Raw genomic sequence first — 72,089 nt, forward strand, 5'->3', positions numbered from 1 at the left:
CTAACCGGTGTCATCCCGGAATCATTCGGGAAGTTCAGTAAAAACTTTCAATCTCTTCACCTTTCACATAACCAGTTAACTGGAACCGTACCCAAATCTTTAGGGTACTTAAACTTCACAGTGATAGACTTTTCACGAAACCAACTGACGGGTGATTTAAGCATGTTTTTTGGACCAAACAAAACCATTCAAATAGCTGATTTCTCAAGGAACAACTTCCAGTTTAACCTCTCGGATGTAAAACTCCCGGCGAGCTTGACATCTTTGGATTTGAATCATAATAGTATTTTTGGTGGTCTACCGGCGGAGTTGACCGGATTAAGTTTGCAGTACTTGAACGTGAGTTACAATAGGTTGTGTGGGGCGATTCCTCAAGGTAGAAACCTGCAGGATTTTGATAACACGTCGTATTTCCATAACCGGTGTCTGTGTGGATCGCCGTTGGCGGCGTGTACCTAAATATATATGTGTGGCTCCGGTGGAGTATATTAAAACAGTGATGGATATAATTTCCATGACAGCGAATAAGAGATAAGATTGTTACGGACCGCCGCGTTATTGAAATCCTTGTTTCCCGGGTTTATATGGGATCTAATTATTGTTGTCGGTGTATTATATTTGCGTGTCCGGATATAAAATACTCCATATTTATTTATTGGTGAAAAATAATAAATGATTTTGTATTGAAGACTTCAGAGTTAAAAGACAACATAAACCATTATTTCAGTAGCCCGTGATTGGTTTATTTATGGTTTATGTTAAACTAATATAAATTAAAAATTTTGTACAGCCTATTTATTTGGCTACATTATCCTTAAAGCATTCAACATAAGATGTTTTCGGGAGTTTTTAGAGGTGAAGGTAAGGTGAAGGAAAGAGTGGATGATATGGAGGTGAAAGAGAGAGTTTTGTTCTTTCGTAAGAACTTTCAAAAACAACTTGTAAGAGTGACTAGAAAAGATGGGAGAGGAAAGAGAATTTATATTTTTAAAAGGTTGTTTGCGAGATAAGTGAGAGAAAAAAATTGATTGGTGGACACGCACCGTGTAACACTCTTAAAAATACATCTAAAAACACCCTTAGACTATTTGTAGTGGGGTATCATCCGATGTCGCCCCGGAACACCTCCCCCTCCCCCCCCCCCCTCCCCCCACAATTTTTGGGCTATCTTCGGGGGGGGGGGGGGGGGGACGACATGTCATTGTCTTCGTGAGTGTGTTTGGAAATGTTATTATTACGTGATACACACACACATATATACATATGTATACATATGTATATATATATGGGAGAGATATTTTAAGAACTTGAGTTATAAGAACTCAATTTTGGACCACACATTTAATTAAATGAGTTAGAATGTGGCTGGGGTTAAATTTGATTAAAAAATAAATCAGGAGAGATAATAAAGATTTTTGTTGATTACATAAGTTTAAACTTTAGTTACACATGTGTAAAAAGTCGATTCGGTGTGTAAAAAATTACGGTTATTTTTTGTACATTACTTACACTTACGTATTACACATGTGTAAAAAAATTCAAAAAAAAAGTTGTTACGTTGAGTTATTTCGAGTTCTTAAAACTCAAAGCGGTTATCAAAAGAAATCAATCATATATATATATATATGAGATAATATTGGCCTACAAACCACTACAATTTAAAATGATAAACGTGATGTTTCATGTCAAAAATTGCATCTCAATGTAGCCCCTCCAGTACATATAGACTAATTATGAATGCTCTTGGTCATAGTTTAGGGTAATTATGTAACATATATATAAACTCAACTATCCTTACAAAACCTATCAAAATATTAGTTAGTGTATTAATTCTTCTTAAGATAAAAAATTCCATTAATTCATTATTTATGCAACTAACGGGAGCTAATAAGTTGTACCTATGGTGATCGGACAAATGTGGAGGGTGGAAGACGGACATGTAGTTATACATGGCGTACTTGGCGCATCACAAATTGATGCAAAGTCACTATAGGGATGTTTGACTAAGCTTCTAAAAATTGTTTATTTACTTTTTGAAAGAAAAACAATTTTAAAAAGCTTTATTTGAAGCCTTTGAAACTTTAAAATAAAGCTTATCAAACAATTTTTGCTTTTAAAAAATCGAATAAGCAATTTTTAAAAGCTCAGCCAAAACACGCTAAAAACATTCATCACCTGTAAAGAATGTTAAGCAATATGGGCTTTATGTCGAACTTTCAAATGTGAGAAAAGACTAGTTTCCCCCCTAAACTAAAAGAATATATGGTGTATGGATAAATAATTCCTATAATGTTACCATTATCTTTACCGGTAAAGGTATTTACCGTTTGAAGTCTTTTAGCGTACGTGGGTGCATGAAATAATTTATCCAGTCTTTTGGATAGGTCTGGTTTGATAGCCTTTGGAATTGTTCTTTTTTCTTCTTTGGCTGTTATATGCATTGCTATTTATTAAGCACTTTCCTAGTACTGAATAAATCGTTTTAGGTTCTGGACTATCTATCTTGTGTGAGAAATGAGAATTATACAATCCAAATCCATTTTTAGTGTGTAGGTAGCCTTCTCTGAACCAACATTGTCCGCTGGCCACGGCCGATTAATTAACTTGTATGTATTGTTCCCAAAGTAGAAGGGCCAGAGTAATACTTTCCATGATAGTGAATAAGATAAGATTGCTCCAAACTGTCGCATTCATTGAGTGCAATGTTTCCCGCGTTTATATCGGATCTAGTTCCTGTTATTTGTATTTTTATTTATTCGTATAAAAGTTATATTTATTGATAAGAAATTTAAAAAAGAAAACATTGAATTTAAGACAACAGAAACAATTAGTTTATTAACCCGTGGTTGACTTGGCTATAGTTCGTATTTAATTCATTCAATGGAAATGTTGTATTCTTTATTATGATAACAACGAACATTATGGCATTTATAACCTAATTGATATGTTGACAAGGGTGTTTATGGTTTGGTTTGAAATCACGAAACCGTCCAACCGGTCATCGTTTTGGTTTTACGATTGGTTTTTTTTTTCTCAACTTTTAGAGGTCGGTTTTAAAATTCTCAAAAACTGTTTGATTTACGGTTTATATCGAAAACCAACATGTATAAAACCATACCTTAAAACTTAATTATATTTATTTTATAAAAATACTTATATATATTATTAGAGATGGTTAATTGACATTTTATAAACTCTAAATAACATGTATTCCTACATGAAGAAAAATAATGGATTAAGTCCAATCAAACAACATTTCAATCCGGCCAGTTTTCCTCATCAATTTGTAAATTATTAAATTATAACCTAAAACCATTTTTCATTTCCAGCACACCAGCTTCTTTTCTACGAAAGGGCTAAGGTTGTTTATACACAACACTGCAACAAGTTAAATTCTGTAAATTTTGGACAACTTTAATTATGTATATAATACCTTTATTTGACGTCTTTCATAAAAGCGCTTCAAGCCTAAACCATGAAACCAAACCGTAACTAACGGTTTGGTTTGGTTTGGTTCGGTTTAAGACTTCCCTGGTTTGGTTTTGGTTCAAAAACCTTTACTAACGGTTTGGTTCACTGTTTGACATAAAACCCGTGAAAATCAGATCGTCAACACCCCTATTGAAAAATACGTAGAGCTAACCAGTTGTAATGATGGACTTGTAAGTGTTTATTTCTGAGTATCGGGAACTGTTTTAAAGGTTAAGAAGCACCATGTCTGACTAAACTATAAATTTATTCAATTTAAATCCAATCTAGCTAGAAAAAAGAGTGAAAAACAATTAATAATAATCATTAGACCAAGTTTCGGCCTTATGCCGGCGTTTTGGATGATAACGTCGGGGGCACACCGCCCATCCTGGCGTTTTGGGTAATTTTTTTAGCGGCGTTTTGTGTGAAACGCTAGAAATGACACATGTTTCAAAAAATATATCCGTTGAGGATATAGCCGTTTGGATTAAAAAAAAAACTTTTTAAAATATTAACACAAATATACTATAAAAACAAACCTAAAGCTCAATATTTTTATACAATTCTACTACTTCTCTATCACATATTTTTTACACAATTCTACTACCACCAAAATGTTTCCGTTCAACAACCAAAATGTTCTCGGTTTCGGTCAATATGCCCGTCCAGGCAACGCAAACAACCAAAATCCACAACCGAACCCATCTATCGTCCCGATGCCAACAGTCCCCGTCCCTCAATCCTCGTATCCGTTCGAAGCGCATATAGCTGCGTACATGCAATATCTAAGTTCCGGCGTATTTTGAAACAAAATTAAAGAGTTGTTCCACGAACTTGGCGGGGACTCGCGTCGAGAAAAAGATTACATACAGTCGAAATGGAACGATATAAACACCAAATGCATGGCTTTCACACCAAATGCATGGCTTTCCATATGGTTCACTCTCGGATGACTCGAACGTGGAGTAGCGGTGTCTCTGACGCGGAAATCATGGAAAGGGCGTTGAAAGAGTATCAACATAAGGTCTCGGGGACCTTCAATTACTTTAGCATTTGGAAAGAACAACTGAGGTTTCACTCAAAATGGGGCCCGGTTATAGAGGCCGACACTGAAAGTGGTCAATCTAAAAAAAGGTCTAAAACATCGTCTTTGGTTGATCCGGAAACGCCACGTTCCGACGCTCGAAACTTCAACTTTAGCGATAATGAAGCTGGGAATCCCTATGCGGATATTACCGAGATGCCTCGACTGGGGGGTAGAAGAAGCAAGGGAGAGGGAAAGGGGAAAGGGGTCGCGTTGTCGTCGGCAACAGGTTTGAATGTCGAAATGGAAAGCTATTTGAAAGAAATGAACATTCGACTCAAAGATATACAAGAACTTTGAGCTAAACGTTTTCAAGTAAATTTGGACGCCGTCGAAGTACTTAAAAGAATTGAATTGGACCACGACATCGAGGTTTTAACAAAAGAGTTATCTAAAGACGACCCGAGAGTCCAATCTCTAAAAGCAATTCAGCAAGCAAAAATTTATGAAAAATACAACATTTAGTCTTGTTATATATATATATATATATATATATATATTTAAAAGGCTAGGGAAGCCATTAATTTTATCACACGTAGCAACGATTTGCGAATACCAACGTAGACAGTTACAAGATCCCCTTCCTTGTTTCTTTCTTTCTCCATCAAAATCACAACCACAGCTCCACCTTTCTTCTTTGCATCTCCATCTGCCATATCTAAATAGAACCCTAAAGCGATCCGACACAACTCCTCACCTCCTTTCTGATTGCTTTTGCCATAGCTCTGATTCAACTGGGAGGATGTTATTGACGCTGATTCATCGTTCTACTCACAGTAAGTTTCTTTCAATCTCCCGTTTCTAAACTCACACACAACAAGGATTTCCTTCAGAATTTGTACAATACATCAATTAGGTTTTAATAATGGTACTGTATTTTTTACAATACCTCAATTAGGTTTTAACCCATTTATGAGTCAAATTAACCCATTTATGCACCGAGTCAACACCTGATAATGTGTCGAAGGCTGCAATAGATACTAATACTAAATTCAAAACGGCTGGACCATTGCTATCCGAATGTCATATTACTTTCTTCTTATTGATGTTATTTCATTACGCTTTTAATTATAACTCAGTGTGTGAATTAATATGTGTTTGGAGTTCTTTTTTCACTTCCATAATTTACTTATTGACTTTACCTATTAAAGTGAATGATGCATTGTCATAGAGAATGTGCTTTTTATATACGTGTCATGTGTAGTTTAATGATATTCATCAAGAATTATTAAAAGTAGCTTGCTGTGTCAAACATAATATGAATACTTAAATACCATTCTTATCATGGCCGTTTAATCTAGGATTCTAATGTTATTTTGATAATAATATGATTATTGTAGTGGAAAATGAGGGGATTAAATTCGAATTAAATAAGAAGTTATGGGGAGTGATTATACTTATGTGGGAGATACATGCTGATGGCAGGGCATGCATCACATAAACTGTAGTAAACCATAATAGCTGGAGTAATGGATCATTTTGCAGTCACGGAAAGGTAATATGCGTCTTTTGGTTAATATAGCCCTTTTTTTCCCTTCTTAGTGCTACGGAATACACCTTAGGTTTATTTTGATTCAAACTTATTATGTCTTTTTTTTTATCTGTTTCTTTTGGAGTTGAATTTTTGGCTCTACTTGCAACAGTTCATATAAAGCTAATCATTTACCCATCACGAGGCTTTAGTTTTTTTTTTTTGCTTTTAGGGTGTTACTAGCATACTATAGAAGGTAGTTGACGAAATATGTGGAAATATTATAGTATTACTTCTGTTATCTACTCCTTTTCATTAGTCATCTATGTGTGCACTCTTTGTAAGAAACTATACATGAACAAATTTGGAAGCTGATACCAACAAGAAAAGGCTGCAACCAAATGTGCTCAAAAATAGAAGAATCCATGAAGCAGCTGCTTTGGCACAAATATGGGGCTATTAGGACAACTAGACAAATATATTATCCAAGCGACACAATTTTTAGATAAAATGTGACTAGGATGACAACTACTTCTCTTTTGTAATTATGGTACGGTTATGGTACTCTATATTGTATCTAATATGTTGCTAATAAAAATCTACTGCTCTTTTGTAATTGTAGTACTATTGTCAACCAAAACTCATGAATGCGTTAACTTTTGTAGTTGTAGTATTGTTGTCGACCAACACTCATGCATGCGTTAATTATAGGTTAGACCCGCCGCAGCGCGCGGGGTCGCCAACTAGTTAATATTTATTGTTGTATTCTTTTAATTTATTTTTTTTTTATTTTAATTTAGTTTTTATTTGTGATTTTCATGTATTATTTTAATTTTAATGTAGTTTTTTAATTTTATATTTAATTATTTAAATGAATTATTATTCAAAAAACAAAAAAATTAGTAGTGACTGGGCGCCACGTGACGCATAACGGTTGGGGTGTGGCTTTATGACTACACCACGTTTTTGTAAAACACCACGTTACATGACACATAACGCCCAAAGGTGGGGCTTTATGACTACACAGTCTTAGTTAAACAAATAATTATTAATCTACCAAATAGTCAAATATCTAAGGAAAAGTAGAGTCAAAGTTAAAAAGAATAAATTTCATTCGGAATATTTTGGCAATCCAGCGATGAGATAGCAATCGACTGTTGTCGGAGTCTTGGTATGAACTAATCACATTTTAGTTTACCTGATTGAATTCGTGTGTGGTTTAGAGGCGAAATATTTGACATGAATAATAGTTTTTAGGTTTGGGTTATGCGTTTCAACTCGTTAACCCCTCAACTTAAACGACTGACAACAAGCGGCAAACTGCGAACCTACATCAAAGGTGTAGGTGTCGACCGACCCTTGTAAAAATTCTTTTTTAAAAGATATATATATATATATATATATATATATATATATATATATATATATATATATATATATATGTTAAAATGCTGCTTAACCCTTACAAAATTTTAATACCGACACTTTTCAGACCCCTATCAAACTTCTGGTTCCTTCCTGTTTGTTTTTGGTCTTGTGTTTTACGTTACAGCTTCTTGGTAGTTTCGTTTTCTTATATTTCGGCCATTAAAATAAAATGATCATCCATATACTTAACTCATTTTCCCATTTTTATTAAAATACGGATATTATTTATCCATATTTATAAATCACAAATGCGGTCAACTGTCAACATGGCACCTTGATATTCAATAAACGCGGCGGTACTGAAAGTAACTTATCATAGTTTCCGTTAAGACCCTTGTCTTAAGAAAAAATATTACTTTTGCCCTTCAATGTTTCAAAACATGATTTTATTTGATATCCAAGATATTCAAGTACAGGCCGACAACGGCGACCCACACAAACACCTGTTATGAAAATACGAAGTGTTATCAAACTTCTGTAATTCACCACCTTGAGGAATCTCCCCACACAACCTATTATAACTCACGTTCAAGTACTGCAAACTTAATCCAGTCAACGTTGCCGGCAGACTCCCATAAATCTTATTATGATTCAACTCTAAATACGTCAAGCTTTCCGGAAACTCCATCCCTGACATGTTAAACTGGAAATTATTCCTAGAAAAATCAGCTATTCGAATCGTCTTGTTTCGTCCAAAAAACATGCTTAAATCACCCGTCAGTTGGTTTCTTGATAATTCTATCCATGTGAAGTTTAAATACCCTAAAGATTTGGGTATGTCTCCGGTTAACTGGTTATGTGAAAGGTAAAGACTCGGGACGCTTCCAGTGAACGTCCCGAATGATTCGGGTATATTTCCCGTGAGCTTGTTTCTGTCTAGACGTATAGCAACAAGTTTAGTCAACTTCGCAAGCTCTGGTGGTATAGAGCCAGTGAGACTATTGAATGATAAATCCAGAAAGTTTAAGTTTGTGAGTTGGCTAAGGAACGAAGGGACCGGACCGGATAGATTAGTCCAGCTTAATCTGAGGTTAGTGAGGTGAGTAAGTTTAGTAATGGACGATGGGATTTGTCCGGTGAGGTTTGTGAGTTTGTGAAACTCTAATGTATGGAGGTACGGGAGGTCACCGACTTCGGGTGGGATTTGGCCGGATATGTTGCCCGAGAAGATGGTGAGTTCGACGACACGGCCGGTGGTTTTGTTGCATTTGAGGCAGTACCACTGGCAGCAATCTAAAGTGGTTTGCCAAGAGGCTAAATGGTAAGGGTTTCCTAGGGATTTCTTGATTTGAAAGAGGATTTTTTCGTCGTTTCTGTTGCATGGTTTGGAGGCGGAGAGATATGGGGTGGGTAGAGAAAGAAAGATGAGGATGGATATGATGAAGATTGTTTTCTTCATTCTTGTTTGTTATTTGATTTTTTGACTTCAGTGTTTATTTATAGATTTTGTGGAGGCAAAATAGATTACGGATTCTCAAGTAGCCGCCCACTATCAAGATTGGCACTATTTTTATAACGGACAATACCTTTTGCTTATGGTTCTAGCAGTAGGAAGTAACATGCCAAGCTATATGATTTAATTAGTTCATATTTCAGAAAATATAAGGTTTTTACGTGACATTGACAGATGTTTCTCGTCTCATAATAACAATTTCAACAGAAACGTCAAGAGATTAAGATTCAAGGGCGAGACAATGAGAATGAAGACAAGAGACTCAAAAGTTAGATTTTTGAGCCTCAACATGCAAGCAATCTTTTATGTTGCCAAACTAGAGAAATGCCACAATAAAACTTCGTTTAAAATGACGCGATAGAAGACAATTAACGTAGAGTTGTGATGGAGGAAGAATTGAACATATGACGATATTTAAACACTCAAAGCTAAGCAAATTAAATTGGAGGCCCTTATGTGTTAATGCCTCAACATCAGCCTATATCTTTTTTGTTGGTCCAACACCATCATTCATATCTTTTTGTTACTAGTGTGGCATTATTTACATGTTCCTTTGATATACAATATTGCACACCAAATGATTAATTTACCATCGATGTGATAGAAGATAACATAGAGAGTTTTGCTCCCACTTTTGCTCCCATTGGGAAAAGACTTTGTAACCTCGCTTATCAAATGGTCAACATTGATTCCGTAATCCTCTATCAACAGAGTGGAAGCTAGCCTGGGATTTTAAAACGGTAAATTGATTTGGTTTTGGATTCGGGTTCTCTTTAAAATCTGTCTTTTAGCAATTATGTGAACAAGGTATTTTTTAGTCATGATTTTAAGCTTAATTATGTTTATAGAGAAAATTATGTGATTATGATGGGAGTATTGGGTCAATGTGGGGCTAGCCCACTTGATAGAGGCATTTGCTTGAGATCGATAAATGTTTAGTTTAGTATTATTGGTGTAATATAGGAGTAGGTAAAACATTTTCAGTTAAAAAATATAAAAAATGATGGGAGTATTGGAAATTGGAGAACTGATTATACTTATAGTGGTTTACTGGTTTTTATAATAAAAAATTATATTTTATAAAAAAATTTGTCGTTTTTTTATAATATGATCATATTCTAAAAATAATATAATACGTAGGGGTATTTAATGTGATAAAAATTTGTGGAGAGACTGAGAATAAATATAATATATGTTGGTTTATTAGTATTTGGGCTTTAAAAAAATATAAACACAAGATAATATTTGAAATGTATCGTTTATATATCTCTTATATAGATCAAATGCGTTTAGTATAGAATTTATACGGGTGATGAAAGTGTATATAATATTTCTTCAAGATGACAAATAATGAACGATTGAGAATGTATGACGAGAATACAAGTTGATATATACATCTTTCAAGTACAAGATATTCGCTAACTATTACTTATCCTAATTCACTAAAGTACATGGAGTCTATACTATGTGAAAATGAGAGTAGGTATATCTGGTGGGAACCATTTCAAACGGACAATATATATGGCAATATAAAGAGTATCTATATGGAGAACCTTTTTTTGTCACATTGACAATTATATATGGCTATATAAAGAGTTATAAGCATGCATATATGTTACTTTATTAAGAGTTACAAGCAGACATTGACTAAAGATTTTGATTTTTGATAAACAATGTATACTTGCTAATACAATCACAAATATAGTGTATAAGGAAGTTTTTACCTATTTGTAACATATTTGTGTAATCTTAGTCATGTAATTTCTGTAACTTTAATTTAATTATAACTATATTAACAATATATGATCAATTTGTTGATTGTATTTCACTTAATGGTCATAGTTTAAAACTTTCAATAATTACCCGTGTAATACATGGGCCTCAAACTAGTTAGATATATAAGCAAAAATTAAAAATTTGTGTGTGATATGAATTTAGCAAGGAATTTTCTATAACAAAACGAAAAAAATGTATATATAGTTTTTTTCATTTTTGTTGTGACATTCCATAGTTAGGAAACATAAAATGATATCAATGGGACTGGTGGCCCATTAACAATGACAAAACCTCTAAAAAATCCAGGTATTAGGGAATAGGAGGAGTTGACAGAGATTCGTTGTAAAAAAAACAGTAACATGAAGTGAATGATCTGGAGTAAGGAAAATCAAGGTTTTGGATGAGTAAAAAATAAAAAGCAGACTTGAGAAGTCCGGATTGGTTACAAAGTAATTGGACTTCGGAATTAGAGAACTAGAGTTTTGTTTTGTTTTTTTTAAGAGCAATCTCTCATTGCTAAACTAAAAAAATTACAATAAAGTGGCAGGTAAGTGAACAACAAGTTACGCCGTAACCCCTTTTGAATATCAAATTCAATCCTACTAAAAACAAAGTTTTGGGTTTTAGGAGCCGAAAAGTTACTACTCACGACATGTTGAACCCTGGTAAAAAAAGCCACAGCCTCCGGAACCAGGAAATCGAATGTATCAAAAGCAAAAGGTCTAAACACATATTGATTATTCAAACAAGCTTTCACGTGTTTGACAACTAGAGTTTCGGAATGCAAAAAATAACACTAAACTTGGCAAGTCCGGTATCATTTAAAAATATGACACTGATACACCTACGATTCATATCAGGAAAATACATTAATCCCAGACTTATAATTTTGAACACACATTTTTTGAATTTTTTTACCCTGATTATGCAACAAAGGATTCTGAAAACCCAATTTTGAAAAATGAAATTACACGGCAAGGTGATTACGGGTTAGGGCCTCGGTATATTTGGTATGAGGGCCCCTATGCAAAGGCCGAAGAAAATAACACTAATTGGGCCCTTTATAGTCAATGTTGTCTGAATTCGCAGTTCGTTTTTTTTCATTATACTAATAAAAATCCAGTGATGCAACACAAATGCTAGGAACGAATCCAGGGGTGGATTTACTCTTCTGGTACGAGGGTCGGTCGTTCCCTGTGAATTTTTTTTTGTATTATTATAGCTATAGGCCTGTAGTCGATTGAGAAAATTGCCGACCCTGTAAGAAAATTTACTAAGTTCGTGAGTCAAATCATGACTCATAATCACTTATGTTTTAAGTTTAAACCTTTCTAAGCTCGTTAAAATTAGTTTCACCTTCATATAAGGTTAATTAAGTTTAGGATGCAAAAGTTATAACATATTTAAGTACAAAGCAAAATATATATCACGTCAATGCACCAAATTATGCTAAAACGATACTAAAAAGAGCGGTCTACGTCATATAATTTCATACTGTCAACATCTAGTTACGGAAATTTAGTTTCATCTATCTATATACATCTCTCTAAATCAAGTATGCAAAGTTAAAGGAAAAAGGTCATAAAATTACTTTAAAAGTAAAAAAAGAAAAAAAAATAAAAAGAAAAAACACTTGAACCAACTGAAGGGGTAGGAACCACTGATTAATTCCTTTTTATGTCCTAATCTTGTCGAGGGTGTGCAACCCAAAGAGAACTGAGCGAACGAAGACGATGAAAGTGCTCAGAAACTGCTAGTTAACTCCTTGCCGCTTGACGGGCTGTAAGGAGCTGGATTACATGATGAATTGTCTGACGACATAGATTATCGGCCTGTAAGATAATTGCGTTGTTAGTTTGTAATTGTGTAAAAAATTGATATTGAAAATGAAAAACTGATCACAATCTTAAAAGTCAATTACTTGTAGAACAAAGAAGGAAAATATATGAGATATATCAATTCCATCCAATATAAGTTGACAATTTAAAAGAGACATTGTTAATAGTGAGTGGTTGGATCGATGGTGAAATGATGTAGATTAATATAGTTTCTTCAAATACAACCGGTTTATATGTGAGGTTAATTAAAATGGGACAGCTTAACGATTAAGGTGAGTTTTTCTTCACTTAGTTGGATGGGTGGCAAATTTTGTCCATAATTTCAAGGGTTTTTTATTTTCTTTAAGTAGGTAAATAAATTCAACGAGTGTATATATCTAAATATAGTCAAATAATTTGTGTATTAAATTTTAAGAAATTATTAAATAGTAATTATAATAAGTATTTTATTCGATTTTTATACTCTATTTTGGCGTGTGTACATTTGTGTGGTATATATTATGTATGTATATAGCGGTGTTAATTGTGTTAGGTTCGTGTGTTGATAGGATAAAATAGGCAACTCGAACACAACCGTATTATTATTCATGTCAAAGATTTCAACCATAACCCACACACACATAGATCTTGGTCGACCCTAACACGATCCATTTAACCCATTTTTTTAAAAAAAAATATGATATAGTTTAGAGTCGATAGAGTAAATGAGTAATAGTATTAATATTTTATAAAGAAAATTATTAAAAATCTTGAAAATGAATTGGAAATTACAATTGTATCTTTAGAAAAATGAAAAACGGATAACACCCAAATAAAAATATAATTATGTAAAGGTTTTTATAATACGGGTTAACGGGTCAACCCGAACCCGGCCTGTTTTTTAAACGAGTCGTGTTTGCTGACCTAGAACATTTTTTCATGTCAGGTTCGGGTTGTGTCAACAATTGCCACCCTATATATATGTACATACCAGATCCCATATCCTAGAATAGAAACATAGAATTCAATTTATATTATGATTAGTACTGCTTAATGATACGATCTGACTGTTCCTACCCACGTTCCTACTTCATGCAACAACTCAACTCCATGTTCTTATGCATGCACCACTAGTTTTAATTAGTTTTAATTCTAGTTTATTTTATAAATTAGTATTCTAGGTAATGGGTCTAATTATTAGGATAGTGGATCGTTTCCATGTTTACTTTTTTTGCCTATAAAAGGTTGTTTACATTAGAATTGAAGTAATGAAAAATATGATGAAAAATTGTTTCAATATCTAGTTTCTTTATCTTGTTCTTTGGGAGTATTTGCCTACTACAAAAGGCTATCTATCACTTAATCAATAACTTTCTTCAAAACCTAATACGCTAATATAATTTCAATAAACAAGGGGCACTATCAATTTAATTGGTATCATTGACAATTGACGTAGTTGGTTATTTTAATAGACATCAACGATGACAAACGAACCTCAAGTTTTTAATTAGTGTTAAACAAATCTACTGCTACGTGCCACCAATTATATTACGGAAACCAAATTTAATTCTTCTAAAAATCCAAATAAATTGTGGCGCCAGGCAAATAAAAAATTGAAGCTTGATGATCAGCTGATAAAAGTTCCCTTCTAACATATAATAAAGTATAAACAGTTTTCATGTACTGTGATGGGTTTCGGGTTAAATTTGAAGGACTTAATCTTAATGTCATGAGGAGATTTGCTAAATTTACACTTGAATATAACCAGGCATGAAGGCAAGAGACGAGCTATATCCAAACTATTAACAGCATGTTGGTGTCTTTGGAGGAAAAGGAATGAGTCTAATTTCAACAGCACAAGGTATGAAGAATAGAAAGAATTGCAAAAGATAATTTCATTGATTAGAAGAGTTACAATATATAGTAGTTATACAGGCTAAAATCAAGGAGTGATATACAATTACATTAAATAATACAATCAATAGAATTATGTGCAGAAACCGAAACTTGATTTTAGGCATGATACTAGCAATGGAATTAATTCAAAATATTTGAATTAATATTTTCTTTCTCTTGTGTGTTAATATGCCCCCGCAAGATTGACGGTCGAGTGGTGAGTCCAATCTTGGTCATAAGTAGGTGAAATCTTGAACGGGGAGTCGGTTTCGTGAGGGCATCGGCTAGTTGATCATCTCCGGCATTGTGGCTGACTCGAATGGATTTATCATTGACTTTTTCACGAACAAATTTGAAGTCAATAGCTAAGTGCTTCATACGGGAGTGGAAAACCGGATTGGCGGAATATTGGGTAGCACTTAAGTTATCACAAAAAAATTGTTGGGATGGAGGTGGATATTAAACCGAGTTCGTGTAAAAGGGATTTTAACCATAGGACTTCGGTTGTCGTGGATGCGACAGCCCGAAATTCGGCTTCGGTTGAGGAGCGGGCTATAGTAGGTTGTCTTTTGGAGCTCCATGCAATTGGGTTGGAGCCTAGATAGACAATATAACCAGTTGTGCTACGGTAGTTGTCTTTGTCTCCGACCCAATCTGCATCTGTAAAAGCATGTAGGTTTAATGGTGATTTGTAGCGGAGTAAAATACCTTTGTTTATCGACCCGTGGAGATATCGAATGAGATGTTTGAGGGCATTCCAATGAGTGGTAGTGGGAGCATGCATGAACTGTGATAGTTTGTTTACCGTAAATGCAACGTCGGGTCGGGTAAGTGATAGGTATTGTAGAGCCCCGACTAGCGCTCGATATTCCGTGGGTGATGTAAGGGGTGTGCCACCAACTAGTGTAATGGGTTCGGAACATGGAATGGGTGTGATCATCGGCTTGCAATCACTCATATTGGCTCGTTTAATGATGTCATGGATGTACTTGATTTGAGATAATAACATACCATGAGGGTGTGGAAGGACTTCTACACCAAGAAAATTGGAAAGGGTACCGAGGTCTTTAAGAAAGAATTTGTTGGAAAGAGATGAGATGAACGAGTTAATGATTTGAGGATCGGGACCAGTGATGATAATATCATCAACGTAAACCAAGATGTAGATGGATGCGGAATCGGAAATTCGGATGAACAGCGATGGATCCGAGATGGTAGGTTGGAATCCGTTTAAGTGGAGATGAGTTTTTAGTTCTTCATACCAAGCACGTGAAGCTTGTCGAAGACCATATATTGCTTTGTTTAGTTTGCATATATGAGAAGGAAAATCAGGATTAATGAAGCCGGGTGGTTGGACCATATAGACGTTTTCGATTAATGTTCCTTGCAAAAAGCATTGTTAACGTCAAGTTGACGAAGGGTCCAATTGTGGGAGATGGCTAATGAGAGAACAAGGCGAAGAGTTGCGGGCTTGACTACCGGACTAAAGGTTTAGGCATAGTCAATTCTCGGTCTTTGGTTGAAGCCTTTGGCTACAAGGCGAGCCTTAAGACGGTCAACGGAGCCATCGGGTTTATATTTTGTACGGAAAACCCATTTAGAACCAACGAGATTAGAAGCATGATCAGGCGGAACAAGAGTCCAAGTGTTGTTTTTCATTAAGGCCTCATATTCTTCTGTCATGGAAGTTCGCCAAAGAGGATGTTTCAAGGCTTGAGTGATAGTTGATGGTTCGGTAATGGAACCATTGATAGCAGTATATAATTGAAAGGATGGATTGTGATATTTGGGATTTGGTTTGCGGATGCGTGTTTGAGCAGGGGGTTCGGTGGGGATGCTATTATTTGGAGCTGATGTGTTTTGGGCATGAACTAAATTAGAAGAAGAAATGTTGTGGGTTGATGTTGAAGCATTTGTGGTTGGGCTTGAATTTATGGAATCAATTGGGTAGGGGTTGTCAAGATCATGTGGGTTGGCGGCTGAGCTAGTGGTGGTAGGGACGGGTGTGTAAACTGATTCAGAGTTAAATGTTTGGATACATGGTGGAATATTTGTTTGTTGATTTTGATTTTGATTTGCAGGGGGGGTTGTAGAAATGATGGGAATAGTAAGGTGAAACCACTCCAGTGGGTTAGGAGGGGATACCATAGTGGTAGTAAGTGTTTGGTATGGAAATTGAATTTCGATGAAAATGACATGTCTAGAAGTGTAAAATTTATTAGAAGTGGGATCAAGTGTATAGTAGGCACTTTGAGTAGGGGAATAACCAACAAAAATGCATGGTTTAGATTTTGGGTGTAATTTATTGGGAGAATATGGTTTTAACCAAGGATAACAAAGGCAACCAAAACTTCTTAGTTTGTGATAATTTGGTTGCTTGTTGAATAGCTTGTGGTATGGAGAGGTATTTTTGAGAGTGGGAGTAAGTAGGCGATTAATGAGGTAAGCCGCTGTGGCTAGGGCAAAAGGCCAATACGTTGTTGGTAATTTTGCATGTGTGAGGAGGGATAGACCGGTTTCTACAAGATGACGATGGCGACGCTCAGCATAGCCATTGTGTTCCGGTGTGTGAGGTGGTGAGGTAAGATGTGAAATACCATGAGATTGTAAATGGGATGAAAGTTTAATGTATTCACCACCGTTATCAGAAAATAATTGTTTGATAGTTGTTTGAAAATAGTTTTCAACTAAATTTTGGAATCGAATGAAGGTGGATAAGGAATCGGATTTACTTTTAAGTGGATATAACCACATATATTTTGTAAAGTGATCCACAAAAAGTATATAATATTTGTAACCATCTATGGAAGTAATAGGAGATGACCAAACATCCGAAAAAATTAATTGTAACGGAGCATTCGAAGATAAGGTGGATTTATAAAATGGTAGTTTATGACTCTTGTTAATGTGACAAGAGTTACAACTGTTATTCGAATGTGAAATACAATCAACAAAAGTAGATAAAGTTTTTAAAATCTTGGCATTTGGGTGACCCAATCTATGATGCCAAAACTTGGAAGTGGTCCTTTGAGTTGTGAAGGTAGACGGTGGAGGATGAGAGACAGAACGAAGTTCATAGATCCCGTGACTAGCTTTTCCTTCAAGGAGTAGGCGATTCGAACTTGGATCCTTAATAAAAAAAGTAAAATGATAAAATTGGATTAGCACATTATTATCATAAGATAGTTGGGATATAGAAATAATATTTCTAGAGATGGAAGGAACACAAAGAACATTTTTGAGTAAAAGTGTAGTGTTTTGTGTATGTATGACAAGTGAACCGATATGAGTAATTTTAAGAGACAAACCATCACCAATAACGAGTTCCTCGGTGCCAACATAGGGAGCATGATTAGCCAATGCATTTAGATCATTGGTTACGTGGTGTGAGGCACCGCTGTCCATTAACCACTTAATATTGTTTTGCACGGGGGTGTTTTGCATATTTTGCATGGACATCATATTGGCTTGTGGGGTGGTTTTGGTAGGGGGATTACGGTTAAAGGGCGGAACAGTGACGTGCGGCATTGGCTTTTTGAACACGGGGAAATGAGTGAGGGTGTGGCCCTTAGTGTGACACCATTGGCATTTGCCAAGGAAGGGTCGAGGACCATTAGATGAAGGATTAGTATTTTGTGGGGTAGGAAGAAGAGGGGTTGTAGAGGCTCGATTGGTCCATACCCGATTGTTGTTTCGACTTTGAGCCATAAAGGCGGATACGGGTTGATGGAGCGTATTGTTGGATGTGACGGTTTGAGCTATGGTAAGTTCTTGGTTTATTAATTTTTCGTGCAATTCATTGAACGAAATAGGAGTATCACGGGCATGAACACCGTCAATAACCGATTTATACGCTTCTTGGTCTAACCCGTTTAGGATGATATCGGTTACGTCTTCCTGGTCCATCTTCTTCCCGAGGATGGAAAGTTCATCCACGATGGTTTTTATGGTTTGTAAGTAGTCACTTACAGTTTGTGTTGTGGTTTTAGAGCATTGCTTGAGGCGATGTTTAAGCTGCTTGATGTGTCCCCTTGATGTGGACACATAGGTTGTTGCAAGGGTTTGCCATGCTTCAAGCGAGGTTTTGGCATTAGTAACAACAGGGACGATTGAGGAGGAGAGACTACCGACAAGAGCCCCGAATAGGAGTCGGTCTTGACGGAACCATTTTGGATATTCTTTGTTCGGTGTTGTGACAGTACCGTTGGTTACGGTTTCGGCCGGTTGCGGGTGGGAACCATCAACGAATTTGTAGAGGTCAAGGCCATGTAAGAGAGCCTCAATTTGAGTTTTCCATCCAAGATAGTTTGTGGATGTTAATTTTAGAGAGGAGGGGAAGTTGACAATCGTAAGATCAGTGGGGGTGTTGTTTACAGTGAGGGCTTCATTGTTTGACATGGTGAATGAAAGAAGTAGGAAGAAAAAAAAACAGGGGTTGTTTTGTGTAGGGCAATGAGGCAACAACGATGGTTTAGATCGTAGGCTCTGATACCATATAAAGAATAGAAAGAATTGCAAAAGATAATTTCATTGATTAGAAGAGTTACAATATATAGTAGTTATATAGGCTAAAATCAAGGAGTGATATACAATTACATTAAATAATACAATCAATAGAATTATGTGCAGAAACCGAAACTTATTTTAGGCATGATACTAGAAATGGAATTAATTCAAAATATTTGAATAAATATTTTCTTTCTCTTGTGTGTTAATACAAGGGTGTCGATTTGTCGATCACAAAAATTAAAGAAGACATAAAACACTTGACGTTCCTTGGGGGTATGTGTGTGGGTGGGGGGGGGGGGGGAGGGGCGAGCATATTAACATGTTAAATAACAAAATAATTCTTCTATAGTTTCAACTTTCAACTAGGGGTGCAAACGAGCCCGAGCTCGCCTCGTTTACTATTTACTAATTAATTTTAGACTTGCGAGTCAGCTCAGCTCGATAAGGGTCGATCAAGCTTTGAGTAGCTCGGGTCATTTTTTTATGAATAATTAGTTACCTATTCCAACTGGAAAATAAAACATATTTGAATTAGTATTGAAATATAAAGCAAAATGTTGATCCATTATAGTGATGGATACAATACAAGTGAATGAAGCCTAAAGTAAAAGAAACAAACAATAGTTCCAGATCCAAAGTGTTAACATCTACAACACACACCTACTTAAAGTTTAATTCATTTAATATAATCGATTTCGAATGGATTTTTAGTAAATTAGATTAAGTCAGTGTGAATGATGAGATTGGGAAGGTTTAATGAAAAATAATATAACTAAGCTTACGACTGATTACTCCGTGTGAAATGGATCGATCGTATGAGGAAGCCGGATTTGAGGAAGAATCAATCCTGTTGCTGCTGCAATTTGATGGGAGATTTTGGATCCTAACTGGGTTTATGTTCAAAATAAATAAATAATTATATGAACCTCAACATTTTATTTTTATGGATTATTATTATTATTATTATTATTATTATTATTATTATCATCATCTGTTTTTAATTAATTGTGACACACAAGGCTTTATATTGTGCGACTCGTAATGTAGAGCAGAGCAGCCTTATTCGGCAACAACTTCGTTTATATTTGTCAGTTTAACAAACGAATCAACAAAAACATGCAATTTCGTTTGACTAACTAAATGAACCAACACAAACCAATGACCATATTCAGTTGTGTTTGTGAACGCTTGATAATGTGTTTATTTACGTCTGTTTGTTTATTAAAGATTTTTAATGACTTTTCTAACCTTATGATATAGATTAATGCAAAATTATTAACTAAACAAACAAAAATACATGTGTGTATAGTGTGATTGATTTCACCACCATAAACTTGGTTGCCGGATCAGAAAGTTAACAATGACCATTTTCAGTAAATTATACATTATTTGTGTTCATTTCCTTAATGAATGAATACGAACAAGAAACTAATATCTTTAGTTACTTGTTCGTGAACTGTTTGGTTGTCTGATAAAAGTTTGATGGACAAAACATGTACATGGCCTTATTTAGTTCGGTTCGAGGTTTTCAATCTTTAGTTACTTGTTCGTGAACTGTTTGATGTACCATATATAAACTTGAATATTTTCTTTTTTAACACAAATATATACACTTACATACTTGAACTATACGTACGAAAGTTCCAATTCTTGCCTAGCTAATACATGGTCTTAATTTCAAAATAAGTCGACCTTATCTTTTGATCACAAATCTTGTTTTATCATCACTTTTAAGTCCTTCAAACCATACATGCAAAGGCTCAAATGGCAAAAGTTGTCATATTCTATTATGCAAATTAATAATGATCTTGGTTGCATCAAGATGGAGTCTATTTTATTTTTATAATAAAAAGATAAAAATAATTATTTGTAACGGTACCGGAATCTTTACAAATCCATTACTTGGCTTCAGTTTTCTGTAAAAAAACTTGAATTATTCTGAAAATGGCGGCGAGTCCATGCAGAGATGGACTAGGTTATGTTGGTACTTGGTGTATAACTCACCAACCGCAATAACTACTTCATTTTGTGGGTTTAATCCATGTAACACGAGCAACTTTTCCTTGACCGACGGGTCTTCATTAGGATCTAAGTTTTTTATAAATTCAGCATGAACTTCCCCACAGGCAATAATAAACATGGCGGCCGTATCGGGTTGTTGAGCCTCGTGCAGTGCTGCTAATGCATCTTGCAACGAACCGGCTGCTACATACATGATTAGTGCCCTGCATTCCATAATCAGTCAACCATTCGGGTCAAAGTTTCAAGAAAAGTACAGCTATTTGAATAGGGTAAGGCAGGTCAAATATCTATAAGTGAAGTATACCTCCAGATGTTGTGTTCAGCATTTAAGACATGTCCTGCCCATCTTTGCATTACCCTGAAAAATATAACAAATGAGATGATACTTATCTAAATAACATAATAGAATAAACACAGTTAATAATATAAAAACATGAACGATCCTATCTATAAGATTTCTTATCTTTATGTACAACTAGGCCTGTGAATGAACCGAACGAAGCATTTGTCGTTTAACTTTAACTGAACAAATGAACGAGCATGAACAATTAAACGAACAAGATTTTCTTGTTCTTGTTTGTTCATTAATAGTCTAAACAAACGGTTCACGAACAAAAACGAATACCACTGAGCTAAAATCAATCTAAAGTAACCGTGAACAACAGTTTGTCGGTTCTAAAAAGTTATTACTACCAAACAAAATTGTAATGATCGAGCCTACAAAATTTAAATGAATACATTAACGACTTAAACAGATTAACTTAAAAAATGTAAACTAACGAACATAAGGGAACACACGTAAACAAATTTAAAGGAACGAACATAAACGAACCTTGCATAGTCAGTTCCTTTCAAATGTGTTGCTGCCAAAGTTGCAGCATCTGTCCAACATCCAGCATCTTGGAGCTACAAACATATGAACATAACAGACACCTTTAAGAATCAAATCAATCATAAATATCTAATCAAAGTATCATGTTTTAGGAATTTATCAGAAACAATAACTTCCTAAAAATACAACCTGTGAACAAGCTTCCTGATATCTCCCAACAGAGCAAAGCAAATGCGTGCCCGACAATGACCTGTCCGTCCTCACCATATTTGCTGCAACTACCTTAACCGCCAGTTCATTCAGCGACCTTGAAACTGCAGATGAAAGAGCAATCGCACGCAAAGCATTCAGATAGAAAAACGAGCTCTCTGGTGGAGTTGATAGTAGTAAATGCACAGCAGCATTCAAATTACCAACCGTCACAAGCCTGATATATTATCAGGAACCAGTTACCAATTGGGTTATTATGTATCATCACCGTCAATCTAAAAACCCAATAATGATATAAACTCACTCATGTACACAGTTCTGTATAGACTGTTCACCCTCCAGTTGCTCATGCCATGCAATACGTTCACTCGCATTTTCCCACAACTCTTGTTGGTCAAAAGCCATCATCCTAAGTTGGCCATCATTCTACCAAGACAGATACCATATTATGTTTCAAACAAACTGACATTTTTGCCGTAAAGAAGCATAAATCATGTTACCACTAAATTTGTGTGATTTTTGTTGTAAAGAAGCATAAATGTACCACTAAATTTGTGTGTGTTGACACTGCTTTAGATCTCCCTTTGGTAAACATCCTAGTTAGAATAGCTGTATCATCAACTGATGTAGTTGGAAGTTTTACGGGTGCTCGTTTTAAAGATTTGTTAGATAACATGTTCAACAAGTGTTTTAATGCACGCGGCAATTGCAACCAAAAGTAAGCCTCTAGAGTTTCACCAAATATTGCAGCAGCAAAAGAAAACCTTGCAGCAGAACCCTTATTGAGTATAGAAGCATATTGTCGCACCCTTTCGTCATCTAATACACAACCTGATTCAATATAATATATAAGATTATAAAAACAGAAAAAACTAATGAACTTTTTCATATATAGATATATGTATGTATGCATATGTATAAAGGATCATGATCATTTTAGAACTTCCCAAAAACTGAAGGACTTTAAGAACTCTTAACAATTAATCGTTTTATTTATTTAGGTTATGTATCTAATATTCTAGGAGGGTAGTTTTATCATATATTATATGAAATTTCTAAATTCTAATTATACATATATCTCTGTTGGTTATTACACATATATGTAAATACGCAATATGGTTGTTATGCGTATATAAACTTGTGATTACATATATGCAATCACATAACTACATATAATAAATGACAAAACTACCATCATATAATATTAGATATATGAAATAATGAATAAAATGGTTAGTTGTTAAGAGTTCTAAAAGTTTTTGAATTATTTGAAAGTTATGAACTGGTCGTGATCCTATAAAGCTTACCTTCTCTTCGGTAAGGGTCTAATGCTTTAAGAAGCAACTCGGGGACAACCGAGTCACCAATAGGCGACACATCAATCAAATAACTACGAAGGTCTCCAACAGATGATGAACTTCTTAACATTTGGGGATTCCCTTTAATATCAGGAATTGCACTATGTGTGTCAAACCTTGAGGGCTTTACCCCATATTGCAAGATCAACCTTAATGCCTGTTATTACAAAATGAAATACAATTTAATCCTATCATGTTCAGAAAGAAAGGATAAATAAAATATTGCTAGTATTATATTACCATGGCATGTGGTGTAGGAAGCAATACTGGAGAACATATCGGCATTGGCCGAAAACGTTCCTTCACACATCCGGGATGCGTTACATTACTGGTTCTTTTTTCACTGAACGGAAATATTTTAAACGTTAATGAATATATTATTTAACGTAGCTGGAAATCAAAGCAAGTGAGATGTGATGCATACATGTTAACCTGAATAAGACGAAAGCTACTATCAGCTCCAACAATACATAATATCAAAGGATCATTTTTATCGGTTCGCACAGGTAACCAATCAAGTTCCAGTACAAGGGTTCCTGGATACTGAGTCTGCAATAAGGAATTGGCTAATGGATCCTGAGAATCTTGAAAGTGAAAGATTTTAATTCAATTATATATGGACAAATATTATTCAAATATTATGTACCTAAAAATATGTTGCAACATAGGTGACAAATAGCAAGCAAGAAAAGAAGCAAAATGCTACTTTTCTCACTTACAAGATCAAATACTGAAAATGTATTGTCATTAAACAAAACAGCAATGTGTCCGAGGCTACGGTCTCCAGGAACAACGGGCGAGAATTTGATTCTTCTAATTCCTTCTCTGTGAGTGCTGAAAGAGGAAGATTGTCCGGTTGTCACGTCCCACCACCGAACATTCCCTAATTTGTCCCCCATAACCTGACATAAAAATCATGCTGTTTTTTTTAATGATATTAACCCTTACGAAAATAAACTAACCACATGAGGAATACGATAAGCCATTGCTGTAATCAGTCCTTCAGAAGAAATAAATGATGCATCGGGCCATTTCGGTCTGCAAAGTAGGAAATAATCATCATGATACATCAACATAGACAACTTATGCGAAGTATGCCAAGTAAAGGGAAGATACAAAACATTAGACTTCCGAATCTTCCAAAAACTCACTAAAGAAATTGAATAACAAAAGGATGCTGAACTTAAACACAACACAAAATCTTTAAAAAAAACATGTGCCTAATGATGTAACTGAGCATGAGTGAATGCAGCAGACCTAAATGGGACTACAAAATTCCAAATATCCTTATAGCACATGTACCTGAAATCTCGGATCCTTCGTCCATGAATTTCAAACACTCCGAGTGCACCATTTACTAGAGCAAATGCAAAACTTTCTGTGAAGTCTTCTTGAGCTCCATCTCCATGTTACTTTTGAGCATTAATGAAAACCTTATTTCTTCCAAGTACGCATAGGACAAAGTTCCAAGAGATGAAGGGATAAATTAAGTGAAAGGATCTGACTAGAATCCGTAGGGCCCCTGCCACGTCAGCAGTCTGATCTAGTGAACTAGCTGCGGGTTGCTTAGATGGTCCACTCCGATTCGGCCGTGGAACCGCGGGAAGAGTCCATTCCAAAACTGTGAATGGAAGAGCTAAAGACCTAAGCTGCAAAGATAATAATAACAATGAAATAAAGGTAACAACAATTAACATACGAAAAGCAACACAAATATAATCAGCTAGTTTACCATAATTGGAGTTTTTGTCATTGCCCAAACCTCCACGAGTGCATCACGAAGTAAGATCAAAAGATACCTGCAAAATGCATTAGTTCATATTTTTTTTATTTACAAAATTGAACCACTTTGATAATTAATTTTGTACACCTTCCAGAAGACGAAACCCGCAGAGCTCTAATTGGTGCGCGCTCGGGCTTTTGTAGAACCCTGAATGAAGAGGTAGGTCCCAGCAGAGCCCAGTTGGACCCGCAAGACTCACCTTGAACATGGACGTCTGCGCAATGACCAACTGCTCCAGCAGGACCCACCATGCTCAAAGAACCTTACGCGCAGTACGCCAGCTGTACCCGCAGGGAAAGCCTCCCAATGGTGAAGTACCCCGCCTGTTCCCGCAGCTGCGGATACAAGCCATCAGGGAAGGCTACCCGCACTAACAGCAAGGCTACACGCACAAGGCATTCGTTACTTCAGTAGTCACATGAAGGAATGAGCAAGGCGGGAACACTCCCGCCTAAATGAGCCAGTCCGTATGCTTCTGGAAGGTCTTTCGTACTATACCTACTAAGGTATGGGCGGAACAGACAATTTGACCAGAGCAGCCCATGAACTAATCACAGGGTGACAGCTCACCGACAACAATACAAGGAGGAGCACCCTCTAGTACTGTTTGTCACTATTAGCCGCTGCCTACTCACCAACCCTTACGATGGGACGTGCGCAGCCTACAGTTGGTGGAACAGTGCGTAGCCGGCAGTAAAGGAACAGTATACAGCCGACCTTATTACTGTTGGCCTTAACCTATCCACCAACCAGCATGGCCTGTGCGTAGTCCACTGTTGGTAGAACAGGAATACTATTCAGCCGGCTGTACCTGCTTGGAAACCTACCTTCGGCTATAAATACTCCAACACCTTGGAATGGTGAGGACATCATCTGATATCTCAATCTTATCTAGCAATCTCTTAATATACACTTATATTCAGAGCAATCTAGTCTGATTCTCACGCCGGAGGGTGGTCACAAGGAGGAACCCCCCCTTCTCAGTGACGAGCTTACGGTGTCTGTTTTGCAGATCCCCTGAAGAACAACCTTCTCTGCTGGACCTCATCCTCGTGGGAAACATTACTTAACCCCCAGATTATCTATAATCTGCCCGTGGGTTCACTTAGTGTTTCTTCATTGGCGCCATCCGTGCATAAAAGCTAGAACTAATTTAGTTTTTTCAAAATTTCTGAAGAAATGGTTAACGTTACTCCGGTCCCAAGGCCAGTAACCGACCAAGAAACCCCGGTAACCACAACCCCAGCAACTGGGGGGAACACCGGCGGTTATACAAATCTTACGAACACTACCCCGACTACCCAAGCCGGGGCAAGTGCAGTAAATATTCCACTGGGGTTCACTGATGCCCAGTTGGAAAAACGAACGAGGGCCCCTCGCCAAACACTAGATCAAGTGAAGGCGTGGGCCGAAGCACGTCAAAGAGAGTTCCAAGCTGAATTGGATGAACGCTTGCGTTCAGTTCAACAGGCTGACGAATTCGGCAGTACTCGCCAACAGCTCAATATGAACAGCGAGTGCGAGTACTCAGACGAGGAGAGAGAAGAATCCGATACCGACGCAAACCCTCGCCATAAGGCGAAAGGGAAGCGTAAGGAACGGACTTCCAGCCAAAAAGGAATTTTGGGGAAGCTTTTAAACCAACAAATGCGGAGAGAAACCCGCGTGACTTCTCAAAAACCTTTAGGCCAACTGCTACAAATGCAGGAAAGTCAAAGTTCGCAAGGGACATTGCGGAAGCAATCGCCCCGAGAAGTGCCAAGCAAATGTCCAACATTGGCACTTATGATGGTCTATCCGACCCAGACGACCACTTGAACAGATTCATTGCGGGGGCAACCGTCAGTAACTGGACGGAACCCACGTGGTGTTATATGTTCCAGATGACTCTGGTTGGAGCGGCCAGGGCATGGTTCGATCGTTTACCGGTCCACCACATATATGACTGGGCGGACTTTCAGAACAAGTTCAGCCAGCACTTCAGCCAACAGAGGAAATATACTGAAGAACAGTGGACGATCCTCAACTGCGTTAGAGAGGAGGATGAATCTTTATTAGACTTCATCACCCGCTTCAACTCCAAAAAGCTAAGTCTCGGCAACGTAAGTGAAGATCTTGTTCGCGCCGCTTTCATCCAAGGCGCCGAATACCCGGAGCTTATCCGCACATTGACGGGTAAGGATGGCATGCCATCAACATGGGATGCCATCATGACGGCGGCCAAGCGCTTTGCCGAGACGGAGAAGCAACTGGGAAGGGATCTTCCCCAGAGTACACACCTCTACACGCAGAGGACAAGAGAGAACAATGTCCGGATCGCCCGGCAGAACAAAAAGAGGAAGCTAGGTATCTGGCAGTCAAGGGTAAACTTTGACACCTCATCCAGCTCTCACCCTCTTGTTGGCGGAAGAAATCACACACACCCTTCAAGCCAAAAGCACCGGTGGACGCCACTCACCAAAAGCGTCACGGAGATATTTGCCACTGAAAAGCTACCGTGGCCAAAAGCTCCAGTGATCCGGCACCGACCTAATGCGGATCAGAGCAAATCCTGTGACTTCCACGGGACAAAAGGTCATGGTACGGAAGAGTGTACATCCTTGAAGGATATTGTTGAAGCATTCGTCAAGGATGGAAGACTGGCACACCTGGTGGCATCAATCAAGAAGGGAGGACGGAACGACAACCGGTACCGAGGCAACGGACGAAAGCCCGTTGACATCAGCATCAACATGGTTCATGGTAACATCAGAGGAAGAAAAAGGCGAACGCCAGAACCATGTGCGTGGAAGGAAGCTGAGGTGCGCTTCCCGCGAGTGCCAGGAGGACCCAGCAAAGAAGGCCCTATCGTCATCAAAAGCCAGCTGGGGCACTACATCACTTCTCGCACTCTTGCTGACAACGGCGCCTCGTCAACGGTGATGTACAGGCAGTTCTTCGACAAGCTAGATGACGAAGACAAGGAACGCCTGGAAACGATCTGCGCCTCGATGGAAGGGTTTGATGGCAGCACAAACACCCCCCTGGGTATCCTATCTTTCCCCGTCACTCTTACAGATGGGAAACACTCCCGCACAGAAGATGTGGACTTTGTCGTGATGAGGAAACCACGCCACACATACGACATTCTCTTCGGGAGAGACGGGATGGCAAGATTCAACGCCGTGGTATCCTCAGTCCACGGCATGATGGGATAGCCAACAGCTGAGGGTGTAGCGACGATCACCGGCATTCCCCAGGTATGCATCGCATCTGTCTCATCTAAACCCAAACCAAAGATGGCTAAACCAACCATCACCGAACCAGAAAGATGGGCCTTCAACGGCAAGTACCCAGACCAGGCCGTCTCCATTGGCCCAACAATTGTTGATCCCACACGCACCTTACTTAAGCGCTTATTACAAAGGAACGCCGACATCTTCGCGTGGACACCAGCTGACATGACTGGTGTACCCCGGAGTAAGGCAGAGCATAAGCTCAAATGCGATCCGGCTGTTACGCCGATCGTACAAAAGCGCAGAGTAATGGGGCCAGAACAAACTAACGCGTGTAGAACCCAAGTCAAGGAACTCCTTGACGCAGGCATCGTACGCGTTAGTAGATATCAAACTTGGGTTGCAAATCACGTTATGGTACCGAAGAATAACAAACAATGGCGCATGTGCATAGATTTCAAAGACTTGAACAAAGCATGCCCCAAAGATTGTTATCCGTTACCTGAAATTGATCTTAAGGTGGACTCGTTGGCACCATTCCGCCTTAAATGCTTCCTGGACGCGTATAAGGGGTACCATCATATCCACATGGCCGTTGATGATAAGGACAAAACCGCTTTTCGGACGCCCGATGGCACATTTTGTTACCAAATGATGCCATTCGGACTTAAGAATGCCGGGTCCACATACCAACGCCTGATGGATAACCAGTTTCATACCCAAATTGGGAGGAACTTGGAAGTCTACATGGATGACTTGGTCATCAAAAGCCCTGACCCAGAAGCGATGTTGAAAGACATCGAAGAAACTTTCAACACGCTTAGGAAGATAAACATGAAGCTCAACCCGAGCAAGTGTGCCTTTGGAATGGAAGAAGGGAAGTTCTTGGGGGTCATCATCACTAAAGATGGCTTCAGAGCGAACCCTGAAAAGGTCGAAGCCATTATCAAAATGGAATCACCTACTACCATCAAACAGGCTCAGACACTGAATGGACGACTAGTGGCACTTAATCGCTTTTTGGCAAACCACGCGGATAAGTCGTTTCCCTTCGTGTCAACGTTGAGAAACTGTTTGAAGAAAACGCACTTCCGCTGGACACCAGAAGCGGAAGCAGCTTTTCAGGAGATTCGGTCACGCTTGATCGAACTCCCAACACTCACAGCACCAGAAGCGGGAGAGGAGTTAATCCTATACCTTTCCGCAACTGATAGAGCAACCGGGGCAGTCCTGCTAGTAGAGCGAAAAGGCATCCAGATGCCAATCTATTATGTCAGCCGTTCCTAACAGACGTAGAAACCCGGTACTCTACCCTCGAAAAATTAGTCTTAGCACTTATACACGCTTCACGCAGGTTAAGACGATATTTCCAGGGTCACCCAATCACCATTCTCTCCAACTTCAAACTTGCAAACGTTCTAGGCAAACCCGAGTTATCGGGACGCCTAGCCAAATGGGCAATTGAGTTGGGAGAATACGCGATAAAGTATAAGCCAAGACCAGCCATAAAAGGCCAGGTTCTGGCCGACTTTATTGCAGAAGTGCCTGCATCGCGGGAAAAAGAGTGCCAGGAAGAGGCTCAACCCTCTCCAGCACAAGACATCAATGATGTCTGGCGACTCTACACTGATGGGGCAGCCAATAACGAGGGTTCAGGCGCAGGGCTAAAGCTAACCAACCCAGCGGGCCAAGAATACACTTACGCTATTCGACTGAATTTTCCAAGTACGAATAACGAAGCCGAGTATGAGGAATTCTTGGCTGGGCTGAGAATTGCGCGTAAGATGGGAGTGAAAAACTTGGAAGCCCACGTGGATTCCATGTTAGTAGCCAATCAAATCAACGGGGCGTACACGACCGTGAACGACACAATGGCCCTGTACCTCGCACAAGCAAAATCCCTTATGCGCGATTTCAATGACTGCAAAGTCATACACGTCAAACGAAGTGAAAACAAATCTGCGGATGCGTTAAGCAAGCTTGCATCATTAGCCTTCACCCACTTAGGAAAGGATATCCGCATTGAACTCCTCAAGACACCTTCGGTCCCGCACAAGGAAATTTGTGTCATCCAAACCGGCACGGAAACGTGGATGACACCAATAATAAAATACCTTGCGGCAGGTACACTACCGGAGTCCAAAACACAGGCAAGAAAACTACGCTGTAAAGCACTGAATTATCAACTGATCGATGACATCCTTTACAGACGTAACTTTCTTGGCCCACTCTTAAGATGCGTGGAAAACCAAGATGCTGACTACCTCCTAAGGGAAGTACACGAAGGCATCTGTGGAGTACACGCAGGTCCCCGCGCTGTTGTAGCTAAGCTAAACAACGCGGGATACTTTTGGCCGGGGATGCATACGGATGCACTGGCATACATCAGAAAATGCAGGTCTTGCCAGCTTTACGCACCCAACACGCACCGCCCGAAGAATGAACTTGTTCCAGTCACTTCTTCATGGCCATTTCAGAAGTGGGCCATCGATGTGACAGGCCCATTTCCTACAGCAGCAGGAAATGTTCAGTTCCTAGTGGTAGCCATCGACTACTTCACCAAGTGGATAGAAGCAAAACCTTTAGCCCAAACAACCGCGAAACATATCAAAAAATTTATTTGGGAATTTATTATTTGTCGTTTTGGACTTCCACAGAATTTGGTGAGCGATAACGGCACCAACTTTGCTGACAAGAAGCTACAACAGTGGCTGAAAGAACTTCAAATCACCCACACCTTTACCTCAGTGGCACACCCGCAAGGTAATGGTGAGGTGGAAAGAGCAAATAAGAGCATCGTCGAAGGCATAAAGAAAAGACTCTTGGAACACAGATCCGGCTGGGTGGACGAGCTTCCGCACGTCTTTTGGGCAAACAGAACGTTGAAGAAGGCCAGTACGGGAGAAACCCCGTTCAGCCTCACTTATGGCACTGAAGCCATGGTCCCGGTCGAAATTGGTTTACCCTCACCAAGGGTCTTGATTCAGCCAGAAGACAATGATGCGGAAAGACGGTTGGACCTTATGCTAACCGAGGAACGCAGAGACTTAGCCGCAGTGCGTGAAGAGAACTACAAGCGACAAATGCAAAAGTACTACAACACGCGGGTAAAACTCTGCAACTTCAATGTAGGAGACTACATACTGCGTAACAACGAGGCTTCGAACCAAGAACGCCCAGGAAAGCTGGCCCCGGTCTGGGAAGGGCCATACATTATCAAAGAAGTCCTGGGAAAGGGCGCATACCGGCTCGAAAGGCTCGATGGCACTCCCATCCCAAGAACATGGAACGGAGCTCAATTACGTAAATGTTATATGTAGATCAATTCCAAACTTGTAAAGAAAAGGCCTAGAGCCACTTCTAATGGAAATGATTCTCCTTTCACAATGTGTTGATAGCCTTACCTTTATACTTATGAACTTCCCACACTGGTGCCGGTATTCACCGCATAAATGGGGGAAGAAGTAAGTCGTTACGTGTGGAAGGCGGCAAAACCCGCATAAACACAACGCTAAAAATAAGGAAAACCTACACGCAGGTCAGATGTAAGTAAAGTTTAGCCATCCTTGTAAGTGCAAGTGACGGTCTTACCCGCACAATCACGAGCAAGGAAGCAAAACTTCAACCTATCTACCACGTTCAAAGGTTAACTTATCCTAAACACTTAGAAATTTCAAAAAAGGATGAGGAAAACCTACACGCAGGTCAGATATGGGTAAAGTTTAGCCATCCTACTAAGTGCAAGTGACGGTCCTACCTGCACAATCACGAAAGAGGAAGCAAAACTTCACACCTATTATCTACCACGTTCAAAGGTTAACTTATCCTCAGAAAAAGATGAGGAAAACTTCCACGCAGGTCAGATATAAGTAAAGTTAAGCCATCCTACTAAGTGTAAGTGACGGTCATACCCGCACAATCATGAAAGAGGAAGCGAAACAAACTTATAATTTACCACGTTAAAAAGTTAACTTATCTAAGTACTAAAGAAATTACTAAGTTAGATCAAAACATGCGTAAAATAAACAAGGCAAAGAACAAACACAATCTTTATTTCATCAAATTCAAATATTACAAAGCTATACAAAAGCAAAAATCTACGCTAATGGTGGAAAGGGATCTTCAGAATCAAGCTTCAGGACCACTTCCACTTGGACCCGCTCCATCAGTAGAGCGTGGTGGTTCAAGGAAGGCTTTAAGAATAGCTAGCCCATCATCAGCAGCAGCGACTTCGTTCACATTCTCCACCACAAGATGCTAGAAGGCGGCATACTGGTTCACTGCTTGGTCGTAAATAGCTTCAGTATCCACATCGTACAAAGGGAAGTTGGAAGGCGGGATGCCTTTCTCAACGAACCCTAGACCAAGCAGGAAGCCGGCCTTTTCCCCATCCTCGTGAGAAGCGTTGAGGGCTGCGCTCATAGCATCGTCATAAGACGTCTCTGAGAAGACCCGATGCACAACCTACAAAGAAAAAATACAAGTATCAGAACCTTTTCTATTTATAAAGAAAAGCGTGAAGACATGAAGCTAGACTTACCCGAGACAACGCTTCTCGAAGAAGCCATTCCTTGGCAACCAGAGCTTCTTGGAGGGCGGCTTGAGCTTGGGTACAGGCGCGTTCGGCTTCACTTTTATTAAGGTTGGCAAGCAACACTTCCTTTGCAGCAGCCTCTTCGACGCCCTTTAGCTTCCGCTCAGTGTGGTCAAGCACGCCCCTCTGGTCCAGGATCTCTTGAAGCTTCTTCGCGTCCTCCATCGCCAAAGCATCATGAGCCTGCTGGAGAGCCTCTAATTTGGCTTTAAGCTCTTCATTCTCCACACGTAGAGGCTCGGCAACAGCTTCAGCCTTGGTGGCCCTTTCAGTCGCGTTCCTAGCAGTCTCCTTAGCCAGCCGAAGCTGTTCATTAACAGCTTGGGCAGCCTTGGAGCGAGCCTCGAGACGGGCCTGAACCTTGACTTCAAGGGCCTTGAACGCCTTCTCCTTCTCCGCCGCCGCGGCGGAAAGCCTCCTATTCTCCTCCCGGACAGCCCGCGCCTGAGCTACTTCCTGAAGGCGGCTGCATCCGGGCCAAGAGAACCCGAAGCTCATTGCTTAGCCTACCCTCCTGGTAGCTAGCCATGGCTTCCCCCAACGCACCACTAGGAGCAGCGTGACGAGCCCACTCTACGCACTCCACAGGGGTGCGAAGGGTTGTTCCTCGGCGAATGTTCCATCGTGGAACATACACTTCATTGGAATCCGACACTGCAAAAAATATAAAGCAGTTAGGAAAAGATGATAAAGAAAAAATATATATAAATGGGCCAAAAGAACCCTACGCACCTGTAGGGTCAATTACAGGCCGATAGCCGCCGAACCCATCACCTGAACCCAACGGAAATCCATCCAAGAGGTCAGGCAGATGGGAAGGTGGCAGAGATTGGCGAGAAGCCCCATGCGTACCTGATGGATCGGCCGTCGTTGCCGATGGTGGGGGCATGGTAGCAGCCGCCGCGGTCGCCGCCGCGGAATCCGCAGCAAAAGTTACCGCCGGCTCGGTGAAAGATGCTGTAAAAATAGCACTCACAGCCGGCGGTGACGTCATCACAACTGGAACAGTCGGCTCAACGGAGTGAGCAACTGAACCAGTGGAAGCAGGCGCAGGCGCAGCCACCTGGGTCGTCACCTCAGGTAGGCTGACCGGGCCTACCGTCATTGGCGGAGAGGTACTCCTCTGCGCTCCACCCTGGAATGCGTCAACATCCACGCCTGCACAAAGAAAAGTGTTAAATGATATTAAGCTATGAAGATAAAAGCTAAAGGAAATTTGTACTTACGGGTTTTCTTGAGCCTGAAAGTACGGACGGGCGGGGATGAACCCGATGGAGCCGGCCTCTTCACGCCGGTCACCGTTGTCATCCTGGGCTCTTCGGTGACAGTTGTCACAGCCTCCGGAATGGTGATCTTGTCACCACCGGGATTCCCCGCCACCTCTTCGCTCTCGGTCTCCGAGTCAGACCGAGGCGCTGGATCGGCTGTGGAGGCCACCTTCTCCTTCCCCTTCCCGCCGGCAGCCTTCTTCTTCCGCACCAACGGAGGACCATCTGCGGATTCCTCATCAGAACATACGATTAGAGGAATTCCAGCAGAGGTTTCAACATTGAGGGGTCGAGGGTCGAAGAGCGCCTTACCTGGCCGACGGGCGCTAAGGATCTCATGGCCTAGCGGATAGACCTCCACGAACCGATCCGCCGTTTGTTCTAGGATGGGCAACTCGTTCTCATCTAGAGCGCGAGTACCCATCCGTGCGGGACCGTCAGCCTCCCGCGGGTTCAGGAGCGACTGCAAGTCGTTCCCCTCTGAAATAAACAGGAGAGAAGTTAGAAGAAATTCAAAATCAACAAAAGGGAAAAAGGCATACCGTAAGGAACAGAGTTCGAACCGTATTCGAGGACGATCGGAATCTTGCGCGCATCAGCCTCCTTCCACACCCGGCTCATCCCCAGCATCACCATCCCGGACTCCGCAAACCGGTAAACCGGAGATTGGACCCGAGATATCTTCGCAAACCATTCCGCCTCCTGGTAGTTGGAGGCGTGAAGGCTGGGAAGTGCTTGCCCGTTCTTGAATTTCATGGCAATGGGGATGGCGCGAGCGGATATGAAAAAGAACTCCCGCTTCCACGAGCGAAGACTGCGCTCGTCGCGCAGATCTTTAAACCCTTAATCCGGGTTGTCAACGTGTACCACCCCTGGATGCACCTCCAAGTGTAGAAGGTCATCAGGCGATCAACATAGGGCTCAATGCCCAGTATCCGGCACACCCACTCAAAGTGGCGAATCTTAGCGATCGCCATGGGGTGCAACTCGGTCAAATGAACACCGTGCCTCTCAAGGACACGGTAAACAAACTTTGTCAATGGGAACCTAAGATTCCCATAGACAAAGAATGCAGCATAAACCCCGACCTTGCCTCTGGGGGCATCGTACACCGTCTGGTGGGGTTCAGGAAACTCAGGCTCGAGAGACTCGAGCATGAACTTCCTGACGACGTACCGATACAGGTCGCCAGGCAGAGCACACTGGCACTCGCCAGCAGTACTCTTATCATCAGCCGTAGATTCGAGATCACGAGACATCTTGTAAAAGAAGAAGAAAACGATTTCGGGAGAATGCTTGCCTGAAAAGGTTAGTATTCGCCGGAAATCGCAAAGAAGATGAAGAGGAGTGAAAGTGTGGATTACAAAGAACCCTCTCCCCCTTTATATACTAATCGCAATTAATGCGATGAAATTAATGCGGAAGAGAGAGAAAACGAAGGTGCAATGAAACTATGACACGTGGCAAAAAGCAAGCTGGCAACAGCTGTTGACAGGACGCATACCATTAATTTCGCGGCCACGCGCCCGAAAAATCGCGCCCACGCGCCTGAAAAAGCGTCTGGAATGACCATGTACTGTCACGTCACCATAACTTCCTGCACGTCCTGACACAGTCAGAAGAAACCGTCGCACGACGTTTCAGAGCTTTGGACTGTTCTTATCCTTTCACCAACTCTTCGAATTTCAAAATTCAAAATTCAAAAAGATTCAAAAGTAAACGGGAAAATACCCCTTACCTTGGCAACCAAGTAACCGTAAGACGGATGCGGGTACAGTGTTAAGGCAAAACCCTTCACATACCTAGCACCCGCAGGGAATTGAAGCCAAGAATAACTTGGCAACCAAGTAACCGTCAGACGGATACGGGTACAGTGTCAAGGCAAAACCCTTCACATACTTAGCACCCGCAGGGAATTGACACCAGGAATACCTTGGAAGTAAAGTAACCGTAAGACGAGTGCGGGTACAGTGTCAAGGCAAAACCCTTCACGTACTTAGCACTCTGCAGGGAATTCAAACCAAGAAGGATCTTCTGGGCCATGCTTGCGGAAACGGGAATAACATCCCCGCACGACGGGAACGTCGAGAACTATATTGTTTGAAACTCCAAGATGGAATTGGTGGTTTTAGCATAATTGATCACTATGTTGAAAACTACCAAGACCCCATGGAGAATCCACACAAGTGGGACTCAACGCTCCTGACGTGCGAGGATGTTACAAACCTACCCGCTTCACACCCAAAGATCAAGCAGAAAAGTCGGGAATTTCTGCGTGACATCAGGAAAACCGCGGGATGAATCACCACGGAAAACCGAAAAACTAAACCCTTTTCAAAACCCCTTGCTAAGTCCAAAAGTTCACCTCACTTATTAATAATTCATGAGAAGAACATTGGACTGGGGGGACTTGAAGAGGTAGGTCCCAGCAGAGCCCAGTTGGACCCGCAAGACTCACCTTGAACAGGGACGTCTGCGCAATGACCAACTGCTCCAGCAGGACCCACCATGCTCAAAGAACCTTACGCGCAGTACGCCAGCTGTACCCGCAGGGAAAGCCTCCCAATGGTGAAGTACCCCGCCTGTTCCCACAGCTGCGGATACAAGCCATCAGGGAAGGCTACCCGCACTAACAGCAAGGCTACACGCACAAGGCATTCGTTACTTCAGTAGTCACATGAAGGAATGAGCAAGGCGGGAACACTCCCGCCTAAATGAGCCAGTCCGTATGCTTCTGGAAGGTCTTTCGTACTATACCTACTAAGGTATGGGCGGAACAGACAATTTGACCAGAGCAGCCCATGAACTAATCACAGGGTGACAGCTCACCGACAACAATACGAGGAGGAGCACCCTCTAGTACTGTTTGTCAGTATTAGCCGCTGCCTACTCACCAACCCTTACGATGGGACGTGCGCAGCCTACAGTTGGTGGAACAGTGCGTAGCCGGCAGTAAATGAACAGTATACAGCCGACCTTATTACTGTTGGCCGTAACCTATCCACCAACCAGCATGGCCTGTGCGTAGTCCACTGTTGGTAGAACAGGAATACTATTCAGCCGGCTGTACCTGCTTGGAAACCTACCTTCGGCTATAAATACTCCAACACCTTGGAATGGTGAGGACATCATCTGATATCTCAATCTTATCTAGCAATCTCTTAATATACACTTATATTCAGAGCAATCTAGTCTGATTCTCACGCCGGAGGGTGGTCACAAGGAGGAACCCCCCCCTTCTCAGTGACGAGCTTACGGTGTCTGTTTTGCAGGTCCCCTGAAGAACAACCTTCTCTGCTGGACCTCATCCTCGTGGGAAACATTACTTAACCCCCAGATTATCTATAATCTGCCCGTGGGTTCACTTAGTGTTTCTTCACTGAACGTTCGATTATGACCGCTGCAAAGACATGTAACAACAAGCCTATTCACAAAGCCTCCAGATTTCTCATTTCCCTGAAATAACATATGTGAAAACAATAAGGTTAACCACGAAAGTAGTAATGTTAAAATTTTTTTTACCAGTTTTAGAATATTCCATACCATACTGTGTGAGAATGAGACAAGTCTAGTATTTCCAAGCCACCTTAACCCTCTTACAACACCATCATGGACAGAAAAGCTTGCAGCTACAGCATTTGCAGACACGTCAATAATGTCGATTGAGCCGTTTTGAGTTCCCAAAGCAACCAGTGGAACAGCTACAGCCGGATGGTTTCCTCCACCTTCATATATAATATCTCATTTTGTGTTATAACTAGTTTACTACTAATGTTATGTTATCTGGATACTACACTTTACATATCAGTAGTTTACCTCTACTATTGTGTTAATAGGTTATCTAGATTCTATGCTTTACAGTTTACATATCAGTACTTTGCTGCTACTATTATGTTATTCCTGCATGTATCCTATCATTAACTTGCTATGAGTGAAATTTTACTTCGTACTTTGTTAAAACCTAATAGCAAAAATTGCAGAAAGATGTATAAAAATTCGGTTTCAATTGATAAAGGAAAACAACACAACTCACTTGCCAAAGTAGCTGTCATAGAAGGAGATGGTACAGCCAGCATAGTCACCATTGAAGAAAGCAGATGAAGCTGACCAACAAGGTTAATCTACATCAAATACACAAAACGCATCAATAATCAAAGCTAAACAAGTATGTATAAACCTAATACGAGAAGTTAAGTATGAACCTTAAACGTTAGCTTTTCCGGGCTTATACTGGAGGCTGATGAATAATACCCTTTGCCAAATTTCATGGAATCACTAGAAGATAGAACCGGCACTTTACTACTTTCTGCACCATTTGCAGCATCTGATTCATCTTTTGAATCATCCATGGAGGCTTCAGAATTAAGAAGCCAATTCCATATTTTCCCATCATCAGAAATTGATAACAGATATGTTTTACAGATAACATTCGATTCATCACGAAAATCTAGAGGATCGTCAAAATCCATTTCAAATTCCTTCTCAGACCATGAAACTCTATCCACATCAGAAAAATGCTTGCTAATATTTTGTAGAGTGGAATCAGATTGAGAGATCACAATTGCAAGAAGTGAAGGTAAAGGCACAGATGACCCAACTGATGGCACCAGTTCTTCCATCATACACATATCATGCACTTGTTCCCCTCTATAATAATAATAATAATAACAATAACATTAAATTTAGAACAACGAACAGTAATGCATACACAACAAGCTAACCAATAATATATAGGGCCATCTATACACAAATCCTACACTGTTTCAAACGGCCGTCTAGATAGAGTCATTTTGACCAAATAATTTCAAAGATTGACCGTCGTCCAGATTTTGGCCAAAATGGCGGTCTGAGTGTTTAATTAGTGAATGGCTCCCATAAAATATACTTACTCCTTGGGACGCCAGGCGGTGAGGCGACCGTCAAAATGAGCACAATAAACCAGCACCATGCTCGGGTCAGGTAAGACGTCTAGAAACTTCCCGCACTTTCTGGGTAACTTAACACGCGACAAAGGCGTTTCATACTGCAGATCAAAGACAACTAGCTCCCTAGGGAAAGTAACATACAGAATGTGCCTCCAATGAGGCGAAAAGGCAAGCTTGACCACATAAGCAGGATACAAAGCCGAGGCCGGAGCATTATTAACCGGGCAGCTTTCCTTCTCCAGCTTCACCAGTTCAGAGACGTCCGTGGCAATCTTAAGCTCCTCCGACACGACGTCGCGGCCATGGACTTTGATTGACAGCAAGAACCCTTTCAAGCTCACGACGCAGAAATGGCGGGAGTCGAAGGGATCGCGTTTAATGCACGAGAACGTTTTGTAACACCCCGAAAATTCTAGAATAATATTTAATAATAATAATGATAAAGGTGTAACGGGCTTGGTGTGATGGAAATAAAGATGGACCAAGAAGGAGAGATGGGCCATAGGTCCATGGGCTTAAAGGAGTATAAATACCTCTTAAACCCTAATCCTTTCCATTTTTATCCTAATCTACACACTATCCTACACCTTGGAAAACACACACAAACCTTATCCTAAAACCCGAGTCGAAATCCGAAGGTGAAAACCGGAGTTTGTTGGTTCTAGATCGTCGTGAAGAACCAAAACAACATCAAGGCTTAACCGTGTTCGTATTTCGACTCGTTTAAGGTACGTTATATCTAGAAATCATTTATTTAGGTTCGGATTGGGTTTGGAAATCATAGATATGTTGTAGTATGTTATAAACGAGTCCAAAGCAACGAATCTTATGAAAATTGATTAACGTTTGATGGGTTAATTGTTAACCTAAAGAAAACTCGTTTATATACCCAAAATCGCACCCCTTAAACATAAATGTTTGGTCGATTTGATGATTGGGGTTTGTAGGCGCTGCTTAGACGATTCCAGGGATACCAAAATCGTGTTATTTGGTTAAGAAACGAAGGTTTAATTGCAGATCTAAGATTTGTTGACTATTTGTTGTTCTTGACGATTTTGACTTTGACCCTTGAGTCAAAGTCTGGATAAGAACTTTGGGTGATTCGCTATGGGTGGTTTTTTAGCTAGTTCTCTAAGGGAACTTAGCGAATCAGAAGCTAGTTCTCTAAGGGAACTTAGCGAATCAGAAGCTAGTTCTCTAAGGGAACTTAACGAATCAGAATGTGGTTCTTTAGCTAGTTCTCTAAGGGAACTTAGCGAATTAGAATGTGATTCTTTAGCTAGTTCTCTAAGGGAACTTAGCAAATCAGAAGTTTAACTTAATGACAGAATGGTCCCTGAACTTAGAAAGAATGAGATAAATACATAACGGTCCCTTGGACTTTAATGATTTATGAAAGATACCCTTTAAGATTAACAAGTAACGATTTAACTATCCGGTAATGATTCAATGAGGTAAAACCGTCTTAGATATGTGAAATGAATTAAGTAGCAATGAGTGGCCAGAGTGGTATTTAATACTGTAATTATTAAACAGTTAGACGCGCACAGCTCGAGAAGGAGTAACCATTAGAAGAAGAAGTAACCGAGATCAGGTGAGTTTCTAGTCCCATTTCCTTGTTATGTTTTCGGGGCTGTGTGCATACTCGATGTGAAGTGTGAATACACTTACCTTAAGTGGTAAGTGTATGCTATAGATGTTATACGAGGTAGCTAATATATAATACTTGCCGGTGCGTGAACGATCTTCGGATATTGCACGAATCGCCAAGGATAGTGATTGCCAAGTGGTTATTAGTGTGTATGAATGCTATGATGTGACTTGCTTTTATGTAAATGATATGAAGCGTGTTGTAGACAAGTAGAGGTAGAGCGTGTTAGAAGTGGAAAGAGTCTAGTAAGAGAGTTAGTGGCATGATGATAGTATGTGGTAGGGTAAGCCTATACGTTATACGTTATTAAAGTGGCAAAGTGGCATAACGTTATACGTTATTAAAGTGGCAAAGTGGCATAACGTTATACGTTATTAAAGTGGCAAAGTGGCAAGGTGGTAGGTGTAAATAAGAGGCTAAGTGGTAAGGTGAGCAGGTTAGATAGTGGACTACGTGTCTTCGGATACGTACATGATGCATGTAGTGGTTGTATGATAAGTTGCTTGATTAACTAGAACTAACTCAGCGTAGCTGACTTTTAGTATGCACGCAGGTGATCAGACCAAAGAACTAGCTTGAGGATGACACATGGCATGGATTGAACGGCTGACATCTGAAGATGGAAGAAAAGATGTTTTAAATATAATGATTTGTTTTATGGTATCAAAGAAGAGATTGAATGTTTTGTAACGAATGCTTCAAGTAAACGTTTCCGCGAAAGTTTTAATTAACTCTGATTGTAAGAACTGTGTTTATGAGTAAATCCGACGCTAAAGTAGGGCCACCGGGTTCGGGGCCTTACACGTTTCGTGTGCGTTGTGGTATTTGAAGAAGCATTTGCCGGTGTAGATGTTGTAGAGTGTCAATGTCGACGGGCCTTCTAGAGCGGCGATGACCCAGGAGTCGGATCTGGATTGGATCCAGCAGAGGTCTTGGATGCCCAGTTTTAACGCCTGATCTGTTTCGAGGAACATCGAAGGTGCAGATGCTTTCGAGCGGAGGTCCAGAAGGCAAATGCGGCCTTGGCGGTCGCCCGCAGCGAGGAGGAGGTGGGAATGTGAGAACGTCGGGTCGTGGGAGAGGACGTCAAGACGGATGGTGGCCGGACACCAGCGAACCGAGGTGACGAACGGGGACAACGAGCTGCTGGTGGTGGTGGGAGAGGGGATAGGGAAGACGGAGATGAGCTGCATGGACCGAGTGTCGAGGATCGGGACGGTGCTGCCGGCCGCGTAGGCAAGGAGGCCGGTGGATACGAGGTCAGCCGATCCGCTGTTGTTGCGGGAGGGTGGCCCCGGTAGCATGCAGTCCGACGAATCAGCCTGCTGTAGTCGGATTAATGACATCTTTGTTTTGTGAGATGAAAGGTATCATCACGTCTACGTGATTGTAGTAATGTAATGCCAGAAGAAATTAACTACCTTTGTTTTGCTAATTTTAGTTTAGATGATTTCCATTTTGGTACCTAACGTACTGTTTTTGAGTTATTATACGTGTTGTGAAAATAACCTAATACTTAGGTGTGACATAATGGGTGGGTTGATCGGGTCACATTGGGTGACAATTTCGTTCGGCTTATGTGTGACCGGCGGTGGACCTAGGACTTTTTACCAACGGGTCCCATTTTTTTCGGTGTTATGTTTTTTCGAGTCCATCGTTGTACGAGTAGGGTGGGATGGGCCCTTTATAGTCAATGTTGTCTGAATTCGCAGTTCGTTTTTATCATTATACTAACAAAAATCCAGTGATGCAACCCAAATGCTAGGAACAAATCCAGGGGCGGATCTACTTTTCTGGTACGAGGGTCGGCCGTTTTCTGTGAATTGTTTTAGTATTATTATAACTATAGTTGATTGAGAAAATTGCCGACCCGTGTAAAAAAATTTACCAAGTCCGTCAGTCAAATCATGACTCATAATCAGTTGTGTTTTAAGTTTAAACCTTTTTAAGCTCATTAAAATTAGTTTCCCCTTCATATAACGTTAACTAAGTTAAGAATGCAAAAGTTATAACATATTTAAGTACGAAGCAAAATATATATCACGTCCCAATTTACCAAACCATGCTAAAATGATACTAAAAAGAGCGGTCTACGACATATAATTTCATACTGTCAACATCTAGTTACGGAAATTTGGTTTCATCTATCTATATACATCTCTCTAGATCAAGGATGCAAAGTTAAAGAAAAAAGGTCATAAAATTACTTTAAAAGTAAAAAAAGAAAAAAAAAATAAAAAGAAAAAACACTTGAACCAACTGAAGGGGTAGGAACCACTGATTAATTCCTTTTTATGTCCTAATCTTGTCGAGGGCGTGCAACCCAAAGAGAACTGAGTGAACGAAGACGATGAAAGTGCTCAGAAGCTGCTAGTAAACTCCTTGCCGCTTGACGGGTTGTAAGGAGCTGGATTACATGATGAATTGTCTGACGACGCAGATTATCGGCCTGTAAGATAATTGTGTTGTTAGCTTGTAATTGTGTGAAAAATTGATATTAAAAATGCAAAACTGGTCAAAATCTTAGAAGTCAATTACTTGTAGAACAAAGAAGGAACATATATGAGATATCAATTCAATCCAATATAAGTTGACAATTTAAAAGAGACAATGTCAATAGTGAGTGGTTGGATCGATGGTGAAATGATGTAGATTGATATAGTTTCTTCAAATACAACCGGTTTGTATGTGAGGTTAATTAAAATGGGACAGCTTAACGATTAGGGTGAGTTTTTCTTCACTTAGGTGGATGGGTGGCAAATTTTGCCCATAATTTCAAGGGTTTTTTTGTTTTTGTTTTCTTTAAGTAGGTAAATAAATTCAACGAGTGTATATATCTACATATAGTGAATAATTTGTGTATTAAATTTTAAGAAATTATTAAATAGTAATTATAATATGAATTTTATTAGTTGTTTTTATACTCTATTTTGGTATATATTATGTATGTATATAGCGGTGTTTATTGTGTTGGGTTCGTGTGTTGACAGGATAAAATAGGCAACTCGAACACGACCGTATTGTTATTCATGTCAAAGATTTCAACCATAACCCGCAAACACATAAAACTTGGGCGATTCTAACACGATCCGTTTAACTCATTTATCAAAAAAAATGATATAGTTTAGAGTCGATAGAGTAAATGAGTAATACTATTAATATTTAAAAAAAATATTAAAAATCTTGAAAATGAATTGAAAATTATAATTTTTCTTTAAAAAAATGGAAAACGGATAACACCCAAATAAAAATATAATTATAAAAAGGTTTTTAAATAGTTAAACGGGTTAACGAGTCAACTCAAACCCGGCCTGTTTTTTAAATGAGTCGTGTCAGTTGACCTAGAACATTTTTTTCATGTCGAGTTCAGGTTGTGTCAACAATTGCCACCCTATATATATATGTACATACCAGATCCCATATCCTAGTATAGAAATATATAATTCAATTTATATTATGATTAGTACTACTTAATTAATAACTTTCTTCAAAACCTAATACGCTAATATAATTTCAATAAACAAGTGGCACTATCAATTTAATTAATGGTATCATTGACAATTGACGTAGTTAGTTATTTTAATAGACATCAACGATGACAAACAAACCTCATAAGTTTTTAATTAGTGTTAAACAAATCTACTGCTACGTGCCATCAATTATATTACGGAAACCAAATTTAATTAATTCTTCTAAAAATCCAAATAAAATGTGGCGCCAGGCAAATAAAAAATTGAAGCTTGATGATCAGTTGATAAAGGGAGTTGATAAAGGGTGATGCTAAACGTACCTCACACCCATCCATTTTTACTAAACATACCCCCTCATTTAGGTTTTACATTAATACGATTTAGACTTTTTTGTTGTTTTTTTGTCATTTTGTTATCTTTTATTATCATTATTATTTTTATTAAAGCATTTTTATTCTATTTTTATTTAACAACTTTTTTTTCTATTTATCTTTTTATGTATATTTAAAATCCTTTAATAAAAACATATTTTTTCTTACTTAGAAAAACATATTTTTTCTTATCTAACAAACATTGTTTTTCTTGTTTTAAAAAATGTTTCTTCTATACTTATTTAATCTTTTTGAAGAGCGTTCTTTTTAAATTAAGAGAGTTTACATTTTTTTATAAAAAATCATATTAGTTTTTATAAATAAAAGTTTAAATAACATACAACTTGATAAACAAATTTGGCTCTTTTCTCAAGTAACATTAACTCATGTATCTAAACCTAACAAAAAAAAATCAAATTGTTTTGAATACATTTTATAAAAAAATAACTAGAGAAAACATACAAAACTTTTTAATACATGTAAAAAAATAAACAAACTTTTAATAAGATCTTAATGAAATAAAATAATAAAATCAATAACAAATATATATAAAAAAAATTGTAAAACAAAAATTAAAACTTAATAGTTTTTTATTTGATATTTTGAATGAATTATAAAATAAAATAAGAGGGACTATAATGTCAATTACAAATGTTAAGAGGAAATGAAAGTTCAGGGAGGGGAGGGGGGGGGGGGGTGTATGGTTAGCAAGAGAGGGGGGTACGTTTAGCCTGACCTGTTGATAAAAGTTCCCTTTTAACATACAAACAATTTCCATGTACTGTGATGGGTTTCGGGTTAAATTTGAAGGATTTAGTCTTGATGTCATGAGGAGATTTGCTAAATTTACACTTGAATATAAGGGCATGAAGGCAAAAGATGAGTTATATCCAAACAATTATATTAATGGCATGTTGGTATCTTTGGAGGACACGAAATGAGACTAATTTCAACAACATAAGGGTGTCGATCACATAATTAAAGAATACATAAAACACCTAACGTTCCTATGGGTGAACAAAAGGGGGGGGGGGGGGGGCTAGATTGGGAGACGTGAGTTTCCTTTTCAATATAAAATAAAAAAATACAACCGGGGTGGATGTTGTCTTTGTATGTAACCTTGGTGTTTTCGTGACTAGTATTTGCTAGCCTTTGATTTAATAATTTTATCTGTTCAAAAAAATATATATGTATGAATGAGGAGATGTCAAAAAGAAACTTGATGAACCCAAATTTAATCATACCATGACTCAAACCTTTTAAATAATAAACCTATTCTAATTTCAAATAAACTAGTTAATTAATTAATTAAACTAAACTTGTATTTTAGCCCTTCGACTTTCTTCTAACTCGTTTCAAGGTAATTAACTTTTAATAGAGTAACGAGTAGGTTTCAAGATATAACCGGCCTGTTATAACATATCAAGTTACTGGACTAGGATATTAGATAAAACAAATGCTAGGAATTACTCAATCATAAGTCGTGTAGAAAATATTAGCCTTCATTAGTGTAATATTGTATATATAATATATTATATAATTTAAATATAATAAAGAAAGTATTAAGATTGCAAACTGCATACACTTGTAGAAATTCGTTTTGATATTATTGTAGTTGTTTCACTTTTTTTTTCTAGGGTTTAGTGTGGGGATGGTCTAATTAGTTGGTTAACATCAAATGCCATTGAAAATGACATCATGGAAATATGCATGGGTTTTAGGATCTCAATGATGGGGATGTTTTCTTGGCTCCACTCTCCTAAAAGACAACAAACTACCATGCCCCTTTTTTAAAGGGAAGGGATCCGTATACAAAGTAATTTTATTTGATACATAATAATAATAATAATAATAATAATAATAATAATAATAATAATAATGGTATAACATATCCAATTAAATAACTCTTTTGTGTTATTTTCTTATAACTTATAATTATACTGCTTTATCATATAACATGTTTAACGTGTGTACTGATTGTATACATCAAGTAACATATAAAATTCATTTGTGTTCTCTATAAGTAGACTATGCAGTTTTTCTACATTTGCACGCGTTAATTATATATACATGTTAACATATATTAAATAAATTCAATAGTGTTTTAAAATTTTTATAAATTTGAAAAGTGATATTGCACTGGTCTGTGTTAGGAATGTTAATGGATGAGATATACTTACAAAGACAACGAGGGTTCAAATCTCATAATAAATAAAAAAGATGCATACTTGTGTATGAAGTTTTAACATTTTATCATGTTTGACTACTCTCTCCCGATTTTATACGCCGGCTAAAGATTTAAAAACCCAACTTAATCATCAAAATGAAAAGTTCTCAAAAAGCTTTCACAAAATTAATAATATATAGTTCCGACAATGATTAGTTGTTAGATTTTATAATCAAGTCAATTTGGGAGATGTGGATATGACCAAATGAATCATTACATGTGCCAACTGTAAAATAAGGGTTTTCTTTTTCAATTTATGTGGATTTTAGGCTTTTATAATTGGACTGGAGGAGGAGCAGGTTAATAATCTGTTGGAGTAGGTTCCCTAACCAAAGATTGCTAGCAACTTATGGACCCGCTATGCATATGTATACATAAAGCAAATATTTTCACTTTAAGCTATATAATTAGGCGTTGTAAGTTTATATATAGATTTAACGTGCTGAATGTACAAATAATTGTAGTAATTATTATTATTGTACTTTATTTTTTTATAGTGTAATTACTATAGTTTAAAATTGTAAAATTACTCTTGTTTTTTTTTGTACGATTAGCTGATTAATTTCCTTTATACCGGATCTTGGAGCTAGATGTTACTATTTTTTTTAAAAGGGTACATACCTGTATCACGAAATTTTCGATGGTGGAGAGCTTGTTCATGGCTGCAGCCATCTGACCCATGTAGTTAGCCATGTTTGTAGGTGAGCTCAGAGCATCAGAAGCAATGGTGTTAGAGAGAGATTGATTTAGTGCATCCAGACCATGTGAGAGTGCCTCTTCAGCCTCTTGCGTTGCTTGTTGCACTTCACATATAGCCATGAGTTGTTGCTCAGTTAAAGGCTCAATTTGACCAAGAATTATCTGGAAATCATACACCATCAACCCAAATATAATGATTAGTGACATAAACCTACTTATTATCAAATAATATTTGCTCATTTATGTTTTATTTAATATAGAACATAACATTATTTTGTTATTTTCTTCGACCATGAGAAGCTTGATTTGTAAAATCTCACGAATACTTTGCTAGCCAACATTAATTCGAACATGATAATACTAGAGCTGAATTAAATGCTTACTATGTTATTTCAAGGTTGTTACTTTATGGGATAATGAACTAACAAACCATAGCATGAGTTAAATGGTAATTAATAAAACACTTTTTGGAATCATTTACACATATACGTAATCTTGTTTGATTGGTTCTTACTTGTTATTCTAAAGTGGAATCAAATGGTCAAATCAGAGTGTTAAAGATGGATTCACATCCAACAAAAAGGTACAAGTACGAGAAAAAAAACTAACAAATTGGTGAAAATGTATTTCTCTCTCTTTAAACTTATTTTTTTGATATATAGTAAGTTCATAAATTGTAGTGACAGACAAGAGCTTTTTAGCACAGTTTGGAATAATACCTAATTCACCCAACAAAGGAAAAAACCCTTCGTCATCATTGTAATCATTCACTCTATGTCACCTTTACTTACACACAAACAGCGAGTATGCGTACGATCAAACAACAGCTTACGGCTTACAGGACCCATGCATAATAAAATAACTGCTACCGGTTCTTCCTCTAGTATCTCATCATATCGCATCCTCTTACAATTTATTGACACATTTTCTTAATTGGGTATGGCTATTGTACATTAATTAAAGTTAGTTGTTCATAAATATTTTCCATCAGCTAGTTTCTAATTTAATACAGCCACCCCAATTTTATTTTAAAATAATAACGTTCTTGTTTTGAATGGCATTAGCTTGGTAGTAGATGTGTCTCCATAAAGGTCATAATACTTGCCAATATTTTCTTACCCAAGTTCAATTTTAATACATTGTGTTCTCCTCCTTTTAATAGTTGAATAATAATGTTCTAGTTAAAACAATTTATTAATTAACTGAATATGATTGTATTATCATTAAACAACCAACATACTAGTGTTGTCTCACATTAATGGTTATACTTAACATTCAAGAATATTATATAACAAGATACTTAATAAAATAGTGTTGTCATTGTGTTAAAATTGTCATTGTTAATTTATAGTGTGTCGATAGTTATTTAATAATTATTTTGCTTTTAAAACTTTAAAGTATGAATATTTATGTTTTTTCATATCAATTTATTCATTAAAGATAGAAAAATGTTTATTATGTGTTTAATTGTACAATATCAATGTTTATAACCTTTGAGAAAGTTTGTGATAATCTTCAACTTGACTTTAAATATAACGAAAATGAAAGAGTTTTGAAAAATCTAATAAGTGTTTATATAAACATAATTATATATAAAAGTTAGAAATATCAAATAATAACAACATTACTATAAAACTTATATAAGAAAAATAATTAGGAACGCAGTTGATGGAAACATAAGCTACCAAAATAATATAATATTACGATATTCTTCTGTTGATAATATCATAATATAACAAATACTTATATTATTAAATGGTTTAATCAATGCAGAAGAAAATAAAGAATATAGGCAAATAGTAAATGCAATTAATAATTCTTAATATTACTATTGTTGTTATATTATTATTATTATTATTATTATTATTATTATTATTAATTATTATTATACTAGCTAATATTGTTTTAATTTAAAGCTTTGATGTCGTCATATTTTCGAATACAAATTCCCTTTCACCTAATACATAACCAGTTAATATACAAAATTATGAATGATTTGTATCACTTCCAAAATGATATATTTTTTCAAAATGATCTATGTAATTCAGCTGTGATTGTTCTATGGCAATACTAACAACTATTATCACTTCTCAATAACTAATAATAATCACAATTTAATATAATATAATCTTATTATAAAGAAAATCAAATGATATAAATTTCATATGATTTGTCTCACCAGAATGCCACAACTGTTTGACATGAATTTCAAAAATGTAACTTTTTTGGTTTTTGTTAAAACAGTTTTCTAAACTATAAAATAACTTTAGGAAAATAATGTTAAATTTATAACTTACGTCCAAGCTAGTCATCCCCACTTTGGCTCGTGGTCATAGAAGTTTTCTCTAAAGACTTATATTCATAATGAGTTAATGGGTTCGAGTCATGAAAACGGAAATTTTGCCAGTAACTCTAATAAAATTAGACGCGTTAGTTTTTTCTTCTTTTTTTAAAAAAAAAAGCTTAAATCTTAGTTAAAAGGAAATTACAAGCTCTGAGACACATACACGACAAATGGTGTCGCTACACATTGGGGACCGAAATTTCCTCTTTTAGAAGGTTCCCTGCAAAATTACTTTTGACCATTCTTGTGCCATTTTAATTTTTAAGGATTATATTTTTTTTGGATTATAAATGTACCACCTTTTACATCTCATTTTTGTATACTGTATTTTGGTGATTCTTTACATATAAATATTTATGTATGATATATTTATGTAAGAGATCAAAATGTTTAATTATATGTGTATGTATAAAGATAAGTTTAAACCTTGATAAGTTCAGATGGTCGAAACCCTCCAATCCACATGAAGCATCGCTCAGCAGGTGTCTTCCAGGTGCCCGAGATGATGTGAAAAACATCAGATTTAGCAACAATGCTCTTCAAATTCAGTACATCGTCGATACGCGCTATACAATTGTCCACATAAATTCGGAGCTCATTTTCTGGCAAGTGCTCATGAACTGCTGCTTGAAGCTCACACATTTGACGGTGGTAGTCCTCGAGCCACCTCGCATACTCCATGTCAAAAACCGCAGCATCTACAAATTGTTTGTTTAAATCAAGAACCATTCGACATTACAATTAAATAAACAATATTCTGAGATTAGTTTTGTAGATCAGAAAATCATTTTGATGATTCTACTTGTTGTACGTACCGGAGCTTATGTTACTCATTCCGAGAGGAACTCCTTGATCAGCTCCAAGAACACCTCCACCACCACCAAGATAAACACCCTAATAAAAGAATACGGCAATACAATATAAAAATAAAATTAACACATAAACGCTATGAATATCAGAAGATGATGTGTGGCCTAGTGGTATTAAGACGTGTAAAAAGGTATCTCTTTATGTGTGGTTGAGAATAAAAGTATCAAGGTGGACAAATGTGTAAATCCATAAGTAGAACTAGAGGTATATGTTATCCGTTAAAAGCAGTATTAAGAAAATTACAAATATAATTGAGTTACAATGTAAAATAATTTGACATTACATTGTCATTTTATAATAATGTATAACAATGAAGAATTTTGTATTAGCACAAAGGTTTAGAAACGCAACTCGTATTTTTAGAACTTTTAACCAAACTGCTAAACAAGTTCGTTTGAATGACAAGCGAACTCCAAATAATTTATTAATATTAAAACTCTTTAAAGTTCACTCTCTGCCCCCCCCCCCCCCTCCACACAAAAAAACTTACTGAGGCAGTGAACTACCTTGGGCGTGTCAATCTCTTTCCTAAACAACTTACTGCCACATAAAATTAAAACAATTTAACTGTATTCACCTGAGCTCTGGCTCTTTGCAACTCTTGTTCCAATTGGGTAAGCTTAATTCTGCTTGATTCTAGCTGCTGGACATAAGCCTGTAAAAGGAACAAAAAACAGATGCACAGAAAATCATGAAATTAATCATCCCGAGGCCACAAAATAATGGTGAAACTTTGACATATTATCCTCTTTTTCATATATTTATTACCTTTTTTCTCAGCCTGCTTTTTCTTGCTGCTTCTCTATTTTGAGCAAGTCTCCTCAATGTCTGCTTAATTAAATCAAACATGGCAGACAATTATTCTTTCATTTTCTTTAAAAAATAATTTACTTTAACTTCAAAATTTTATAAAAGTATAGAAGACCTTTGGATCCGGTGTTTTAGGGCGACCTTGATCTGAACTAGTCGTCGGTCCTTTCTTGATTCCCTCACGCTACGAACATAAAGAAAAAAAATTACAAAACTTAATCAAGAAAACATAATTATTCTAAACTGATAAAAAAATTTATTGAACCCCATATCTCGGTTAGATTATGCACAAAAGTTGTTAATTAATATTAATATATTATCTAGTAATATTTAAAATAAAAAAGTATTAAAAAATAAGATTAACAACTATCTATATGTACCTGTATAGCTTTAGAAGATTGAGGGGCAGTTGGAAGAGCATCCATTTGGGGGTTGGCGATATCATCCATCGAAGGTTCAGATGGTCTTCGTGAACCACTGCTTGATGGAGAAACTAATCCAGTAGTTGTCTAAACACACAAATAAAATGGTTCAAAAGTCAAATAGTTTGTTAGTGAATTAATTAAATGGATTTAGTGACTATATTTAATGGTTTTAGTGACTATATATATTTAGAAAATGGTACCTTAGTAGTAGAGGTAGAAGGGTCTACTGCATGCATCGGTTGGGAAGGAAATATGTTCAAAGTTGCCGGTCTTATCCCTGATGAACTCGAACCCTCTGCGCACATCAATTATAATGAATAATCGATAAATTTATTAATAAATATTGTTCTATATTTAGTTAATTGTGATGAAAAAAATAATGTCATTATTTGGTTATGTAAAAGAATTCATCTTAAAGTTAATTGAATCAGCTTTGTAAACAACAATATTTAGTTCTTTATTATTATTTTTCTTCTAAAATCAACTCATAAAATTGATATATAAGCAAGAAAAAACCTAATATTTGTTGTAAAATTAAAAAGAATTTTCATGTACGGCAGAGAAATTAAATTCCTGAAAAATAGAACGAAAAGAATGATTGTTTTGCTGCATGCTTGTGGTCCAAATCTTGAAACAAGAAACCTTCAAAGCAGGAAGAAAAAAAATGGTTGGAAAAAAGAATATTATTAAGGAATTAAGTAAATAGAGGCTGTTTTTTTATTTATGTGAAGGCTATGAATATCTTTTTGTTCTTCAAAGAAAGGATCTGGTCAAAGCATGTACCATCAGATCATATTCCCTGAAGAACATGCTTTTCTTATGATCCAAAAAGAAACCCTTTTAGAGAGAGAAACAAGAGAGAGAGAGATAAAGATATGAAATTGTTTTATTATAAACTAGAAAGACTCTCACTGTGATGTTCTTGGATTGTTGGGAGTGCAGATTGATCACCAGAAGCTTGACTTTCACCATAAAGAAATAGTGATTGATCTAAATCAGCCAAATCATAAGGTCCACCGCCATCGTTTGATCTCCTGCATAATCCAAAATCTAAAATATATAAATAAATGAACTACAAAACAAAGAAATATATAAAGTTTTAATCTTGAATTTAAAGTATTTTAAAGATGATCACATAATATTATTATTCGCGGTTCGAATAGATGATGAGGGCAGTGAATGATTGATCATAGCAAATGATATCTGATTATTATTATTGTCCTGGTGATGATGATGTTCTTGATGGTGAGTGAATTGTAGTTGTTGATGATGATGTTGTTGTGGGTCTAAAAAGGTTGAGTAGGCTTTGTTGGTGGTAGCCATGAAAAAAGGTGGAGTTTTGGAGTCTTTTTGATGGTCTTGAGGTGGTGGTGAAGGGTGGTTTTGTTGATGATGATGATGATGATGATGTTGATCTTGATCACCTCTCTCAAAACTCATGTGTGTAATCACAGATAATCTCTCTCACATCTATGCATGTAATAATATGTTTCTAGAGAGAGAAAAGAGGTTCAAAGACATTCCCAGCATGAATTCAATGCTAAATATGCAAAAGACAAACTTTTAAGCTATTTTTAACACTTCTCATCTCTATCTATCTCTCTCTGTATGTATATATATCTATATATAACTCTCTCTCTCTCTATATGTATATATATGTCTATATAACACTCTCTCTCTCTTGCTTTTAAAACTTGAATTACTACCAGAACCAAAAACTCTTTTCTCTCTTTCTCTAAAAATGGTTCAGGCGGCAAAGAGAAGACCGGGAGTGAGAGAGAGAGAACTTTATGGCTTGCTTGTCCGACCATCTTAAACTAGTGCATGTTAAATTACTGAAATAACCCTACTTGGTTGTCGAATTTGCTGTTTCAACTGGTCTTTTCCATCATAGAACATTATTTTATATGGTCAACTAAAGGGGCATAATTAGGAGAAAGATAAAGTTCGTTAACAACCATTTTAACAACATTTGTTAATCAACAACGCATGGAAGTAAACGTAGTAGGAGAAGTTGAAAAGTAGTATAAACCATGACATTATATTACAATTGGATTTAGTTAATTTCACTGTTGTGTGAGAAAAATATACATCAGTCTAACAAAAAAAGATGTTTAAATATTTTTATCTATTAACATATTAAACATGTTTAAAAACATATAGAGTATGTTTGACAAAAATAACTGGTGACAAAAAGTTAATTGTAGTTTTTTACAAATATTTAAATGTTTGGCAGAGTATCTAAAGCTTTTAATAAAACTAGCTGAGTGCCCACGTGGTGCACACTGTTCTAATATGAAATATATTCAAACCTGAACCATTCGACTCAAAACTGTACGAACACGAATCGAATTAAATAAGCCTTTTTTGCATCGACTTGTTTTGACCCTAAGTTAGTCCTACACATGACCCGAGCTTGCCTAACTCGACTTGTTGCCAGTCCTAACCAGTAATCACATAATATGTTAATATTTTAAAGTTAAAGAAGTATAACAATTCATATACTCAAATTAAAGAAAATAAAATGCTCGTTTTTATTATGCAATTAAAAAAAAAAACCATTAACGTGTGAAAAAGTTATGACCTCTTAAAAAGTCACAGAGTAATTGTTCTGAATAATGGTTAAATGTGCAATAATTATATAAATTAACAAAACGTGATAGAAGTTCAAGTATAAAAACTGCAAAATTTTAAATCCTAAAAGCTTTTAAGTTTTTCTATTAGTTGAAGCTTTTAGTTCAAATTTTTTCTTCTAACTTAAAAGATTTATGTTACTTCAACCAAACAAGACTTTTCATTAATTAGGAGCTTTTTTTTAAAAGTTTTTAGCTAAAAGCTCCTAAAACTCTTTGCCAAACATACTCATAGGGTTATCGAATTTAAATAATTTTCACTTGTTGACTAGAAAAAACTCCGAACTAGAAAATGTTTCCCATCATCTTATTTTCTTCTGACCTCTCAAACTAACAAGACATTAGCTTTATTAGTTTTATTGTTGGTGTGGCATTTTTTTAAAAATGACGCGGTTTTATTAAAACAAAATTAAAGAACTAAAATAAATAAAATAAATTTGGAAACATCATGGAACCACCGACCGTTACCACCACAACCTAGCCAACCACCTCTACCACCACCCACCTTCACCCTTTCCCTCGTGGTTTTCTAGAAACTATCACACCATAATGGAGCTATGATTAACGCCTCTCATCTTGAATGGGATCCCTTTCAGCTTGAGAGGGAAGGTTGGATGAATATTTGGCAGGCTAAACCGAAAGAATACACTTTGGTTTTGAGCTAATAGCCCAGGTATCCCACACAACTTATAAATGTAAACATAATTAAAGTAAAGAGCTAAGGGTTAGAAATGACACAATCAGATTTATAGAGGTTCAATTGAATGTTAACTTACATCTTTTCCCTGATCCCTGATTGAGAGTTTTGTTCACTAGTCGTCTACCTAAAATGGAAGGGATCACCAGTACATCTCACTCTTCAAAGGAAGTGATCAACTTTTTCACCAAGCACACAAAGTACTTAATTTTACAATTTCTTTTAATCTCACTATATCCAGATAGCGAGTCTTCACCTAATAACTAAACAACTATACATCAAGATATTGTTCTCAACCCAACCCTAAAATAAGGGTATTTAAATCCCTAATATATATAAAGAAAAATATTATCATACAGATCATGTCTTTACATAATAATGTTTATATTGATAAGAGAATAGACAATTAAAATCAAAATTCTAAAAAGTATTCAAAATACAAACGAGCATACGTTTGAAATAGTTCGTCATATTCAGAAAAATGAAGATAAAGAAAAAGATGGAAATCAGTTATACGAATTAAAAAAGTTTAAAGAAGCAACTGATGAAACATATCAACTAATAGAAGTAAATAGAAGAAATCTGTCAAAATCTATCAAAACCGTTGAGCAAAGAAAATAATAACTCAAGTATGAGTATCTGACAAATCAACCAAGATGAATGGTTGAAAAGATTCGATAAACCGAATCTAAAGTTGATAACAGTAAACACTTAGAATACAGAAGGTGAGGTAAATAGTTAACCACAACTGGCCATTGTGTTTATCTTTCCATGCGATATCACGTAAACTCGTTGTTAGGCGGTATCTAACAACGAATGGATTCAATATAAAGTAAATAAACACAATAAGAACACAATGATAATGCTTCAAATCACACGTTTATAACGTCGGGTGCTTAAGCCCTTTGTAAAAGATTACAAACTGATAATACTCCTCTCGTCCCTATCTCTCCCATGTCCACTGCCAAATGACCTAGATACAAGATAACCACTACATAAAGGCCCAATATTACCCAAAAGCCCACCGAGATCCATGTGGATCTCGGTTTACAATGTAAGCCCAAAAATAAATACAAACCATACAAATATTAGCCCAACAATCTCCCCCTTGATTTATATGTTCAACTTCAATCGTGCTTAAGTATATTTGCATCCGCCTCTTTGTAAGCACCAGCCCATAAACCTGTACGTATGATCGACCCAACCATGCATATATGCTCCTTAGCAGCCGGCTCGTACAATGGTTCAGCCATGATTTAAAAATGGCTAAGAGTTTTGATGTCTTTTTCACCGAATGTCAACAAAGTCACGTGGATCGACAATTCGGAGTTGTCCCTTTCTTAGACGAATGACGACCGTAGACGTCTCACCATTATGCGTCTAGAATTTCATTTCATCCGGTGCTCCATCATGGATTCTTGTTGTAAGCGGAATGTGAATCGCTTTCTTTTTCGCTGGCCACATGACATTGACCATGGTTTTCCCAGTCTTTGGATCTCGAACCCCTTTGGCTTTCTTCAAAAATGAATCGGTTGTAGTCATATTTGGGAATCCTCGATCAAATTGATTCCTCAGAAAGTGCCAGAAGTCGGTAGCCTTCTTATTGTTGTTGGGGTTGTGAAAAGGAGAGTTGATCAAATCACTTAGGTTAACCTTTGTCCATGACCCAAAGTCCTTCATCTTCTTATAATACTCAGTATTTCCCGACTTTCTTTTGACCCACCACATGGGGTTTTTCAATATCGTATCCCCAAGACATAACACCTGATCGATCACCATATTTATCAGAGAATCCCTTTTCGTATTCAATAAATTTATCAGGGTGATAGGAAGACTCCACATTTTGATTTGATTTCTTCATTATCAGAATCTTCTTTTGTATCCTCTTAATTTGTCCGGCTGTCTTTGGAGGGGCGGTGAGATATTGTTCCAATGGCTCGGAAGCGTCAATATTAGACGTAGGTCTCACACTGGAACCACTACCTTGATTGTCACTGGTTGTCTTCACACCATCGTCATCACTATGTTTGATTTCATCTCCAAACATTTGAATTAACTTTTCTTGGAGGTCTAAATACATTGCAATGAGACCACCCATGTTTGCTTGAAGCTCTTTGATATTTGAGTCTTTATCAGTGTTGCTTGCTTCAAGCTCTTGGATCCGTACATCCTTCACCACCGAGTCTTGTTCAAGCTCAAAGACTTGATGTTGTAAGGACTGTACATCAACAGGTTCAGCATCCAGAGCAATCCCCTTGCCATTGTCTTGTAAGAATCTGTCTTGCATTTCGAGAATATGAGCAACTTTGTCAGCGGTACCCGAGCTTTGTTGACCAAACGGGTAAAACGATCCCGATGGTTCATTGATGGATTGAATGTGCTCTTCAAACTTGAACTCATGCGTGATGTCATCGAATATCTGTTCTTGAGTTTGTTGATCAACAGTAGATGGACCTTGATAAGCTTGAGCTTTAATAATTGCGGGTTCAAAATCTTTATATTGATTGGTTGGTGTAGTATCAATAGCCAGCACACTCGGTCTCGGATTTTTCTTTCGTCTTTTTATTGGAATGAGATCAGTGGCTGGTTCTTCTTCAACATCGTCATCATGTGTCGCAGTGACTGATTGAAGAGGCTTCAATGCAGTCGATTGGAGCTTTTCTTTGAATGCCTCGAACTCTTTCATTTGATCAGCAGTAGGTACTGATTGTTGTTCCTGGTGTTCAGTCTCCATGTGTTGTAAAAGAGAGTTGTCAGGCTCATCGTCATCAGAAATCATATCATAAGTGATGTGTGTATAACGATGCTCTCACAACTAAGCTTTAAATTTATTAAACGAAATTCCTAAAGAAGCCACACAAAATCGGCAAGTGTACCGATCACTAATAGTATAGCACTAAGGAAGTCCGAGTGTCGAACACAAGGACACGTGAACACGTACTTAATACTTAACCCTAAATAAGACTCACCTAAGAATAATATATTTTTTTAAATGATTTTTATATTATTAAATACTTAACCTAACTTACTTTAACTTAAAAGACTTAATTTAAGAAGACTAAACGAAACTGTGAAAATAAGTTTTATCAATGGGACGAACGTCTACCTAGGTAAGAATACTATTGAAGGTATAGTAAGCTAATGGATTGTAGAATCTCACGACACCGGTTCCTAAGGATGACACAACTAAGGTTCACTCAGGAAGCTAGATTACCTCTCGATCTCACTAACAAGCCCTAACCTACACTTAGTTGATTTTAAGAACAAACCGGATGACGAATTGTTAACGTGCTCTAATGCCGACTCTCCTCTCGGTCTCACAGACACACTACCCTAATGGAGACGAATACTACGCAACCAAGGATAGAGGAACAATTCAGTTTAACTTAAACTAGGTCAACTAATCGCTCACAAACCCAAACCCGACAAGAACCGAACCCTCTGTCGCACGATCCTAATCCTAACAAGTAAAAGCTATGAGACAAGTTTACTTCTTATCACCTCTCGGTCTCAAGGAAGGTGTCTACCCGCTGATTATATTCAATTAAAACACTCACTTAAACCTTACGGTTGATCAACCCGCAAACAAACCCTAAACACTAAGTAAAGAGTCCTAACAAGCAACAATCAATCAAAACTCATTCAATTAATTAAAGCAAGAGGTTTATAAGTGTAATTAACAAATTCAAAGCCACTAAACACAACCTAATTCAATGTTAAACCAAACTTTACATTAACAATTTAAGCCATGATCATCAACAATCCAAACTACTTACTAAAACCTAACAATAATCATTTAACCTAGGTAGAACTAACTAATTTAGCCTAACATGATTTTTGGACAGCAGCTAATAATGGATTTAAACATCATAAACATCAACATAAACATAATAAAACTCATTCAATGATCAAGAACAATCAAGTACAAGTCAATCTCTAAGTTACTTGCAAAACAATCCAACAAAAAGATCAAGTTTAACTAGTTAGGGTTCTTGAACAAAAGAACAAAGTTTATGAATGATTACTTAGGGTTTATGAGCTGAGATTATGAGATTATAAGACCCTTAGCTGCTGCACAAGACTCTCCTTGGTGTTCTTCTTCCTCTCCAGCCATCACCTAGCCACCACAGCCGCCACAAAATTTCTTTTCTTCTTTCTCCCTTGCCGCCGATCGGAAATATGCTAGGGGTTAGGGTTTTTTTTTATTTTTTTCTTTTTAATTCATATAATAAGGAATGAAAGGCTCTAATTTATGGGCTTGGGTCGGGCCTTGAGTTGTAGTATTGAAAATTAACCAATTAAACCCCTAAACTCTTCAAATTTCACTCTTTTTCCATCAACTTTCAAAACCTACAAGTAAACATTCAACTTTGTAAAATCAAGCATAATCAAACCATAAATCTTAATAATTATACTAATAAAGTATGTAAAACATGATAAAATGATAAGGAAAGTAAGTGTGTTTTACAACACATCAATAAGCAGTTGTGAACCTCTAAGCAGGTGTCACATGTTCATCAGCAATGGAGGCAGTAGCACCAGCAGTGGTAGCCTCGGTTTCAGCAAATCTTCCAAATTTGACCAACTGATGAAGACCTTTGTAGACCACTTTGGCTCCCTTTATTAACTGCTTCATCAACTCAAACGTAATGGGACCCATGGCCTTCAGATCGAGTGTCTCTACAGATTTGATTAGGTCAGGATAATTAGAGTTAAAAATCATCTGTAGAAACCTCGGGTACATCAAGAACATATCCTTCTTCTTGCCCTTGAGGTTGCTTATAATTTCATCGAACACAAACTTGGAATAATTGTAGTTCCAGTGCATGATCAAAGCAACCACATCCGACATCTAAATGTGGCTTATCTCATCAGAACCTCCATTTCGTCCTGAGACACATGTAATTTCGTCCTGAGACACATGTAAAGAATGTGTGAATCAAGAACCTCCAGTATGGGTGAAATAACTTCTTGATGCTGGAGGGTAGGATCCTTCATATCCCATTCTCAGGGCTATTTCAGCAACATCATCAGTAGAGTATTATGTTGGATAATCGGGATGATCACCAAACAGCAACACCTCACGAATAATAGCCTCGGAAATAATAATAGGCTTCTTCTGGATCTTTGATTTTTTCACCACAACTCCCCCAACACCTCTCTGATTAATGGAAGCATGATTCCAAAATTCAGTCACCATATTCTTGCAAATGACAGGAGTTTCTCGTAAGGCGTGAGAAATCCTGCACGTATTTAGCCCCACGATCATTGATATGAACTTCTTGTGGACAAGAGGTGGATCAAAGAGATATCCAGCAATGTTATGTGTATCAAAAAAATTTAAGAGATGCTTGATCAGCCATGACTGCAACAAACGACTCAAGTTAATAATATATTAATTTAAATGAATAGTCATTTGTTATATTGAATATATATGTTTGATAGAATGAACATCATGATCAAAGAACAAGGACCAGAAATACAAATATAGATAATTGTGAGTCCTTATTTGTAAAACCGTGTCAATTATATTTGATTAAGGCAGTTTACTGTTCGTAAACTGTGTTTTCTGTCTAAAAGATAAGTTTTCGGTCCAAGTGTGAAGTATTCTGTCCAGTACTATTCAGAAGGGACCCAGTACAGCTGAGAACTGAAGTTTTCGGTTAACCAAAAGGGTTCTCGGTCAAGGTTTGACGGAGAACTCTTGGGATCTCGGCTGGTCACAAGGTTCTCTGGTTAACCAAGGGTTTTCGGTCAACCAACCCCTAACCAAGGGTTTTCATTCAACCAACCCCGAGAACCCAATATCCTGAGATCTCCGTAGATCTCGAGCCATAAAACTCTTGGGTTTCGTCTTGAAATTTATGCCATCGTCCTGAAAGCATCAAAACACCATTGACGGAGACCTCTGCAACTTCAGGAGAACCCATAACAAATCAAACACGCAATATTTATTCATCACAAACATGCGTCCTAATCAAATATCACAGTTCAATCCAACATGTAACCTAAAACACTCATTCAGTCCATAAAGGTTTCAACAGTGACCCGAAACAGTTTCGCCAAAGTTTTATATACCTTTAATAGCCAACAATTCAGATGATCAAATATAATATCAATTAAGACAAAGATGTTTTTGAGATTTTGAAGGAAAATATTTTGCAGATTTGAAAAGAATGACCAATGATGCAAAAGAATGCCTTTTAAACTTAAAAAAAATGGTTTGGGCCGAAAACCTGATGAGCCGAGAACCAAACCTTTATTAACAAATGGATCAAACCATCTAGGCCAAAAACCCAGTTTGTACACAGTTTGCTTTATATGAACTTAAATCATGGCTTGATCCATGTTTAAAAATGATCTCTTATAACATTCGTTTCGACAAGAGTAAACATGAGGTAAAAATAAAACGAATAAAAATAATAAAAATTAATAAAATAAATTTATAACAAAAATAAGGTATAATAATAACCACCTGGTCTTCTTGTAATTTTTTTTAACAATTTTGAGGTCAAATTTCAGTTCTGATAAACGAGCAGCCATTTAAGAAAAGATCCAAACATGGAATCATATTAATTAAGATGCTTTCATGATGATTCATTTTCAGCATTATTATGACATAAAGAGACATGTTGATAGCAGGTATTGATATGCTTAGCATGATTTTCATTGTATCAGGGATACGAAATAAGTTAAATTAGGCATAAAGCTTAGATGGACATCACTTATGGACCCGTGAGGCCTCCAATATCTTCTCGAAGCGTATTCGGCTTTCCCCAGATTAACCCAATTTGACTCAAACCCCCTAGTGCTTGATCAAAAGATTTTCTTTATACAAAAAAGTTTTAAGCTTCAAGTTTGAACGTTGGACTTACAAGCCATTCGGACTTACATGTCTTACATTCATAGTGTTTAGGACTTATTTGAGTGACCTGCCCTTGTAGTTCTAGTTTGACCCTTTAAGCTCTTGAAATATGAGTTTTTAATAACACAATATTATATACAAATTTTTTTATTTATTTTTATAACTTAGAATCATAAACTTTATGGTGATCAAGACACTAACGGGCTCATGTATGACTGAGTAATTGCTTTTATGCCTATCATTCAAAGAGATGTATATGGAGACATGCGCGCATTTTCAAAATGACTCTCCACAGTAAGTTTAGCAGATTTAGTGGATATCACATCAAAATTTACGCATTATAGAAAGTTACCATACAAATCAATGACTGTTTAAAAGTCTTTTCAGCCTAGTAACTTCACATGTTACACACACATAAACAATTTTACTATCATTTTTCAACGGTTGGATCGATTTTCATCTGAAAGTATTTTGAGCTTCTAAAGGGCCCTTAACTGAATAATCATATCACTTCCCAGAATGTGTTATAGTAGACATTTTAAACTCAATCGCCCCATTCACGTTCAGTTTTTCAGGTAAATGGTTATCCTGTATCTCTACAGGTAGATAACATGACCAAACATATATAAAAATACATGTCCCTCGAACTTAAGTAATCGGCATAATTTTAAGAGAAAGAATTAAACAAAACACACAACAGTTGCCCCGGTCACTTTCAGTCTTCAGGTGAATGGCTACCCAGTATATCTACAAGTAGATAATTGGACAAAAAATATACAAGTATATGTCTCTCAAACATAAGTAACCGACATATTTTTAAGAGAAAGAGTGTAAAATTTGTTTTTATATTTATAAAAACACACGCACACTACTTTTGAATTCTTTTAATTCCACCCCCCTCCCTAAATTTATGCAAAAATTTTACCAAAAAGAGTAAAAAACTTTTATGTGCAAATTTAACCTCAAAAAGACTCAATCATCGAAACGAATCATTTTAAGAAACCCTACAAGCACATTAAATCTAGCTGTTCCGATCGGTTTTGTAAATAAGTCCGCCACATTTTATCAGTGTGAACTTGCTCAAGATGAATCAATTTTCGATCGTAACAGTCACGAATAAAATGATTTTTATGTTAATGTGCTTGGTTTTTGAATGCTAAACCGGATTTTTAACAATAGCAATAACATATATCATTATCACAGAAAATTGGAGTGTCAAAAAATTCCAAACCATAATCAAACAATTGAGGTTGCATCCAGATAACCTGTGAACAGTAGGCAGAAGTGGCAACATACTCGGCCTCAGTAGTGGATGTGGACACCATTTGTTGTTTCTTGCATTGCCATGAAATGAGTTGATCACCCAAGAATTGACATCCAGCAGAAGTATATTTCCTGTCAATATCATCTCCACCATAATTGCTATCAGCAAAAGCATATAAATCAAAATCTGAGTTTTTGGGATACCAAAGACCTAGCTTCGGCTGCCCTTTCAGATATCTAAAAATATGTTTAACAAAAATTAAGTGAGAAAATATAGGATTAGCCTGCAAACGTGCGCATTGACAAGCAACAAACATGATGTCAGGGCGACTGGCGGTGAGATGCATCAGGGATCCGATCATTGATCGATAGTATGTCTGATTTACGGGATTCCCTTCAGGATTAGATGAAAGAAGATGTATTTCCGCCATAGGAGTTGCCGCACTCTTAGAATCTTGGAACTCGAACTTTGCTAGCATGTCCTCGACATATTTTCCTTGATGTAGCAAAATTCATGTCGAACTCTGACGAACATGTAATCCCAGAAAAGTCGTCATCTCCCCCCAACGAACTCATTTCAAATCTCTTCTTCATCATTACTTCAAATTCAGAACATAGAGCAGTACTGGTGGAGCCTAAAATGATGTTGTCTACATAAATCTGAACCAAGGTCATATATTTCCCAATAGTACCCAATAGAGTTTGATCGATGGTTCATCGCTAGTATCCATGCTCCAGCAGATGAGCCGTCAAAGTTGCATACCATGCCCGAGGCGCTTGATGAAGACCATAGAGAGCTTTGTCTAACTTATAAACGTAAGAAGGATGCTTTGAGTCAACAAAACATGGTGGCTGATCCACATAAATTTCCTCTTTTACATCTCCAAACAAGAACGTTGTTTTGGCATCCATTAGGTAAACTGTGAATCCCATATATGAAGCATATGCCAGGAAAATCCAAATGGCCTCAAGACGAGCCACAGGAGCGTACACTTCAGTGTATTCTAAACCTTCAACCTGATAAAAACCACGAACCACAAGCCGCGCTTCGTTTAGAACAATAACCCCAGTATCGTCTTGCTTCTTGCGGAAAACCTATCTTGTGTCTAAATCCTTCTTCCCAACGGGCAGCTCAACCAATCTCAAAACCTTTAGTTTCTCAAAGTGATTCAATTATTCATGCATGGAGTCCACCCAGATTGGTTCTTGCAAAGCCATTTCAATTTTCAACTGACTTAGGTTCAATCTAAGAGATAAAACTGGAAAATAAGTAGTTGTTGATGTGTCCTGTCTGACTTCTGGTTGAAACGCCTGTGTCAAGGGGACCTATGACATTTTCAATTGGATGGTCCCATTGAATTCTTGTTGGAATGGAGTGACAGAGAACGGAACTGGTAGAGGGTAAGTTCGTTGGATCTTCAATGATTTCAGAGAGATGGTCCTTCTATCCGGATATCACAGTACTATGCGTGTATGAGGTACTGCTATTTACCCATTTGGTATGATGTCTGGGAATAAAGTGCTTCCAAAAATTTGGCGAATGACACTCTCCCCCTCAACTAATAGTTTCAGCAGTGTGTATATCACATAAAACATGAGACTCTTGTGAAGACACAGCCTCGGTAACACTTTCATGTTGATTTGCAGACAATGGTTGAGTAGTATCCAATGATTCTTATGGGTCTATACTCAACACTGGAGATATATGAGAACTAGTAGAGATGTCATCATCTTCATCAACAGAATTTGAAGTACCAACACCTAAGTTCTTTGTATCAACAACTGAGAACACATTAAATGGCTTAAATAGTTCATTATTATCGAATAACCAGTCAAGACCGACACGAGCATCTGTCTCATTCTCTTATAGCCAGCGCACATCATAAGATTCCACTATCTGCTTCGTTGTCTTGTTGTAAACTCAGTAAGCAGTGCGACCAACATATCCAACAAAATAACAATCATCAGCTTTAGCTCCAAACTTTGGAGTCATCTCGAGATTTAGCAGAGTACACGGACAACCAAAAGCTCAAAAGTGTGCAACAGTAGGCTTGTGACAATAAACAATTTCACAGGGAGTCTTTATCTATGATTTATTGATCAACACCCGATTTTGAACATAACAGGCTGTGTTGACCGCTTCAGCCCAGAAGAACAGAGGTAGCTTTGAGTCACACAGCATAGTCCTTGCAGCCTCGATAAGAGTTCTGTTCTTTCTTTCAGCAACTCCATTTTGTTGCGGTGTGCGAGCTGAGCTGTAGTGTCTAAGTACTTCCTTTTCGGCACATCAATAATTCAACGTTGAATTCTTGAATTATGTGCCGTTGTTACAATGAATTCCCTTTAGCTTTAGATTGAGTTGGTTCTCAATGAGCACCACTGAGCATTTGGTTAATTATGTAGTTTCACTCTTATTTGACAAGAACAACATCCAAGTAAAACGTGAGTAATCATCAGTAATAACCAAACAATAAGAGCTACGAGATAGACTCAATACATGAACCGGACCAAACAAACCCATATGCAGCAATTGAAAACCGAAGATATGGTATTAACCAGTTTTGGCTTATGGGATTTGCGATGATATTTTCCTAAAGCACAAGCTACACATTTCTCAATTGTTTCAAAATCCTTGACTGGAAAACCACGCACCAAGTTGTTTTTAGCAAGACGGTTTAGGTTTTTGACGTTTGCATGGCCAAGATGACGATGCCAAAGCATGGCATTATGTTTTGACACTTTTGAAAATAAACAAGTAATTTCATCAGAAACATTATTGTTCATGTCGATCACGTAAGCATTATATTTTCTTTGTGATCGAACAAGAACCCAATCTCCTGGTATAATGATATCAGGTTTTAAAATCAAACACTCTTTGTTAGTGAAATGAGTTGAAAAGCATTTTTGTGAGACGCTGAGTAGACTGTGTTTCAATTCAAGAACAAAATTAACATTATCACATTTTAGAACACCATTACTTACAGTACCCTTCTGAGTAATCTTCCCTTTCTCTGCTCCCGCAAAGGAAACATATCCACCATTAAAGATTTGAATTTCGTGCAGTTGGGAGATGTCTCACATGTGCCTGGAACAACCACTATCAACATACAAAGGTCTGATGAAATTCCTCCATAGTTGTTCCTGCATTGTGTGTGAGATTAGTTAGTTTTTGGTACCCAGTCCATAGTAGTGCTAGATAAACCTGATTTATCTAAGCGTGTCACGGGTTGATATGATATGTCTTCCCGATTATCTAAAATCGAACATGATTGCTTAGTCACTGGACATTTAGGCAACCATTCATATCTTGATTTTAAAACTTTGTTATTTGTATGAATGGTTGATTTAGTCTCCGGTTTGCGAGTGGAAAAAACATTTAACTTTGACTTCCAAATTTGTTTCGGTCCCGAGGCCGACTTGGTTCTCGGGACCGAAACCGAGTTTCCATCACGCTTCTGAAACATTAATTGGTCTGATGAAAAGTTAACCTGTCAGCCTCGTATCTTTTCCAATCACCATCAGAGGGATTTGCCTCATAATACCTTGATTTATCAAAAGTGTACTTGTAGAAGGTATTTCGAAGCACATTCCTCTGATGATATCCACAATAAGGAACATATGGACGGTGTGGAAAATTTCTAGCAAGGAATGCCACTAGTTAAACACGTTTGATGTTTAACATAAAATTTATTGTGGTCTACTCCTGGTCTTGGCCTGTTGGGTGATCTAGTTTGTCTCGCTTTGTATCTGACACCTGACTTATCACTTGATTTATCACAATTGTGAACACATGAGGTTCCTTCCTTAACAAACTTAGGTGACAAATGTTTCTTAGAAATTTTACTTTTACCAGATTTATTCAAAAACACACCACCATATTTAAAAGTCTTAGAAGAATCAACCACACAATTGTCTTTTCTCTTAAAAACAGAGCCCACACAAACATTTGAATTAATAGAATCCAAAACAGACAAATTTAAATGAACATTAGAGTTAATGTCTTTATTATGTAAAACAGGTAAATCATCATCCTCATCAGTCTAATCCTCAACAATTACTTAATATGCACGTGAAGTAAACACATTAGTATCATTCACCCTTATGGTGGATTCAATAGATTTTACTGAACCAAGAGCACCATTTCCATTTTTAGTTGGTTTACCATACTGCATAAACTTTTCCATTGCTTCCTCTTCTTTCGTAAAAGGAAGTCCAGTGTAGTTGTCTTTATATGGAGGGGGAACTACACTGTACCCAATACCCTCACCCTTGGTTTCTTCCCATTGTAATTATTTTTTGATCATGGACTCAACAACAGCACTTGAGACATCGAATTTCTTAAAATTGAATTCATCATTTTCAAATTTATTAGTCAACTTAGCAATCTCCAACTTAGAAGCTTCTAATTCAGCGGTCAAATCAGAAATTTTCTGTTTAGCATCTAAGTGGTGACATTATTTTATGCTAAAGTTGGATTGAAGTTATAGAAAAATCATTTTGTTGTGCCTCTAATTTTTCTTTTAAAGCTTTTCTGAATTTTTTAAGAGTGAAGTTCTCATGTTTTATTCCCTCTATTTCTCTAATCAAGTTATTATTATGTTATTTATATAAATCTACTTTATTAACGCAAGATTGAGAACATAATTCAGAACTTACCTTGGATGAGCTCGAATAAGTGAAAGCCATGAATGCAAATTGAAGATCCTTAACTTTCTCCTCAGCATCGTTCTCTTCTTCAGCAACATCAATCTGACAAAGTTGGCAGTCTGATTAATGATGTTGAGAGCTGCCATCTGATCATTCCAGGAGAACTGTTGGGCTACCAATCCCCACTCACTTTCATTAGAACAAGTTGTATTTTCTCCTCTTGAATTGTTCACCGGAACCAGATCCCTTTCTCTATTTCCTTTCGTAGTTGGATTAGTGCATTCACGAGCAAAGTAACCTGGCTCGTGATAGTTGTAGCACCTCAAAGTGTCTTTGTTAAATCCCACCTTCTGGTTAGTTGGCACATTCCAGTTGTTTCTGGCTGTTCTCTTTGTAAATTTCTTCACACAAAACACCGCCATGGCTATTTGCCAAGAGATATCTATTTCCTCCACATCATCAGGATGAATTTCCAACTCAGCAGCTACAACTGCTTGAACTAGATCTCCAGCAAGAAAGGCGTTGTGGCAATTCATGAAACCTGCCATCAATGCGATGTTTTCTTGAGTCTCCTTTGACATGGTGGGAATCTGAGTAGGAGACTGACTAGAGGATGCAGAAGTTGGTTGGGGCTTAGTTACAGAAGCAGATTGTTGAACAGGTTGAGGAAAGAACACAGGTGTAGGTTGTGGTGGTGCCTGAGTGAATTGACCTTGAGAAGACTTAAACATTGAGAAATTTTTCTAAGACTGTTGTGGCTGAGTGTACTGACCCTGAGAAGATTTTAACATAGAAAAGTTGTCTTGCGAGGTGAGAGCATTATTGGAAGCAACACTGTAGCCGGCCGCATTGTAGAAATTGGCATGATTTATGGCACGCTGTGTCACACCCCCATCTAAGGCCTAGAAGTATGAACAACAGTTGGTACCACAATTGTAAATAAATCAGAGTTACGTGTTTAAGCCGAAGTCTTTTAAAACTTGTGGATTAAATTTATAATATTTACTTAACAAAAGACAGGATTATAAAATACCCGTTTAAGTTATAACAAAAGTATTGCTTTTTTATTTACAAACCACCATTTTAATAATTTAAGTTTATACAAAAAAATCCGAGTCATCGGATATCTTGAGCTTTTTCGTTCATCAAGCACTAACTTTGATCACCTGAAAAATGTAAATAAAATACGTCAGCAACAAATGCTGGTGAATATGCTAACGCTAAAAATATTTCTTTTACATTATTACCCCTCGAGACTACGCATGCCTCGGCCCATAGTGGCTTAGGAATAACAAAGTTAAAACAACACGATTTATAAATTCGAGTCTCGTTGATAATTGATAGCTTGAGGACCCCGAACAATGCTCCTTCAAATCTTCGCATCTTTCATTTTCACATATTTTTCAAACCTAAACTTCCACTTGGCAAACCCCTCGTGAGACAATAAACAGGGTACACGAGTAGCAGTTCCCATGATGGAGTCCAATTCTTGATGCAGAGCAACATTTGATGAAGTGTTAGTTATTTGTTCCATTTTAAGTAATAGCCCAAGGTACTCGTCCAAATCAGAAGTCCAATTATAAGTCCAGTTACACTAAGGCCCAACAGAACATGCCCAATTATAGTCATAGCTGAGAACAACAAAAGTTGACCGAGAACCCAGATAGTTGACTGAGAATTCATATAATTGACCGAGAACCCGAGAACCAGAGAACTTGACCGAGAACTAGTGAAATCACCGAGAACCCAGAGTTTTGGCCGAATACTCTTAAATAATCCCGAAAACAGTCAAGTGATGCCCGAAAACGATGAAAAAATGCCCAAGAACGATCAAACACGGCAGAGAAAACCCAAAGAAGCTTTTGACCAGATAAGTTTGGTAACAAACTAATTCCCGAAATCATAGGGATTTGAAATTGAACCAAAATTAATTCAATCTCCAACCCAAATAGCCTCCTTCCACCTCCGATAAGTAATTCACCGGAAACACAAAAACCACGACCACCAAAATAATCACCAAAGCACCCTCTTTGAATATGTGATATCACAACCAAGCCTAGAATAGGTCAATAGGCTTTGATACCAATTGTAAGTACCATGAGAGGATCTTTCAATGTGATATCACGTAAACTCGTTGTTAGGCGGAATCTAACAACGAATGGATTCAATTAGTAAATAAACACAATAAGAACACAATGATAATGCTTCAAAACACACGGTTATAACGTCGGGTGCTTAAGCCCTTTGTAAAAGATTACAAACTGATAATACTCCTCTCGTCTCTATCTCTCCCATGTCCACTGCCTAATGACCTAGATAAAAAGTTTAATAACCACTACATAAAGGCCCAATACTAGCCAAAAGCCCGCCGAGATCTATGTGGATCTCGGTTTACAATGTAAACCCAAAACTAAATACAAACCATACAAATATTAGCCCAACATTGGGAATTCCAACTTTTGGACTTTCAAGAGTCAAACTCCGAGAACAGAGAGGAATAAATGTCAGGTACTAGTAACAAGAAAACGAGAAATCCTTACACCTAAGATAGCAAATCTCAAGGACGAGATTTTTCTAAAGGTGGGGAGTGTCACACCCCAACCTAAGGGCAACACATGTCGGGACGCGACATAATATGTATCATAGCTTAAAAGACACAAAAAATAATAAATTAACAATAATTAATTTATTTGAATCATTGTACACAAGAGTTTTACAAAAGAATTAATTCAAAACTATCATATCACACTAAAAGCCAATAATTTGATCTTTATTTTAATATAAACCTAAGGTCCAAACTAAGTATTGCATCTTCAGTCATACCAAATAGCCACATGCGATATGCGTAAAAATAGATATATTTTGTCAACAATATGTTGAGCAAGTAATCATAATTTATTATATATAGGGAGATGATCAAGAGAAAGCTTAAAAAATCCTGAAGAATTATTTTTATATAAAATAAAAAAAATATTTTCAAATTTCCGGTTTTGCCATTATTCTTATATTTGTTACTCTTCACTTGAAAAAAAATAAAAAAACTAAAAAAGAAATAAAAAAAGACGACGTAATGAACATACGTATTACTATGCGATACCGTTGTATTACACATGTGTATTATTATGTATTTTTATGTTCAATAGTTTTTAATTGCATATATTCAATATTTGTGTATTGTATATGTGTAGTAGTGTTGAATTATATGCAAAAAGACATAAAAAAAGTCGATGTAGTGCACATGTGTATTAATGTTGTGTTACACATACGTACTAATGTGTATTCGATGTGTGTATTAGTCTTATATTAAATATATACAACAGTGTGTATAAAATATATGCAATAGTGTTGTATTCTATGCAATACAACACTCTTGCATATATGCAATGCACACTATTACACATGCGTACTACACCAACGAGATTACCGACATGGTTTTTTTTGGAACAATATCAACATATAAGAATAATGGGAAAAAAATGACCTAAAATTGTATTTTATTTTTAAAGTTAAAAATAATTCTTTATGAGGAGTTTTCATTTGATCTCATTTGATTTCACCCCTACACACACATAGTAAAAATGACAATTCCTTGTGATAATGTGCATTACATCTACTAGAATAACATAAAATAAAAGTGTCTTTTCAACATGCCACTAGATTCGAAAATGTTTTCTCGGGCGGCGTATGGTCAAACTATGAGGATGAGGATGAGATACCAACCAACCATAAAAACTGCAAAAATGTACATAGTCCGATAGCATTTAACAACTAATCGAGCTATAACACAAATGCACAAATAATGGATAAGATTTGATAATATAATTGAATAAATAAATATAACTTGGGTTTTGTGTATGCATAAAGCTCTCAAAACAAAAATAGAAAAAGGTGAGTATGATTACTCACCTTTGTGATTAAGCGAGCTAACGCGAGCCAACTGGAATAATATTAATATTCATTATGGTTCCCAAGTTATGACATACACGAGATTTAAGCGAGTTTTAT

The 72,089-nt window shown here is 37.4% G+C and overlaps 3 protein-coding genes and 1 pseudogene across 3 annotated transcripts in view; 1 reads left to right on the top strand and 3 right to left on the bottom strand.

Moving 5' to 3' along the window:
* Positions 1–633, top strand: part of LOC143541380 (polygalacturonase inhibitor-like) — a 1,236-nt gene extending 603 nt beyond the window's left edge. Inside the window, exon 1 of the mRNA XM_077034216.1 lies at positions 1–633. This exon is cut by the window's left edge and continues 603 nt beyond it. Coding sequence (XP_076890331.1) covers positions 1–459 — 459 coding nt within the window. The 3' untranslated portion in view covers positions 460–633.
* A 7,026-nt stretch (positions 634–7,659) lies between these two features.
* Positions 7,660–9,539, bottom strand: LOC143541373 (polygalacturonase inhibitor-like). Its single transcript, XM_077034211.1, has one exon. It carries the CDS (start codon positions 8,851–8,853, stop codon positions 7,861–7,863), a length of 993 nt encoding a protein of 330 aa, XP_076890326.1. The 5' UTR covers positions 8,854–9,539; the 3' UTR covers positions 7,660–7,860.
* Positions 9,540–20,808: 11,269 nt separating this feature from the next.
* On the bottom strand, positions 20,809–42,109 carry LOC143541364 (uncharacterized; annotated as a pseudogene).
* Positions 42,110–42,823: 714 nt separating this feature from the next.
* Positions 42,824–53,596, bottom strand: LOC143541381 (bZIP transcription factor TGA10-like). Its single transcript, XM_077034217.1, has 11 exons — positions 53,115–53,596; positions 52,892–53,013; positions 52,180–52,274; positions 51,935–52,063; positions 51,670–51,738; positions 51,513–51,572; positions 51,322–51,399; positions 50,690–50,768; positions 50,301–50,572; positions 47,453–47,692; positions 42,824–43,212 (listed from the first exon to the last, which is right to left on the bottom strand). Exons 1-11 carry the CDS (start codon positions 53,417–53,419, stop codon positions 43,063–43,065), a joined length of 1,599 nt encoding a protein of 532 aa, XP_076890332.1. The 5' UTR covers positions 53,420–53,596; the 3' UTR covers positions 42,824–43,062.
* Positions 53,597–72,089: the final 18,493 nt, after the last annotated feature.

This window comes from Bidens hawaiensis, unplaced genomic scaffold (assembly GCF_021521415.1).
Source record: "Bidens hawaiensis isolate Kalapana, Puna unplaced genomic scaffold, B.hawaiensis_p1.1 tig00012557_1, whole genome shotgun sequence".
Classification (NCBI taxonomy): domain Eukaryota; kingdom Viridiplantae; phylum Streptophyta; class Magnoliopsida; order Asterales; family Asteraceae; genus Bidens; species Bidens hawaiensis.

Coding starts and splice junctions, on each gene's coding strand:
- LOC143541381 (XM_077034217.1), bottom strand. CDS start 53,419: ATGAGTTTTGAGAGAGGTGATCAAGATCAACATCATCATCATCATCAT. Junction 53,014..53,114: donor ACCGCGAATAATAATATTAT/GTGATCATCTTT, acceptor TGGATTATGCAG/GAGATCAAACGATGGCGGTG. Junction 51,739..51,934: donor AATCTTCTAAAGCTATACAG/GTACATATAGAT, acceptor TTATGTTCGTAG/CGTGAGGGAATCAAGAAAGG.
- LOC143541373 (XM_077034211.1), bottom strand. CDS start 8,853: ATGAAGAAAACAATCTTCATCATATCCATCCTCATCTTTCTTTCTCTA.